At 52.5% G+C, this 68,777-nt stretch overlaps 4 protein-coding genes across 4 annotated transcripts; 2 read left to right on the top strand and 2 right to left on the bottom strand.

Moving 5' to 3' along the window:
* Window positions 1-2,344: 2,344 nt before the first annotated feature.
* Window positions 2,345-9,025, top strand: LOC123812551 (keratin, type II cuticular Hb6). The gene is made up of 9 exons (XM_045829340.1): window positions 2,345-2,713; window positions 3,512-3,720; window positions 4,506-4,566; window positions 5,341-5,436; window positions 5,650-5,814; window positions 6,074-6,199; window positions 6,456-6,676; window positions 8,553-8,584; window positions 8,724-9,025. The coding sequence occupies exons 1-9, from the start codon at window positions 2,345-2,347 to the stop codon at window positions 8,903-8,905; spliced, it is 1,461 nt and encodes a 486-aa protein (XP_045685296.1). The 3' UTR covers window positions 8,906-9,025.
* Window positions 9,026-13,900: 4,875 nt separating this feature from the next.
* LOC123812549 (keratin, type II microfibrillar, component 7C) lies at window positions 13,901-20,671 on the bottom strand. The gene is made up of 9 exons (XM_045829337.1): window positions 20,288-20,671; window positions 18,510-18,718; window positions 17,396-17,456; window positions 17,172-17,267; window positions 16,399-16,563; window positions 16,014-16,139; window positions 15,517-15,737; window positions 14,791-14,822; window positions 13,901-14,286 (listed from the first exon to the last, which is right to left on the bottom strand). Exons 1-9 carry the CDS (start codon window positions 20,669-20,671, stop codon window positions 14,114-14,116), a joined length of 1,467 nt encoding a protein of 488 aa, XP_045685293.1. The 3' UTR covers window positions 13,901-14,113.
* Window positions 20,672-33,755: 13,084 nt separating this feature from the next.
* LOC123812654 (keratin, type II cuticular Hb5-like) lies at window positions 33,756-46,881 on the top strand. Its single transcript, XM_045829434.1, is given in 11 exon segments — window positions 33,756-34,178; window positions 36,885-36,968; window positions 36,971-37,095; window positions 38,531-38,591; window positions 39,607-39,702; window positions 40,349-40,513; window positions 40,770-40,895; window positions 42,994-43,214; window positions 44,731-44,762; window positions 45,475-45,611; window positions 46,767-46,881. Coding segments are annotated over 11 exon segments (1,512 nt in total). The 3' UTR covers window positions 46,809-46,881.
* A 4,110-nt stretch (window positions 46,882-50,991) lies between these two features.
* Window positions 50,992-57,913, bottom strand: LOC123812497 (keratin, type II cuticular Hb5). The gene is made up of 9 exons (XM_045829291.1): window positions 57,494-57,913; window positions 55,540-55,748; window positions 54,894-54,954; window positions 54,649-54,744; window positions 53,834-53,998; window positions 53,504-53,629; window positions 52,886-53,106; window positions 51,987-52,018; window positions 50,992-51,544 (listed from the first exon to the last, which is right to left on the bottom strand). Exons 1-9 carry the CDS (start codon window positions 57,911-57,913, stop codon window positions 51,351-51,353), a joined length of 1,524 nt encoding a protein of 507 aa, XP_045685247.1. The 3' UTR covers window positions 50,992-51,350.
* Between the last annotated feature and the right edge of the window lie 10,864 nt (window positions 57,914-68,777).

Raw genomic sequence — 68,777 nt, 5'->3', positions numbered from 1 at the left:
GGATACAATGGTGACTAAAGGAGGGGCATTTGATTTGGGGTTCTTTTTTGGGATAAAGGAAGTAGCCATGGCCAAAGGTCTCAGGTCCTCCCTGCCCCTTGGGCTGATCCCCATGGTAGAACAACAGTAGATAACATTTATTGGGCACTTGCTGTGTGCCAGGTGCTGTGTTAAGCATTGTTCATGCATTATTTCACTTAATCCTTCTATTAGTCCTTTAAGGAAGCCAACATTCATGAGAATTTTACATATATGGTTTAGGAATGTGAGTGGATATATTCCATCAAACATGACGATATATCCACACCAGCAGCAGCAACAAGAACAAAAAGAACAACAACAATAACATCAATGACATATACCTCTACTTCCCCATCACACCTGTCACTATAACTACTGCAGCAGTAGCAACAACCACTACCCACATGTATGAATACGTTCTTAGAGGCTCTATTCTAAGTGCTTTACATGGATTAATTCTTTTAATCCTTACAGCAACTTTATCAGGTGGGTACTATTATCCCCGTTTTACAAATCATACAGTGAGATACAGAGAGGTTAAGTAATTGCCTAAGGTTATGCAGCTAGAGAGTGGCAGAGCTAGACTTTGAAAGTAGGCATTTTGGAATCTGTGTTCTTCACTGATATGCCAGGTATTTAAACTTTTTAATTTCAGTCATATTAAGAAATGATTTTGCATAGTGGCAAAGTACACACATATTTGCATGCCATATACACTTAGAACAAGAAAGATCATGAAATATTATTCTTGCTACATATGATACACTATGATATTTTCTATTTTATTCTAATCTATTAAATGGATTGAATTAAAATTCTAGTTGCTTCCATGAGTGGGTCCCAGTGTGAATCTGAAAAAATGCTGTCCCAGAGCCTCCTGCTTCTTAATGATTACAATAAAGTACACAGGCTTTTGTGCTCTGGAGTTTACTGAGCACGAGCCAACCCCTGTAATTCCTCAAAGTAATGCTGGGAAGGAAAGGCTTACTCTATTTCTCAAAGGAGGGCATTCCTTGCCCCATTCACACAGCAATCATCACAGCACAGTCTTGGTTCCTACCCAGCCCTTCTGGGTTGAAGGCCCACACTATCCACACTGGATGGATAGCACACACCAATGTGAATCTGTTGTGGCATCTTCCAAGGTTGCTGACAAACTGCTGTGAGGGGAATAGGGTGGCAGGGTTGGTATAGCATGGAGAGCAGCACAGAATCAAGGGGGTAATGGCAGAGAGCTGAACGCTCTCTTCATATGGATCATCTAGATTGGTTCTATTATATTCTGAGCCAAACGCCATGCAGACTCATAACTGTGGTGTCCATCCTAGGCCTTCTGGGCCCAGGAGGAAACACAGAGGGTTGAGTTGAAATCCAGACATACTATCCTTGCCTGGGAGCTTTTTGGAAATGGTTGGGCATTCCTGAGTCCAGTGACCCAGTGTGTACCCCCTTAGCATCATGAAGAACTCTGAGGGAGGGGATGTATCCACTCAGCATAGGCTGGCCAAGAAGGTCTAATAAGTTGGCTTAGGATCTAGTTGGTGTGTAAGGGGGGTAGGGGGTGGGTGAGAGTGCACGTGAGCACATGAGTGCCTGTGTGAGACTGTGGGAGGGAAGGTCAGCATGTAAGTGCACAGCGTGTGTGTGTGTGTGTGTGTGTGTGTGTAGGGAGTGGGATATGGTGATAGATGTGAGGGATTTGGGAACAGTGTGGGAGTGTTGGATACATGTGGAGGTAATTAAGAGATGATTTAAGCGTGTGGCTTTGGCGGTGCAGAAAGAGGCCATCAGTGTGAGGGAAATCACCAAGTGCACCCCAAGTTTCACATCATTTGTTTGTCTCACATTCCCCTCAGTGTTTGGAAGGGGCGGAGGAGGGACGGTCCTATCAGCACCACGGACAGCGGCGTTGACTTCATCAAGTGGGCGGTCCCGGAAGAGCCGCAGCCCCGCCTTTCCATTCCAACCTGAGTCACTGCTCCCCATCCTCCAGTTCCTGAGTTTCCCCAGCGTGTATAGGGAGGTTGGGGAGGGTGTGGGGGAAGTGAGCTGGCTCTTTGAAGATAAAAATTGTGCAGTTTAAGGTAAAAGGCCATAAACATTGGCCGCATCTGGCACCCAATTAAGAACATTAAGGGAGGAGCGACAGCAGCTAAACAACCCAAGCCCATAAAAGATATCTAATTGCTCCCAACCTATGGACGCACCAGGCTCCCACATATATAAAAGGTCCAAAGATGTCCGAGGCGTGAACACCTCGTCCACTATACCCTCCATTCTGATCTTTCCCTCCTCAGAGCCTCCCTTGTACCAAAGAAACACCATGACCTGTGGATCTTACTGTGCTGGGGGCACCTTCAGCTGTGCCTCGGCCTGCGGGCCCCGGCCCGGCCGCTGCTGCATCACAGCCGTCCCCTACCGCGGCGTCTCCTGCTACCGAGGCCTCACCCGGGGCTTTGGCAGCCAGAGCCTGTGCGGGGGCTTCCGCTCTGGCTCCTGTGGCCGCAGCTTCGGATACCGCTCTGGTGGCGTGTGCGGGCCCAGCCCGCCCTGCATCACCACCGTGTCTGTCAACGAGAGTCTCCTCGCGCCCCTCAACCTGGAGATTGACCCCAATGCGCAGTGCGTGAAGCATGAGGAGAAAGAGCAGATCAAGTGTCTCAACAGCAGGTTTGCTGCCTTCATCGACAAGGTGGGTGTCCTTAAACACGCCCTTCCTGAACCCCACCCATGCTTAGGACTCAGGTAGGTCCCTGAGTGGGGGAGTCGGAGGCAGAAAGAGCTTTGCTTGTGTGAGCTCCTGTTCTGATGAGAGAGGCTGACACACAGTCAGAAACCAGCACTCACAGGAGACCCAGCAGACTCAGCTGGGAGTTCAGATAGGCAGAGCTGATGGGAGAGAAGTGTGACGGGGTTGTTCTGAGGTGCAACTAGAGTTGAGGAAATCGAGGAGGAAAACGACTGCTGCTTCTGAAATTGCAGAGGTTTCTAGGCCCAGGCTGAAGCCTCTGTTCCCTCTGAGGATGTAGAGTGGATTGGCTCTCCAGCGAAGTGCGGCAGGGGCCAGGGCAGCAGCGCACCCCTTTGGATAGATGGCTTGTGACATCATCTCCCTGTAACGTGTCACCAGAAACCCCATGCTGTGATCTGAATCTGGGAACTCTGTCTAAGAAGGCACTTCAAGCTTCAGGGTGAGGGAATGAGCTTTCCAGCTGGAGCCTGACTACACGCCTCCAGGACTCATCAGGGTGGGGTACCTCAGTAGCCTGAGAGAAGGGATTGACCTTTCCCAGCCCCTGACTCCCACCCCTAAAATGGAAAATCCAGATATAGATTAAAATCAGGAAATCCAGAAGCTGATTTGTTTGCCGCAGTCCACTTCTAATTTCTGCTGAGCTGCAGGTTTGGGAGTTTACCTTACAGCAACTCTCCAAATTGGCTATGGGGCACCAAGAGCCATCTGACCCTTCTTCTCCACCCGGAATGGCAGGTGCGCTTCCTGGAGCAGCAAAACAAGGTTCTGGAGACCAAGTGGCAGTTCTACCAGAACCGCAAGTGCTGCGAGAGCAACCTGGAGCCGCTGTTTGAGGGCTACGTCGAGACGCTGAGAAGGGAGGCCGAGTGTGCAGAGGCTGACAGCGGGAGGCTGGCCTCAGAGCTCAACCACGTGCAGGAGGTGATGGAGGGCTACAAGAAGAAGTGAGTGGAGTGTGGCTGGGCTGGACGCTGGGCACGGGACATGACTGAGCTTAGAGCCCATTGGACTAGACGTGAGAAGAACCTCCAAGTAGGGCGAGCAGCACTGCAGGCCAGGGTGGCATGTGCAGCAGGATCCGGATCCTCTCGCCTGAGCAGTGGCTGTCCAGAGGCCTGTCTAAGAGTAGGGCTGTGACTCCCCTGGGAGATCTCTCCCCTCCTTCAGCCTTGTCTTCCTGGAGCCTGGCCACCCAGCAGCTGTCGCCTCTGCTCTGTGGGGAGGAGGCCTGTGCTGTCTTCCAGGCTTCCATGCCTCACCTCCCGCCTATAGCCATGGATCATGGATGTGATCTGAGTGCCAGTGTCATCAGGGCTGACATGTCCTGGGGCTCTGGGTGTCCTACTGCCTAGGGTGTTCGGTGCTGATGGCCTCTGGGACTTGTAGGCCCCTCACCTCAGCTAGGATGGACACCCAGGTGAGGGAGGCAGGGGGCCGCAGAGACCCAGAGTGGGTGTTGTCCACTCCTAGCATGGGGCTGCACACTGAGGCCTTATTTGCCTCCAGAGATCACTTCAGAGCATCTTGGGGACACAGGGCTATGAGGTCCTAGAAGATTAACCCCATGGCTCCTCAGTTCAAAGTGGAGACATCCCAAATCCAACCAAAAGGACCCCACAGGGCTGCCAGGGGGTCTGGCTGTGATTGTCCTCCTCACTGGTATGAAGTGACAGGGCTTGGTGGGAGACCTGCCCCTCCCTGACCTCCCTCTCTGCCTCCTCTGCCTCAGGTACGAGGAGGAAGTGTCTCTGAGAGCAACAGCCGAGAATGAGTTTGTGGCTCTGAAGAAGGTGAGTAACATGGTGTGGAGCAGCAGAGGCCCAAGGGGTCTCAGAATGACAGGCTGTTCTTGGAAAGACCCAGGGGCTCTCAACTGCTCTATGTGTGATGCAGTGACCTTGCCAGATCAGGTGGGGGATCCCCAGAGATCAGGTCATGGAAGACACATCCAGAGCTTTGACAAAGGGCACTAACCTTGGAATAGCACCACTAGCACCTGTGCTGGGCAGGGGGATGGCTGGATTGACCCCTGGATGTCCTGCTCTGCCTCAGAGCTTGTGGTCTGTGGGCCCCATGGAGGCCTGGCATCTTCAGTCTCTGCTGAAGGACAGTGTCTTGTCTAGAGCTGTGGGATATCTGAGCACAAGGAGGGGCAGAGACCCAGGGTGTGGGGGAGGAAGGAACAGAACCAGTAGTGGCCAGGGGGAGTCTGGGAGGAGAGCAGGAGAAAAGGGAGGGTGTGGAGATGGCTGAGTGGGGAGTGAGTCTGGGCAGGCATCCTGGAACAGGGTGAGTCAAAGGAGACATGGGAGGTAAGCTGTGTCAGCTGGGAGGCAGAAAGGCTGGTGGCCCATCTGCAAGGCACAGAGGGGTTTGTTCTCAGATGGGGAGGAGGTTGTGAGGCCCATCCCAGGAAGGTCAGAGGGTATGGAGATGGGAAGGGAATGGGAACACTGGGAACCCTTCCCCCCAACCCGGCCTCCATGAAGGGTGAGAAGAGCGAGGAGTTTGGGGTGACGATCACCAGGGGGTCTTCTGAGCTCAAAGACTGCCCACCTTTCCAGGACGTGGACTGCGCCTACCTCCGCAAGTCAGACCTGGAGGCCAATGCAGAGGCCCTGACCCAGGAGATTGACTTCCTGCGGCGACTGTATGAGGAGGTGAGGGGTTGTGGTCTGGGCAGAAAGCTGGCAGCTGTCCTGGAGGAGAGGACTTTGGCCTGAGACAGGAGGAGGAGAGGGACGTGGGCAAGGGGCTGCACTCCACGAGGATGAGGGGGCTGGAGACCAGGGAAGAGCTGAGAAGGCTGGGTACAGGCTAGGGTGTGTGAGGCTGAGGCATAAACAGGATGCTTCCTCTTCTCATCTCCCCAGGAGATCCGCGTCCTCCACGCTCACATCTCAGACACCTCAGTCGTCGTCAAGATGGACAACAGCAGGGACCTGAACATGGACTGTGTCATTGCTGAGATCAAGGCTCAGTATGACGACATCGCCAGCCGCAGCCGGGCCGAGGCCGAGTCCTGGTACCGCAGCAAGGTGAGTGCACTGGACCCCTGCCTCCTAGTCATGGCAGCAGGAGGAAGGGATGCGAGGTAAATATTAGAAAAGGCTTCTTTGGTCTGGGGATCCTGGTCCCTGGGGATGGTAACAGAAGGGCAGAGAGCTCTCGGGCTGAGGAGGCAGAGCAGGGCTGCCATGGAAGGCTGCACAGACTGAGTGCTGTACAACCCACACAGTCATGCGTGGTGTCCCGAGTGGGTGGGACACGCCATCCTGAGTGTCTGCTTCCCCCCAGTGTGAGGAGATGAAGGCCACGGTGATCCGTCACGGGGAGACCCTGCGCCGCACCAAGGAGGAGATCAACGAGCTGAACCGCATGATCCAGAGGCTGACAGCCGAGGTCGAGAACGCCAAGTGCCAGGTACGGGTCCTCTGTGCCCTGGATCACCAGAGAGGCTGGGGGCCTAGCCAGGGTCTGTCAGGCTGTGTACTTCTCCATTTGTTCCCTAGTCAGTTTGAAAACCTTAGGAGTGGTCACACAGGTAGACCCAGATAATGAAGGTTATGGGCCTGCTCCTGGCATGTTCCCCACTGGCTGAGAGGGACTGGACACACCCAGGGAATGGACAGAGAGACCTGGGGGCCATAACCCTCCTTGTGCTCTTCTGGGTCCTCAGAACACCAAGCTGGAGACTGCAGTGACCCAGGCAGAGCAGCAGGGCGAGACAGCTGTCAGCGATGCCCGCTGCAAGCTGGCTGAGCTGGAGGCTGCCCTGCAGAAGGCCAAGCAGGACATGGCCTGCCTGCTCAAGGAGTACCAGGAGGTGATGAACTCCAAGCTGGGCCTGGACATCGAGATCGCCACCTACAGGCGCCTGCTGGAGGGCGAGGAGCACAGGTGGGTATCATGACCAGTCTTCTCTCCCAGCCTTTCCTGGGTTCTCAGCGTGCCTTGCCTGTCCCTCACAGTCGTGGCATCTCTCCTCTCTTGTTTGCACACATCCTGATCATGCAACTGGACAGGTAATTTGCATAAGTTCTTTGAGTATGTTTCTAGCCCCATTTCTGTCTCTCAGCCCTCTGGTGCTAACCTGGAATTAGTTCCTTTTACAAATCTGCTTCTCAGGTCAGGTCAGACAGTAGTAATTGCTGCCCCTGAGAAGCCCAGCCTACGCTTCTGGTCTCCTTCCCTCCATAGCACTTCTGCCCCCCTGTGCGCTTGTTACACATGACATTCTGGATTCCAGCTCTCTTTTAAAGCCTGGCTCTGGCCTCAGCCCAGGGAATTCAGATTTATCCCATAGGACAGCCTCAGTGGGGGATTTTATTAATTCAAACTTAGATATTCTAACAATAGTGAGTATCCCTAAGTAGTCTTCCATCACAGCAGGTGGGACCTGGCAGCAGGGGTCTGTCCTTTGGGGCAGCTGTATCCTACATTGTGCATTTTTGTGTGTGGCTTGCTGTGGGGGCTGGTGCAGGGGCAGACTCATTAATCATTCAGCCTTCTAATGGCTGGAGGGCAGCTGAGCAGCTCCTATGGGCGGCACACTCCCCGAATGTCATCCTTGGGGTCTCGCCCCAGGTGGTCAGGTGCTCACAACCTGAGCTTTCTTCTTCTTGCGTACAGCCAGGCCCTCGCCCCGGTCAGAAGAGCATGGAGGGTGAGGATTCTGAGGGAGTATCCAGGGACATCCTGGGAATTGGGGCAATGGAAACCCAGGTTTGGGGGCTGGAATTGAAGCAGTCACATGGAGAGACTCACAATGTCCTCTCTGGAGGGCTCGGAGGCATAAGAGCTTGCTGGGGCTGGAGAGTTTCAGTAGTGAAGAATTCTGGGAGGAGGAGTTTTTCAAGACTGAGTTTGGAAGTTGGAGACACATGTGGAAATGGCTCTGGGAACTGAGTGGCCCACCTCTCTGTCACACAGGGCTCTTGGAGTGAACTCAGAAGCTTTGGTGTGGGTTTTCTTGGAACCTTGGGTATAGATGATTAGATGGTGGATTAGCTGTGGATTCCCCTTGCATCTGAAGCTAATTTGACAACCCTTTGCCACTGTGCTCCCACAGGGACTCCCGTGTGTTCCCCTGAAGGGCACAGCAGGCTGGGAGGAGTTACAAGGCCCAAGTTATAGCTCTGTCTTAATCCTGTCTTTTCCCTCCCTCTGGGTCTCAGTTTCTCCATATGTCAAATTAGGAAGTTGGCGAAGGTGGTCGCTGAACCTCTTCTCAGTGGGTTCTAAAATCGTGTCTATTCACGCAATGCAACAGTTCCTCACGGAGCCAGGCACTGTTTTAGGCATTGCTGATTCTGCAGTGTGGACGAGAGACAAAAACTGCTAACCTCCTGAAACCCACACTCTAGTGACACCAACCAGAGCAGATTCAGGCAGGTACACCGGCTGCTCCTTGCATTTACAAGTCAATGAGAACCAGCATAAACTGTAGTAGCTAACATTTCTGAAGTGCTCTGTGTGGTAGTCACGAAGCACTTGCATGTATCATTCAATTTCATCCTCACTACAGATTGTCTCCGTGAGGAGGTTAGGGTTATGGAGTGTAAATCTGGGGGTGCTCAGCTAACAGTGAGTGGAGAGCCAGGCACCCCAGACATTGTCTCCAGAAGACACACTTTGATGAGGGCTCTCCTGGCTTCTGGATTAGCACGTTTATTACCCAGAAGGAGGACCACAGGGGTCTCACCTTTCACAGATGGCTGCATCCACCAGGCGGCTTTCCCGCGGCATTGACCTCTTTCTTTTCTTTTCCCAACAGGTTGTGTGAGGGCGTTGGTTCAGTGAATGTCTGTAAGTAGCTCAGGCCCTTACCCTTCTCCCCCTGGGGTCGTCCCGGCGCCTTTGGGGAGGGGGCATTTTGGCTTGCCCCAAAGCTGCCTGGATGTGGCAGTGCCTGATGCGCGTCTGGGCCTGTTCTCCCCTCTTTCAGGCGTCAGCAGCTCCCGCGGTGGCGTCGTCTGTGGCAATCTCTGCGCCAGCGGTACTGCCCCTGCTGTCACCACCGGCGTCTGCAGCGCCCCCTGCTGCGGTAACGTGGTGGTGGGCACCGCCAATGCCTGCGGCCCCTGCTCCGGCGTCAGCTCCTGTGGCGGGGTCTGTAAGAGGTGCTAGGGGCCTTTAGCCTCTGCCAGCGCATCTCCCAGGCCACCTGGGCCCAACCAGAACCGAAACCGGAATGCCCCTCCCGCTGCTGCCCCACGCATCGCCAGCCGCAGGCCTACCAAGAAGCGGTCCCCAGATGTGTACCCTGCACATCTTCTCTACCTGATGCCTCTGAGTGCCACCTCCCAGGCACCCCAAGCCCCAGGGAGGCTAGGGCAGCACCTTGGTCTCTTTCTGTAGTCTTTCCCAGTAGTCTATTTGTTTTCCTGAGCATTCGTCCTTTCTTCCACCTTTTGTTTTTTGCTGGATTCATTGGTTCCACTTGACCCCTTCACCCAAGCTTTGGGGAGCAGGGCAGGCCCTAGAATCTCCCTGTCTGCCCTTCCCGGGAACCTGCCAGTGTGCTTGGACCTGCGGAGCGGAGATGGGGAATGCTGGTGGTGGTTCTCCTGTAACTTTGTGAGGGCTGCCTGCAGGAGCTTCTGAAAAGCCAATGAGTCAACTGCCAGCAAGTTGGTTCGTCTTTGTTTCACTCTGTGTTTCCAATAAACTGATTGTAGCTAATCAAACCTGGTTCCTTCAGAGTCTCGAAAATGCCAGGCCCCCTCTGTGAGAGGTGCTTTCTGCGGGAGATTTCCTCAGGACCGCTCCATCCACTCAGTTATTTTTCAGCAGGAGAAAATGACTGCAGTGCATGCTGCCCACCGGCTTGGGCAACTCAAGCCCTGGGAAAGTGGGAGAAGGCCAAGGGAAGCCGGGCATCTTGTGTGGTCATGGCTCCTCTAGACCAGTTTTCTTGCCTTCAACCCTGTTGATACCTTGGGCTGGAGGATTCTTTGTGGTGGGGCTGTCCTGTGCACCACGGGAGGTTCAGTAGTGTCCCTGGTCTAGATACCAATAGTCCTCCTCCGCCCCAACTGCGACAACTGAAGATGTCTCTAGACACTGTCACATGTGCCCTAGGGGTTGTCAACCATGGAGATTTTGCCACACAGGGGCATTTCTGGAGGGGGAAGCGCATGAGAAAACATGTGGAAGTAAGAATGGAAGGAAGGCATGTGAGACTAGCAGGTATGGGAGAGTCAGGAGACCTGGGCTTCTAACTCGCAGTCCTGACTCTGCCATTTCCCAAATGTGTGGCTCTGGGCGAATGGCTTCCACCTTCCGAGCCTCCGTTTCCTTGGCCGTAGAATGAGGGAGGCTGGGCCGTATTCCTAAGGTCCCTTCCAGCTCCCTAAGTAAGATTATGTATTTAAGAGGGTTTTGTTAATTAAAAAACAACAACAACAACTATATTTGAAAGCTGGTTCAGCCATTCCCCTGTTCTATATTTGTGGGAGTAAATTCTGTAAATCTGAGAGGAAATTCTGTGAAGACAGGAGCCGCAGATATAAGGAGCAGCCCCTGCCCCTGGGGCTGAGAGAGTGCACCCAAGGAGGAGCCCCAAAATGTCACTTGCACCACATTCTCTTGGTCAAAGCTGTCCCAGGGCCAGTCCCGATTCCAAGGGAGGGAAAGTAGGCTCCCTCTTTGAGATGAGGAGTGCCTTACACACAGAGAGGGGAGATGTGAGGCCCATTTCTGAAGAGGGCTATCACAGGAGGGTTAAATGAGACAATGCAAATAGAAGTTTAGAGTACAGTGTGCACATAATTACTACTCAAAAATTGTGCTTATTATTCTTGTTGTTTTTGTTCCTATAATATAACAGCACAGACTTCCTAGGCTCTGATTAGTGGGGGTAGAATGAGATGGTGGAGAAACGTCAAAGCCTGGAAGTCTGGGATCTGAGACTCTGGTCCTGGTTGGGTCACCAGGAGTGTGTGGCCAGGCATCTTTAGGTTTCGGAACCTCAGTTAATTTGTCCACATTTTGGAGTGACAACTGGCCTACTAGAGGAGCAAGCATTTCAGCTGCTGTGCAGGGCAGATGCCAAAGGCTGTCACTCTGGTACTGTCACTACCATGGCTGGCCATATCTTAGCTGTCAGTGCAGAGGGATCATATTCCTCAGCAGTCAGCAGGAACATTCCAGAGAGGAGGCAGTTGGCTGTCTGTGAAGCATGGCGGGCCTCATTAATTGGCCCATACCACCCACCTCTTCAAGATGATAGAAAAGTGCCCAGAAGGAAGTAGGAATGAGAAATGACCTTGGATGTAGAAAGCCTTTACGGGGTGGAGTTGGGGTTGGGGCAGGAGGGGGCAGAGGAGCAGAGTGTAGAAATGAAGGGCCCATTTTAAGCTTCTAGAGAGCACTGGTGAGTCCCCATCCTCTTGCACCAGCCTTAGGAACTTAGTAGAGTTCCTGGGAGTTTCCACACTCCTTCACCAACCCCGCCTCTTCATTTGCATTCCCCACATCCAGGACACGTCTCTTCTTCCTGGTTAACACCTACTTATGTTTACTTTTTTTTTTTTTGCTGTAAAATATGAGCTTCATGGAGGACAGGTGTCTATTTTGTTCACTTATATGAGCCCAAGTTTGTATAACAGTGTTGGTACATATTAAGCACTAAATAATCATTTGTTGATTGAATAAATGAACTCCTAGTCTTCCTTTAGGTCTCGGCTTCAATATTCTTTCCTTCAGGAGGTAACCAGCTTTACCTGGTTAATAACCCTCCAACTGCGCTTCTTATTTCCCCTTAGTACCAAGGCCCAGGCCTCTTTGCAACCCACCTCTCCTTGATGAAGGTGGCAGTGGTGGCAGAGGAGGTGGGGCTCAGGGACTCAGGACAGGAGTTTCTAACGGATGGGGAGTCTGCAACATCAGTCTTGCCTGGTCCCTTGAGCTGGTGGGTTGGAAGGAAGGCACATTACCCCAGAGGCAAGGAGCATCCCTGGGCTCCCCAGGTGGCATTTGAATGAGCTCCCAAGGCTGACAGTCTTTACAGTATCCTCCTGCAGGATCTGGGAAGGGAATATTACAATCCCAGAGCGGAACTCAGAGTCATTGCCTAAGAAAGTTGGAACTGAAAAGGCCCTTTCAAAGGCTGTGGTCCAGTCCTAATTTGACAGATATTCAGGGCACCCTGATCCAGAGCAGAGGAGGAAGGTGGGGGAGCAATGGGGAGTGGCGAGAGGCCCTGAGACATTAGTCAGAGCCAGGTATGTAGGGCTGGTGTGCTATCAAGAGCCTAGACTTTATCCTGAGGACAATGGAGGACCCCTGGAAGGTTAGTCTTGGGTTTTACAAGGATCTCTGGTTGCTGGGTAGTGTGGATTGGGAGGGGAGAAGAGCAGGACTCCAACCAAAATGGTGGTGGCTGGACCATGGGTAGTAGCAACAGGGAGAAAGGAAAGAGATGGATTACAGAGATACTTAGAAGGTAGAAAAGAAAGCACTTGAGGTTTAATTAGATTTGAGGTCAAGGGTGCAGGCACAGATCATAGGTTCAGATTTGGGCAGCTGTGTTGATGATCTTGACAGGGGAGATAGGAGGAGACTTGGATAGAGAAGGTGGAAAATAGTGAGTTCAGCTTGGAGGGGTCTTTAGGACTGTTGGAAGGGTCTCTAGAACTGCCAAATGGAGATGTCCTATAGCACGTGGTTGGAGCAAGTAGGTGTGAGGCTGAGGAGCGAGGTCAGGGTAGCAGGAGAGTCATCAGGTCTCTGAAGCACAGTTGGGTGATTTTAGCCAGGGAGGATGCTATGGTGGTAACTGAAGGCAAGAGACTGATTGTTCAGGCAGCATGTGCAGAGAGGCAAGAGAAGGGCCATGAGACACTTTAATGTTTGAGGGAAAGGTTTCCTGGGTGAGGGATGTGAGCCAGGTAGCGGAACGGCTTGGGAGGAGCCTGGCCTGTTGAACAAGGAAGTGAAAGACCTGAGTCTCTGGCTCAGGAAATGGGAGGGAGAGAGGGCGACAGGTGAGAAGCCAAGAGGGCCCTAGAGATTCCAGGAGGGAGTGTGGGAAGGTGGTGGACAGCATGGTGGCGTGGCTAGAAAGGTCAGGGCCTGGAGAGGAGGGTTGGTCAGCACTGGCGCTGAGGCTGGGTAAAGGGAGAAAAGAAGGAAAAGGACTGCACAGGACAGGCTGGGGCTGTGGAGGGCTAGTCCATGCCTGGTTCTTCCACAGTGGGGCTAGGGGCTTCTCAATGTCTGCCTCCTGGGAGCTCCCGGCCTCTTTCTGAGCAGAGGACAGGAGAGGTCAGGCCATACAGGGGAAGAGGAGCTGTCTTAGCCTTGGGATCGAAGCTCTGAGGAATCTAGGGGTGAGGGCAGTAAGTGGGGCAGTTGAGAAAGCAAGTAGATGGTGGGGGAAGTAGCTTCTCTTACCAGTTAAGAACATTTGAGGAGGATTTCCTGGGTGCTGAAGAGGTGTGTGTATGGGTGGGTGGGGGGAGGATGGGCAAGGGGTGGGTATTAAGAGTCTCATCTCCCTTGTGTGATGGGCAGTAGTAGGAATGGATGGTGTGAGGTCCAGACTAATACAGGGTGGTCATCTGAGGTGGCTGTTGGCACTTCTGGAGGTTGCTGTGCTGCATGTGTGGTGGTGTTGGTAAAGGTGTGTGGGGGGGAACAGGGTTAAAACCAAACTCTCTCTCTCTCTCTCTCTCTCTCTCACACACACACACACACACACACACACACGCATGCACTCTGTCTTTCGGAAGATCCCATGGCTTCCTCTGGTTTCCTTCAGAACCAGTCAGAGGGACAAGACTCAAACTCCCAGATGGGCAGGTGTGACTTAGGGAAAGGTGCTGTGAGTACCCTCAGCTCTGCCTGGCCAGGGGAGGATGGCACTTGTTGGGGAGAGGTTGTTCTCTGGACATTCAGGTTGGGACCAGGATGAGACCAGTCCTCAGGTCACCTTGCTGAGCTGGGGTGCTCACCGATTGGGGGGCATGGGCTTACTCTCAGAGAGCAAGACATCATAGCAAAGAAGGCAGGTCCCCCACTTTATTGGGAAAATGGAGGGCAAGGGGCCAGAGAGGCAAGAGAGGCATTCCAGCAGTGGTCCTTCCAGGAAAGGAGAGCCCTCCTTCCCAGGAGGCGCCAGAGAAGACGGCGGAAGAGAAGCGTTCATTCCAAGCAGCAGCTCCTTCTGGTAGGACAAGGTGAGCAGGGGAGTGGCTGGTGCGAACAAGCTGTGTGGTGTATCCTCAGAGCACGGGGAAAAGCTACCCAGGGACCGATGTTCTCAGCTGGGGGCGTGAGCAGTGGCACGTCTGGCAGGCAGAAGAGGCCTCTCCGGCTCGCTCATGGGGCAGCCTAACACCTCCCAGGGCTGCAGGTGGTGTTGAGCTGGCAGCAGGGTGCACACAATCCAGTGCTCACTGCCAGGTTCCCACTGCAGGGGGCACTGCAGGCGCTGCCGGTCACAGGCCGGGAGCCTGACACACAGAGGTCCCCACAAACGACCCCGCCCCGGGAGCTGCTGACACCTGTGGGAACAAAGGCTGGATCAGGAGGCCTGGCTGGTGGCCACTTCCTCCAGCCACCTTTCTTTGGCTTCTGTGATCTGACCAGCCCTCCAGAAAAGGACTCAAAGGGCCTTCAATTCCAGTTCTGAAGGTGTGGAAGGAACCTTAGCCTTGGAGCCGGGATCCAGGGACCTTGGGATTTTTGGCCCTGGTTCTGCTTTGTGACCTTGGGCAAGCCCTTTCCTCTCTCTGGGCTTCCTCACCTATACAAGGTGGGGGTCATACTGAGTGACATTTAAGGTCCCTTCCTGCAGTGGCATAGTGTTATTCTTTCCTTCTCCAACCCCATTCAGGCTGTGAGGTCCTTACTGCAAGTCTACCTCAGTCTCTCTTGCTGCATGACCAACATACCCCTATTTACTGGGAGAATTGTTAGGAACATTTTCCCCAGTGTCTCTGTACACTCATATCCAGGAACTTCTTGTCCAACCCACAGTTTTCCTTTTTAGGGCTCAAGGTACTTACAGACATTCACAGCTCCAACGCCTTCACATAGCCTGAGTGGGGAAAAAGTGAGAAAGGGAAAGAGAAGAGATCAGAATGAGACCCTCCAGTTTTCCCCAGGGGTGGCACTGGGTCCTCTCAGAGCCATCTCTGGTTTATATTTAAGCCATTCTGGAACTTTAAAAAGTGTCTTTCTAGCAGTTGCAGCAATGCCAGGGCACACAGTCTTTGGCAAGCAGTGTACAGGCTGGATTTCAGCTTTCACCTACCCTCAGCTGACTGCCTTTGCGCAGGACACAACCTGAACAACCACACCTGGCAAATGTGTATAGGTTTGGTTTTAGGAAGGCAAAGATTCTCTCGGGCAGTGACGTGAGGCCAGGGTCAAGTTTGGCTAGCAGCTCTACCTTAGGACAAGGTGACCTTCTAGAAACAAGGGAGGGGGTAGATGTTGGAATAGTTGAGGATAAAATGACTCAAGGATGTTCTGAACTGAGAGGTGGGGTGTCTAGTTCTGAGCCCAGCAAGGCCTGTACTGTTTGGAACTCGAAACTTCACAGTATCATGGGCTTTTGTTTTCCCTCCATATACTGGATCCGAGTTCCAGTCCTCTGAAACTTAGGATCCAAACATCCCAGAATCTAGCTTGGGGCCAGTTCTTCAGACTGAGACAGATGTGGAGGAAGCAAAAGTGGGTGGTCTATGCATGTGGGATTTTGGGGCAACTGGGCTGCAGAGGGGTCCCACCTCTGCTCCTCGCCCTCCAGCAGGCGCCTGTAGGTGGCGATCTCGATGTCCAGGCCCAGCTTGGAGTTCATCACCTCCTGGTACTCCTTGAGCAGGCAGGCCATGTCCTGCTTGGCCTTCTGCAGGGCGGCCTCCAGCTCAGCCAGCTTGCAGCGGGCATCGCTGATGGCTGTCTCGCCCTGCTGTTCTGCCTGGGTCACTGCAGTCTCCAGCTTGGTGTTCTGGGACGCAGAAGAGAACAAGGAGGGTTATGGTCTCTGGGTCCCTCTGTCCATTTCCTGAATGTGTCCAGTCTCTCTCAGGCAGCTGGGAACACCCCAGGAACAGGCCTCTTGCCTTCATTACCTGGGTCCCCCTGAGTGACCACAACCTGTGACTGTAACCATGCAAATGGACTGGAGAACAAATGGTGAGATCCAGATGGAGCACACATGGCCTATGGGACCCTGGCTAGGCCCCCAGCCTCTCTGGTGATCCAGGGCACAGAGGACCCGTACCTGGCACTTGGCGTTCTCGACCTCGGCTGTCAGCCTCTGGATCATGCGGTTCAGCTCGTTGATCTCCTCCTTGGTGCGGCGCAGGGTCTCCCCGTGACGGATCACCGTGGCCTTCATCTCCTCACACTGGGGGGAAGCAGACACTCAGGATGGCGTGTCCCACCCACTCGGGACACCACGCATGACTGTGTGGGTTGTACAGCACTCAGTCTGTGCAGCCTTCCATGGCAGCCCTGCTCTGCCTCCTCAGCCCGAGAGCTCTCTGCCCTTCTGTTACCATCCCCAGGGACCAGGATCCCCAGACCAAAGAAGCCTTTTCTAATATTTACCTCGCATCCCTTCCTCCTGCTGCCATGACTAGGAGGCAGGGGTCCAGTGCACTCACCTTGCTGCGGTACCAGGACTCGGCCTCGGCCCGGCTGCGGCTGGCGATGTCGTCATACTGAGCCTTGATCTCAGCAATGACACAGTCCATGTTCAGGTCCCTGCTGTTGTCCATCTTGACGACGACTGAGGTGTCTGAGATGTGAGCGTGGAGGACGCGGATCTCCTGTGGGCCAGAAGTGGGGGAGAGAGCAACCAATTTGCCTGAGCTTTTCCTCACACTTTGAGGCTGATGTCTATCACCTCTTTGGCCCATTTGGATCCAAAGTCTCTTGTTTGGAGAGAAAAAAATTCTTGATGAAGTTGAATAGTTTTTTGTCTAGATAAAAAAAAACCAACTCCATTAGAAGAAAATGCAACTACTTCTCAAATGCTTGCTTCTGGGGTTGTTCAGACCCAGTTGAGTGTAGGCAGCTTCCTCCAGTCAGCAGGCTGGACCTGTGTAGGGGGCCACGTCACATGCTCCTGGAGTGACCACAGAGAGGAAGGCTGCGGCTGCTAGAGAAATCTGGGCTGGAGATCATGGGGCTAAGGGTAAGTGATGCTTCACGTGGCCTCTGGTTTGGGTTCCCAAGACACGGCTGTGTGCCTGGAGACCACACTTTCTTACCTCTTACTACTCTGTCTGTTTTTTTGTTCCCTATCCCTCTGTCTCCTTTCTTGTCTCTTCTTGCTCCTGTCCAACCCTCCAGCCTCAAGCATGGGTTCCCTTGTCAGCGTCCTGTTGGGTCTAGACAGGGGTCGTGGGGCCTGTTGTGGCTGAGAGCCCCTCACCTCCTCATACAGTCGCCGCAGGAAGTCGATCTCCTGGGTCAGAGCCTCCGCGTTGGCCTCCAGGTCCGACTTGCGGAGGTAGGCACAGTCCACGTCCTGTGTGGGGTTCAAGGGGCCATGAGGTCAGCCCTCTGCACAACATTCTGTGGGCTTGGCTGCCATGTGGCAGGGTGGAGAATGGGGAGGCTAGGGACTCAGGGTGGGGCTTGGCTTCAGGCACTCACCTTCTTTAGAGCCACGAACTCATTCTCTGCTGTGGCCCGAAGGGCAACTTCTTCTTCGTACCTGAGGTGGGCAGGGAGAACAGGAACCCACCTGAGCAGCTCTCAACTAGGCTATGAAGCAAGCAGGCAAACATGCCTGATTCCTAGACCTCCCCTGGCTTATCCCTCTGCCTCCACAAGACATGGGACAGCACAAGGGAGAAATCAGGCTGCTGGTCCAGGCCTCCCTGGGTGCATCAGAGGACTGAAGCACCTCTGAGCTGTTCAGTGGGAGTGGGAGGGTGGGATCTGGAAGCTGTGTGCGTGTGTGTGTGTGTGGTAGGGGTTAGGGCATGGGGGGTGGCTTATTTTCTCACCAGGTCTCCACTTACTTTTCCCCTGACCCTTCCTTTTGCCCCTGGCTTTGGGGTCCCCTCTCTGTCATTCTCCTCCTGGGCTCAGCCAAGAAGAGTCAAGCCCATCACTTCCTCTTGCTCTATGGGTGGGCCAGCTCAGAGCCAGAGGCAGGGGTATGGTGGACTGGGACACTCATGGCTGAGAGCCTTACTGAAGGAAGCCAATGTCCCTCGAAAGCAGACTCTTTCAGAGTACGTGGCTTGTACCCTTCATATCATGTATCACACACAGTAACCGAAAGCCTGTCCGTGACTATGCCATGCCTGCCTCTCAGCAGACTGTAAGCACCACAAGGACAGGGACAATGTCCCCTGTGTGTCCCTGAATCTCCAGAACCCAGTCCAGTGTCTGGGTGGCACTTGGAAGGTGCCCAGAAAGTGTTGGTTGAGTAAAGGGGTAAACATAAGAAGAATGTCCCTGGCTTTGAGGGCTATGCTTAAAGGGACCAGGAATATTAATTTTTCTGGGGTCTTATGAGAAGAGTCTGCATGGTGGATGGAGGAAGGGAGAGAACATCATTTCCTTGAGCTGCTAGTAGGAAGCAAAGGACAGCTCCACCTGTAGGGGACCAGGACCCACCCAAGGGATCGTGCGCCTTGAGGAAAGAGTGCTGGCTCTCTCCCCATCCTCGGCAGAGGCCCAGGCACAGACCCGGACACTCCCCTGTGCCGGGAGCTTCCTTCAAACCCTTTCCTGAGCCAGGTCTTCCTGCACTTACTTCTTCTTGTAGCCCTCCATCACCTCCTGCACGTGGTTGAGCTCTGAGGCCAGCCTCCCGCTGTCGGCCTCCACACACTCAGCCTCCCGCCTCAGCGTCTCGACGTAGCCCTCGAACAGCGGCTCCAGGTTGCTCTCGCAGCACTTGCGGTTCTGGTAGAACTGCCATTTGGTCTCCAGCAGCTTGTTCTGCTGCTCCAGGAAGCGCACCTGCCACCCAGAGGCAGAGCCTGAGAATCTCTTCTTGCAGGATCAGGGCAAGAGGAGGTCCCAGCACCAGGCCCTGCAGTCCCTCAACTCTCTGACCCAGTGTCCTCCCTGGTGGGTGTGATGCCATCTCTCAAAGTCACGCCAGGGCTTAATCAGCTCACCACCTGGAAGTCCGTCTTGAGAGCTAGCTTTAGTTTCTTCAAGGCAATTTACCCGGTGTCCTGAAAAGCACTAAACCATGCTGAGTCCATACTCTGCTGCCACTTGTTAATAATGTGCCCTTGGCCACAGCACTAACCCTCTGCTGAGTGATCACCTCACCATGAGGGTTCAATGAGCCCAGATACTGAAAGGCACCTGCATGCTGAACAGCTACTACACCAAGTCAGGTGTAGTTGTCAGTGTGCAAATGAATAGTCTGACCCTTCTAGAAAGGCAGACTATAGAAGTTGAAAAATAAAGTACATGACAATCATTGAAAACCTACAACAACAATGCAATTAGAATAATAGTCACCTGGGATATTGGGGCAAACATGTTCTGTGCTGCAACCACCTCATTTTACAGGTGAGGATTTGAAGGGATCTCCTGCCTGGGCTCTCGCAATAGCGGAGGAAGAGCTCAAACTCTGCCCTGCTGCCCTGCAAGGGCAGGGGGTGCTTCTCTCACTGTAGTAATTATTGACTATTGGGCCCAAGGAAAATTTCTCTTCCACTTCCCTGCCGGGAGGTCTGCCCACTACCTGATTCCAATCCCTTTGTCTAACAGCTGCCACACCCTTGGTAAGTCCTTTTCTACATTATTCTTGATCTCTCATGCAGTTAGGAGTTTCAGGGTGGTTTTTTTGTTGTTGTTGTTGTTGTTTGTTTGTTTTTTTTCTGATGAAGGTTTCTCTCCAGGTTGGCTCTGGAGTGCTCTGCTTGGCCCCAGAACTGCTTCCTCACTGGAGCTTTCTCTCCCTGGTGCCTCGCACCACCGAACTGCACACTGACATCCACAGGTGGTTTCAGCTGCACCCAGACCTCATACTGCCAGCCTCCCATAGGGCCCAGAAGAGCAGGAACTGCATCTGTAGCTCACTCCTGGATCCCGGGCCCAGGAACAGTGGCTTGGACAAACCATTCTGGCCCCTGTTAAGCAACTAAGTAACCACAGATATCAAACAGCTCTGTGTGATCCATGAGACTCCCTCCAGGCCGTCTTCCAGTACTGTACTCACTAGCCCTGCCCTGGACATAGTGAGCACCTCATGTCTTTGCCACATAAGCAGCTATTTGCTTCAAATACATTGGACCCTCACATGGTGGCCCTTTGCTCACAAGATGTTCTCTCTCAGCCCTCCAGGTTCTCTGCCTGGTTCTGCTTGTGTCCTCAGTTTGTCCCAAGCATCAGACTGGCACCTCTTGATCCTATTCTTGTCTTTCTGTCTGTGTCCTAGAGGTATAACTGCCTCTCCCTTAGGACCAGGGGCTTTTCTGGGTAAGTTCCTGCCTCCAACTATCCCCTCAATGCCCAGCCTGAGTCCTGAGCTATGTGGGGTTCAGGAAGGGTGTGATTAAAGACACCCACCTTGTCGATGAAGGCAGCAAACCTGCTGTTGAGACACTTGATCTGCTCCTTCTCCTCATGCTTCACGCACTGCGCATTGGGGTCTATCTCCAGGTTGAGGGGCGTGAGGAGACTCTCGTTGACTGACACGGTGGTGATGCAGGGCGGGCTGGGCCCACACACGCCACCAGAGCGGTATCCGAAGCTGCGGCCACAGGAGCCAGAGCGGAAGCCCCCACAGAGGCTCTGGCTGCCAAAGCCCCCGGTGAGGCCGCGGTAGCAGGAGACGCCGCGGTAGGGGGCGGCTGTGATGCAGCAGCGGCCGGGCCGGGGCCCGCAGGCCGAGGCGCAGCTGAAGGTCCTGGGGCCAAATCCACAGCCCACGGAGCTGAAGCCACAGGTCATGCTGGAGACAGAGAGATGTCTGAAGAGTGGAGAAGCTGGCAGAGGATGGAGCCAAATGCCTGTGCTCTCTAGGCTGTGGCAGGCCTTTTATGCACTGGGGCAGTTGGCATTAAAAGGGACAGCAAAGAGACAATAGCTGCATTTTATTGGCTTGGCATCACCCTGGTCTCTTCAGAGCCAACCCTGCTTGCTTCTTCAGTGTCGTTGTGTCAACAATCCCCAGCCATGGGCCTGTTTCATCTTCAAAGCCCTTTATAAGCTTCCTGTGGCCTCTCCCTGACCACAAGGACGTGGAGAAGTGGAAAAGAGAGAAGGGCTCCTGCAAGCATCATTTGGATTCCATGCTCTGATGTAGGGAATGGGTGTAGTGAGCTGGGGTGGAGCTTGCTCCCAAACCCTTTTCTGCAAGGGGCACAGCTGGGCTAGGGTCCCTGGCCCTCTGACCTGGCCTCGGGTAGAATGACTGGCCTGTCCCAGGAAGAAAGAATATCCCTTTCTTCACTGTCAATATGAGCCTCTCCTAATTTGTTCTCACCTAGAGACCAGCCAGGGATGGGGATGGGGGTAGCAATTTGGGAGGGAGCATGGTCCCTGCGCTTTGGGTGTCCCTAAGAAGATAGCAGCCACAGGACACCAGACAGGAGACGCTGAGTCAGAGTTCAGAAGAAAAGCAGGGCCATTCTTCAGAGTTCTGGGTGCCATTGCTGCTGGGATAGGGTTAGGAGTGGGAGTGTGGAGTACCCCAGAGCTACAGGGCTTAACAGGGAGGGCTTCTTGGAAGTGGGTTTAAGGAGGACTGGGGTGAGGTGGGGATAGGGTTGGGAGGAGACAAGAAAGGAGTCCAACTCTGATTTGGAGACTAGACTGTGTAATCAGTCATCCTCTCATTCATTCAGTAAATTCTGCTTGAGCTCCAACTGTTCAGAGACACTTGCTGGGTTCTGGGAATCCAGCAGAGACCTGTGTGTTTGGAGGTAGAAGAGGGTGGCATGCATATGGGGTACCAACATTCAGCCAATGGGGAAGGGGAGCAAGTGACAGGTGGAGGCAACACTGCGATACCCAGGCTGCGTTGGAGTCTGATGTGGGGGTGTGGGAGCCCTTTGGGTTCCCAGAGGGGAAGTTGAGCAATGAATACTGGTGTGTACACACTCACCAGGAAGGGTGAAAGGTGCTGGACATGGGGTGGGGGAGGTCACCAGGGTCCTAAAGTGGCATCACTTCCTTCTTTCACAGGACCCAGAGGGCGAGAGAAGGTGGGAGGTGATAGGGCCGTCCCTCAGCCTAACTCCCTTGATTTGCCTTTTCATTCATTTGGCTTAGGACAGTGATGCCTTTGTTGGGTGGACAGTGAGGCCAAGCCAGGAGGTTCCCCTACCCAAGTATCTGAGTCCATAAACCCTTCCAAGCACGTGGCTCTGGACCGTCTTTGAACCCAGGGATGACTCTCCTGATGGGCCTGTTTTCTGACTGGCCATGACGAAATGCTGACGCAGCCTGGGCTAAAAATAGCACTTCATGAGTCCTTCCAGGGCCTCAGCAGGGCCTCCCTGCTTCCTCTCGGGGTGAGTGACCAGTTATGTCCCGGAGTGAGGGAGGACACCTCTCTTCTGGGAGGTGGGTGGTGGTGCTATGGAGATCTGCCAGGGAGCGAGGCAACCTCTGTGTGGATTCTAAAGAAATGGACGCTTCCAGCCATGCTTTTGGACCCTGTGGATAGATTTGCACAGACTCTGGTTTCTGGGGTGGGAGCTCTGTGGGCGTGGCCGTGGGCTGGGGGCTTCTGGTGTGAGAAACACACAAGGCAGCAAGTCTGGGGGCTGGGGTGTGGCTGATTCTGGCTGAATAGCTGGTGGAGTTTTTGGAGCACTTCTGTGGGAGGTGTGGCTGGTGGGTACCTTCGTGCTGAGCCTTTGCTGGGTCAAACATTTGCCAGACATTCCAGAAAGAACTAAATCTTTCTTCTTGTCTCAGTCCACTTCAGAACTGGTGAGCACCAGGAAGGTTCTCAGTCCATGCCCAATGATGTATTTCTTGGTAAAGTGCTGAGGGATGAGGCAAGGTGGTGAATTCTTCATAAAACATTTTTCTGTCACTGTGCTGGCCACTGTGCCCCTGTCTCCTGATCCCACTCACATCTCAGCCCAGTGAGCTGGATTATTGAGTTGTACCCTTCATTAAGGGTCTCTGTGTAGACACACCCATCTCCTTGGTTTGGGGGGACCATGAGCGTGCCCAGGCCCCTGTCCTGGTTGGAGATGATGGCAGGTTTGAAGCCCAGCTCTGCCACTTAGTAGCTGTGGGACCTGGGACAACTTATGTCTCTCTAGTTTCATAACCTGTGAAATATGAATGGCAGCCCGTGCTTTGCTGGGCTGTTGGGAGGGGTAATGGAGCACCTGGTGGTGGGAGGTGCCCCCTCCACCCTCTCCCCCACTAACAAGGTCACTGACGTTGTTACACACAGGCAGCAGGGCCTTGTGAAGGGACAGTGCACGGGCTGTGGGATGCCATCATGCACGAGCACAAAGCAGCCCAGCAGCTTTTACAAGGTAATCATCAGCACCTCCAAAAGCTTTAATTAAAGCACCTATTTGTAAATGGCCCAGAACAAAGAGAATTACAGACTGGGTGAATCCCTTGAAAACAGATTTAGACAGGAAGCTGACAAAGGGACAGCAGCAGCCCAGCCGGCCAGGCTGCTTCCTTCTACCTGAGCCACTGGCTGTGATGGGTTCCTGTCCTTCCCAAGGGCTTGTAGGGTTCTGGCCAAGCCCCAGGCTTATTCAGTTGCCAAGGCCTGTGCCTTGTGCCTGCCCTTCACCCAGCCCACCTGAATTAGCCTTCGGGGCTGACTTGTCCTTGTTGCCAGGATGACTGCTAGCCCTGTCGTTCTAGTCCTCCAAGCCCTGCCTACTTCCCCTGAATCTCGACCCCCCACCCACCTGGCCGTACTCATAACTGCATGTTCTTCTGATGGCTTTCTGCCTAATTGCCCGCCTGGCTTCTGACCTGCGGATGCTCTGAGTTTTGGCATTTCTTCTTGCCTTACTATCCACAGGCCTTTAATTTTCTTGTCCCTTCATGATGGATCTATGGTAAAGAACTCTGTGATGAACTTCCGTCAATATATTTTCATGTACAACCCCACTAATTTCTTTAAAACCAGTTCCTGTAGGCAGAACTGCTAGGTCCGAGGGGACAGTCGTGGCCTGGGATGTGCCCGTCTGCACATCCTCCTATAACCTATCTGGTTCTAGGAGGGGCATTTCTGTGGGGAGGCCATGCAGTGAGGTAGACGGATTCGGGAGTCAGGGAGTGTGAGTGTGAGTCCACTTTTGCCTCCTGCTGGCTGGTGACGAGTTAGTTGTCTCTGTGGGCCTTGTTTCCTCATCTGAGAGAGCAGGCTTGGAGTGCTGGCCCAGGGGCCTCTGCAAGATGACATGAGGAGGCGGTGCACGTGCAAACCCACGGAAAGCTGAGGAGGCCCCCACCTCCTTCCTGGGACAGGCACCTCTTGGACCTTTTTTGCCACGGTTCTTCAACTTCCATCTCCAGTGCTGCCTTCCGGCCTTGAACTCACAACACACTGAGGTCTATGTGCTGGAGACAATAAAATGTGGTCCCTTCACCTATTCCCCACCTGTTCATTCAGCAGGTACTATGTATTGCAGGGGAGAAGGAGGAGTTCAACACACCTCTGTCCTCATAGAGCGGACTGCTTAATTGGGTAGATTTGAAAATAAGCACAAATGAAATGACAGATCAGTATTTTTTTCAAGGCCTTTTACGACTGATTGTCCATTGACCGAGAGAGTGCATCTCATCTCAGGGGCTCCAGCCAGAGCTCACCCTGAGTTGGTACAGTCCAGGGGGGCTTGGTGGGAAAGGTCAGAGTTGAGCTAGGCTTTGAAGGATGGAAAAGGTTTGGCAGAGTCTGAAAGGTGGAGGCAATGCCAGGTGGAGAAGAGCAGAAAAGCACAGGGATGTTTAAAGGGCGGTGGACGAGCTCGTGGGGGGTGCTGGGCCTGAAGGGTGGGCTTTGGGAGCGGTGCAGTGGAGACGGGAACAAGACGAGGGTGCCTGCTCTTGGCGCACGCTCGCCGTGCTGCAGCTCCTGGAAACGCGTGTGAATGTTGGAAGAGATAGAACTGGTGTTATCTGCAGACAGTGGCATCAACTACATAGAAAATTCAACAAAATAAACCAATAAACAATAAAAGCAATGGGAGGAGCTGAGCAGTGCTGCTAGTTATAAGGTCGGCTTTCTGCATCAGCGACAACCACTTTGGAAATAAGTAGAAAAATACAAATGCCATTCTTGAGAGTGATAAAAACAATGAAGTATTTATAATGGAACAGCAAAGTATTCACAAGATCTTTACTGGGGAGCAATGTAAGACTCTTATAAAAACATACAAGAAAAAGTGATTAAGTGGAATTATATTCAGTAGTAATTTGACCTAATATTCTAAAGATATAAATTCCCACTAAATTAATTTATAAGGACAATGGAAACCCAATAAAATTCTGCTGGATTTCTGTTTTATTGTAAGATCTTTTATTAACTTTATTATTTTTAGTCAGTAAAAGGATTTGGGGTTAACCTGGTTTTAAAGAGCTCTAAATCAAAAGGATTTTTTCATGCCTGTAGGCAGGTCACAACTGCCAGTTTGCCAAGCCATTTGTAAAAATGTCTGTTTCTACTCTGCTGTATTTCTTTTGAGGAACTTGATAAGATCAACCTAAAATTTATATGAATGAATAAGATCTATTTGGAGGAAAGCCGTTTGTGAAAAAGGAAAGCAAAGAGAACGCCTGAGGGTCAGAGAGCCATAGTGAGAGAAAATGCGGTGCGTGTGCAGAAATGGGCAAATGGCCCGTTGGAACAGAACAGAGAACTCAAAACAGGCCATCTAATACAAGATACATTTGGTGCCTGATAAAGGTGGCAACAGGGAAGGGCCATTTTTTCGGCTGTGAGATCAGCAGAGAGAGTCACCGTGTGGGAAGTCAGGCCGGACTCCAGTTTGTGCCTGTACCATGGGAGGCCTCAGACGGGGGACAGGCCTGGATGGGGGAAATTAGACTGTAAAGCAGACAGAGGATATGTAAGAGAACATCCTTGTAACTTACGGGTGGGGAGAGATTTCTTAAGTAAGCCTTTTTAAAAAAAAGATTTTATTTATTTGTTTTTAGAGAGAGGGGAAGGGAGGGAGAAAGAGAGGGAGAGAAATATCAGTATATGGTTGCCTCTACACACCCCCAGTGGGGGCCTGGCCCCCAACCCAGGCCTGTGCTTTGACGGGGAATTGAACCAGTGACCCTTTGGTTTGCAGGCCAGCACTCAATCTAGTGAGCCACACCAGCCAGGGCTTACGTAAGTCTTAAAAATCAAAATGACAAGGTAAAACATTGATTGATATGACCATGTTGAATTTAAGATTTGTAGTTCATTGAAAGACTATAGAGAAAAAATCAAAAGAGTTGATACATCTACCATATGTACATGACTCCTACAGAACAGCAAGTCCAAGACAGGAAACCCAGCGGAAAGCTGGCCAGAGCCTGCACAGTTCCCAAAAGAGAAAGACTAAATGGCTAACACATGTGTGGAAAGAGAATGACTCTCACCATCCTGGATGCAGCCTGGAACCGTGAGGTGTCCTTTTACCATCAGAATGAGGGACAGTTGGGAGGATGGGAACCCTCATGCAAGGGGGGTGGGGTGGGAATGTGAGCTGGTGCAGGTGTTCTGAACAGCATGTTTTGGGTTTAAAAATGTCAAAACCATACCATTGATCTAAGTAAAACATACGCACTCCCAAAGTACTGCTACTTACCACACAGTAATGAGCACATATTTGGGATGGTGTCATGTGTTATAGTGGGTGTCTGTGGAGAGGAGGATGAGAGGAGGGAGGGAAATGAGGGGAACAGATGAATGAAGCAGAGAAGGGCTTCTGTGGGCTGATGAGGTTACTGTGCAAAGGACTGGAGACTGATGGGCACAGCTTTCTGCTTAGGAGGCCCCACAGAAAAACTGCACATAAAATAAAGAGAGTGGGAAGGACTTGGAGATGAGCGAGAGGACTGGCTGCAGAGCCTTCAGACATCTGTGGAGCCTTTGATGCCTGGGCAGCTGTGTCTTGGAAGCAGATTTTTAGAGAGTTGAAACTGTCAAGTCATAGGGTGGAGCAGAAGAGGAAAGCCCGGTATACAGATCTGTCAGGAGGTTATCATGTTGGGGTGGTGGCTGTGGGCCCTCCAGGGAGGATACACCATGGGGTGCTGAGCACTTGGAGGGAAGCTGCTGGGAGAGTGAAAAATCCAGACTGGAAAGAGCCAAGGGAGCCCCACTGTATGTCAATCAACCTGAGAAGGCTTCCTGGAGGAAGAGGGCTCCCCCCCCTCCAGGGGGTGCTTTCTGCAGTCAGCCTAGGGTGCTCTCTAGTGGGAGCAGTGTGGCATTCCAGGAGAGCCTTTTCTGAGGCACCTGTGCAGCAGAGCAGTGACTCACATGGTCCTGCACGCTTCTCTGAGCCACAGAGCTTAGGGCTTTGGTCTGTGAAATGGGCTGCCTGTCATGTGGGTGTGATGCAGCTGGAGTCAGGCAAGAAAGGGGTAATTAGAAGTGTTTCGGAGCCAAGTTCTCTTCCTGTTTGCATCCTGAAATTCCTCCTTCTCTGGAGAGCCTTCTGAGCGGTTGGAGGTGGGGAGCTCTGGAGGGCACCATGTCCCACAGCACCCTGCGGGCAGCTGGCTGCCTCCCTGTCTCACGGAACAGGTTGACAGTCCTGGAAGAGCTCTTTGTGTCGAGGCCCAAAGCTGAGTCCCCTGTAACTTCAGCCCATTGGCTGAAGGTCCTCCACCTCTTGAGGCCCCCCACGACCTCAAGCCTGTCCCCCAGCAGCCTCACTTAGCACCTGGGGCCACAGCTGCTTTACGTGTTCCCTCCACTGTTCTCCCCTCCACCCCCATGACAGACACCAAGCCCCCTCTTCTTCAGGACTCCCTACAGGGCTGGGCCTTGGGGCCCTGGGCACACCCAATGCCATCTGGGTGCTGTCTTGGCCAGCAGTGTCCCTCCAGCAGTAAGCCTCCAGAAGCAGTGAGGAGGCTTAGAGTGGTCAGTCTTCCCTGCATGGTGTGAGCAGCAGAAGGCTGAAGGGGCCACTGCTCTGTACCCCGTGCACCACTGGGTGCTGCCGGAGGGAGCAGGAGCTCCTTCAGATGGAAGCATGAGCTGTCCCTGCTGAGCACGGCCCAGACTGCAGATTCATGAGTGAAACAAACGCTGGTTTTTAAAGCTGCTTAGTTTTGGGGTGGATTACTACATAGCCAATTACCTCTCATCTGGGTTCTATAATTTGCAACCACTCTTGATTATCAGAATCACCTCACTCCAGAATTTAAGGAGTTCTAACCTCTTTAAATTGTAAAATTTCAGTTTTAAGCTCTTCTCAAACCTCTTCTCTCTCCACCCTTAAGCCACCTCCCCATGGCTGGCTAGCCTGTTTCTGATTCTAATGGTTCAGCTCACTGGGGCGGGGTCTTCCATCGTACACTTTCTCCTCCTTCTTTTTTTGAGGTTTTTCAACCCATGTTGCATCAGGGAGGTGCTGCCAAACAGGCCTCTGCCAGAGTGGCAGCTGGTGGGAGCAGCAGGCTCCATGGCTGCCTCTAGAGCTGGGTAGTGGACCCACGAGCCCTGGGTTTGAGGGTTGATTCCCATGAAGTCCCCCAACACTGGCACTGCCTTGCAACGTTTGGCCATATCTTGCTCTCCATGCTGCTGAGCACTAGCCAGATCGCAACTCCTCCAGCTCAGCCTTCCTCCCAGACCATCTATGGGGCCTGTGACCAGGAGGGGTGGTGGCCAGGTTCAATGTGTAGTCCTCTTAGAACTTGGGGGGACTAGCCACCAACTGAGAATCATCATCTTGACTCCTTTCCTCTCTCCCCACATTCACTAAATGGACAAGTCCTCCTAATACCATGTGGTTCTTTCCATGTCTTCTCCACTTCTCCAATACTGCCTTAGCTCAGGCCCATGCTATTTCGCATTTCATTTCGTGGACTAGCTTGCTAACTGGATTTTCTTATGTTTCCACAATCTACTCTTCATCCTACTACTTAGTTGATCTGACCACACATCCAGTCACTTTCCTCCCACTCATCTACCCATACATTTGTCATTGTCTATCCCAACCCACCCGTCTCTGTGTGTCACTACCAGAGGAAAATTCTCCACTGCCGATGGGACAAAGCCTACACTCTTAGAAGGCACACCCACATGTCCTCATGTCTTGGCCTTGTTATGTTTCCAACCTTGCTTCTTGTCATTTTCCAGAGAATGCCCTGTGCTCCAGCCATGCTCAAGTAGCTGCTCCGACCCCGAATGGGTCATTCTTGCTCATGCCTCCAAACCTTTACGCACTCTATCCCCTGCATTTGGGAACTCAGGACTGGGCTCTGGTATCTCTGCATATGTCAGTTATCTCACTGCAGGTGGTTGATTTTTTCCACTGGGGCCAGCAGGCTGTGAGCCACTTGAGGACAAGACTGGGTTTTGCACATCTCGATGTCTCTAGAATCTGGTGTGATGCATGACACCCAGACACTTGGTAACTGTTGATTGAATGGATGAGTGGATGAGGCCAGGCCAAGGACTCATGGATGACAGGGGAGAACAGGTGGTCAGTGGCCACCATGCTGCCCTAAGCCGCAGAGCTCCAGCTTGTGTGGACATAATACCCTTGCCAGACACACCCAGGTGCTCGGGAAAGGCTGGCTGCCAAATGGGAATGCTGGGCAGGGCTGCCTCAGCAGGGGGATGGTTAGGGTTCCCTGGCAGCTGTGTCCCCAGCTGATAGGGCCTCCCACGCTCCAGCCCTGGTGGTGTTCCCGCTGAGGAATCTGGCCAGACACTGGCAGCATTCCTTCAGAATCTGAGCGCAGCAGAACATTCAAACTGGGATCCTCCCTTCTAGATTTTTATTTTAGGGAGACACCCTCATTAATGTTGGTGACGTCAGTAAGAAATCCAAGAATTTCCTTGGAAAGCAGGACAGTCACAAGGTGAGAGAAGAGGTCAGAGTCATGATAGTGAGGCCGCACCTCCTTAGTGCTCTGAAGGTCTTGGGCTCAGATAACAGCACACTCTGGTGGGACTGAAAGACGGTAGAAATGATGGGCATGATTGTCGGAAATGTGGGTCCTTGGGGAGCAAAAGCAGGCCCTGAGGTTGGGGAGGTGGTGATCTCCTGATGTCACGCTGGGGAAGAGAGCACTCTTGGAAATGATAAAACGGTCATGTGACGTATGGAGGACAAGTCTGGAGCAGATTGTTTCAGGGTGGTCAGTGCACGTGAGAGGAAGTGCAGCCAGAGCCTGGCAGTGCTGCCTCAGACTGAGTCTGCGTAGGCAGAAACGTGCAGTGTAGGAGCTAACGAAGCAGATTTCACAATACTGGCAAGAAACTGACAACCCGATAATTTACCTGCACATCAAAGTTGACCCTAATATTTCTCATCACTCCCCAGCTCTCCCTATGGCCCTTCCAGACCCCACCCACACCCAATTAACTGGCTTTCAGCAGAGAGCCTTCCAAGAATGATGCCAACTCTGTAGGGTGTTCTTCCGCATGAAGGTTTGTACAGGGGGGTGGCACCGAAACAAAACAAGACTTTTCTTACACAGTACACCTCCCTGCCTGAGTTGGCAGAATGGATGCACTAAGACTTCCACAAAAAGAGATTTAAAGAGGTTTTATAGACCCATGTGTGGTGCTGGGAATTGATTAAGTGATATATGTGTATCTATCTATCTATCTATCTATCTATCTATCTATCATCCATCTATCCATCCATCCAGTGTATTTAGCATGGGCCCAGTGGAATAATGGACTCTAAAGGATTTCCAACAAAAAATAGACTCAGGTTTCCCTAGGCGATGTTGCAGGTCTTCTGGTTCGCCCCTCGACTGTTCCATTGTGAACAGCGGGGAGGCACCTTGCACCAGGTTGCAGAGTCAGCAGAGCCAGGACAAGCATTTGGGCACCCACCTTGGCATTTTCCTCACTGCACCACTATTTTACTCTACTGTGGAGACAAATTTAACCCACAAGAAAGTGTAGAGGCGTTCTGGGCTCCTCCCCTTCTCTCACATCTCAAATTCAATCTGTCACAAAATCTGTTTTCAAACTTTTCTTCGAATTTCATCCAAAGCCGTTCTCTTCTCACACTGCCCAGGGCTTCTGTTGTGGCACAAGCCTCTGCTATCTCCCCAGGATCCCTTCTCTTCCCTTTCACCGTTGCCTCTCTTACACTCTGTTTTTGGGCAGCCATCACATCACTGTGATGATCATTTAGCATGTCTGATCATGTCTGTCCTCTGCACAGAGCCCCCCGAAACTCCCCATACACTCAGCGGGAGCCAAAGTCCTCGCACAGCCTGCTGGCCCTCCACGGTCGGAGTGGAGTGCCTCCCTCCCTGCACCTCCCAGACTCCCTGCACACGGGGCTCTCTTGCTCCTGCTCTGCAAACCACAGGGGCTTCCTTGCTCCTGGTGGGAACACACTAGGCCTGTTCCCACCTTGGGCCTTTGCACTGGCTCTTTCCTCTGCCCACAGGGCTCATCCCCTTACTTCCTCTAAGATCTGTGCCACCTTCTCAGTGCAGCCCACTTGGACCACCTGTTCCAGTTGGACCCTGCCTTTATCCCAGCTTTCCTGAGTTCCCTTATCCTGTTCTATTACTTCTTTCAGTAACACTTATCACCATCTAACATATAGTGTATTCATTTAAGCTTATTGTTGATACCTCCCACAAAAATATACATCTTTTTTTTTAAAGATTTTATTTATTTATTTTTAGAGAGGGAAGGGAGGGAGATATATATAGAGAGAAACATCAATGTGCGGTTGCTGGGGGTCATGGCCTGCAACTCAGGCATGTACCCTGACTGGGAATCGAACCTGCGACACTTTGGTTCGCAGCCTGAGCTCAATCCACTGAGCTAAGCCAGCCAGGGCAAAATATACATCTTTAATTTACTCATTGATGCATCCCAAGCTCCTAGAATGATGCCCAGTGCATAGTGGGTACTCAATAAACACTTGTTGCATGAAAGAGAGAAACAAATAGAGACCAATGTGAGGCAGGTTCCTTCTAGAGCATCAGTTTTGAATTCAGTTTCTGTTTTGCTGGCCTTGCTCAGTGCATTTACCATGGAGGAGCTCTCTCACCTTCTGGCATACTCGACTCCTCCCTATCAGTGAGGCTAGTGTGGGAGTTGTGCTTCTGCGGCCTGCCAGCCCTGAGGCAGCTGTGTGGCCATAAGAACAAAGGACTGGAGTAAGTTGTTTCCTCAGGAATTCAGTTCACAGGATGTCTCCCCAGGCCACCCTCCTGACTTGGCTCATCCTTGGAGCTCATCCTCAGATGCCGAAACAAGGCCCTCATCTGAGACCTGTGCTCCTGGGGCAGCACCTGCTTTCTCTGGATCCATCCCTACATTCCCCACAAGAAGTGTATTTGGGGCGTGTGTGTGTGTGTGTGTGTGTGTGTGTGTGTGTGATAGAAAGAGGGAGAGGGGGAGAGAGACATACACACACACACACAGAGACAGAGAGATGGAGAGAAAGAGAAAGATCAGAAAGACTCCCCATTCCCTCTTGTTTCATTTGTCCCTTGCAGAGGGGGCATTCTGGGAAATTTTCCTGTTCTTGTCTTGGTGCTCAGAGATCCTCTGCAATGAGAGCTTTACTCAAGGGCCTGGGGGGCTGGGGGCATTGACATGATTATAGTTGGGGCTGCCAATGTGCTCTTTCAAGGAGGCAGGTGCTCTCTACATTGGGTTGCATTTCCATCCTGCTCTTCCTGGGTGCGACAAGGAGGCATCCTGTAGGATGAAGGTGGGAGGGCCTTGGCTTTGCAAGGGATCTCTAGAATTGGGTAATTGACCCTCTGAAGACCAGAGGGTCAGGCTGGCATCCTTGCCTTGCTTCTCTCTATCAAATTTCACCAACCTCTAGGACCCGCCTTAGGTCTCCCCTCTTTGTCACCCTCCCCTGCCGTGAGTGGGTGGCTCCTCAGAAACCAAGATCACTCCCTCTGCCTGATCAGTCATCTTTTTCCTCTCTTGCCGTGGGTCTTTCCTGCCCCTGTCTGCTCTCCCCACAAGATGCAGCTTCCTTAAGGGCAAACCCTGTGCATCCAGCTTGATTTCCCTCAGCATCTAAATTAATGCCTTGTTCTGGTGGGACCTCAGCACTTGCCTGTGAATAAAGGCACCTCCTCCAAACTAGCTCCTATGCTGGGCACATGGTGGAGGGCCAGCTAATATTTGTAGGCTAGATGAAGAACCTCTCCGGGTAGTGGCTGCTCCCTCCTGGGTGTAGTCTATTCCATTGAGGCAATACTTCCTGAGGACCTAAGATCTGCTGGCTGCCATGAGGGATATAAAAGTAGAGAAGACACGATTTCTGAATCCCAGGGGTAGTACCAACTGCAATGACTCTACTATAAGGTGGAGTGTAGTTCAGAGCAATAACAGGGAAGGCTTGAAGAGGCTCACTCCATGTGCGCTTGCCCTGGGAGGATGAGCCAGGCATCCCTGAAACCTTAGATGGGAAGCATGTGATTTGCCTGGAAATATGGCTGGGGACCTTGGTATGACATGGGACCCTTCCAGTCTCAGGAATGTGCTGGCCCAGGCCTCTGCTTGCCTATGTGGGATAGTGACCTGAGGTCTGCTCACAGGGCTGGAGAAGACTTAGGGCTGGATAGATATGTCTAGGCTTGTAGGGTTGAACACGCAGGGGACAGGTTTATTGGAATTTAGGATCTCCTTGATATACCATTAAAGGTGGCAAGTTTCAGCTTTCCTTCTCAATTTTCCCCTGGGGGTGATTCTCACGCTCATAAACGGCATTAATAACTTTCTCCTGCCTTTCATGTTGTAGGGAGGCCTGTCGTCGTCTGCCCTATAAAAGGCAGGAGCACTCACAGGTCTCTGGCATGAGACCTGGTGTCCTTCGGTCCCCTCCACTTTCCCTGGCATTGCCTGCAGAGCAGAGGCATGGCGAGCCGTTCCTACCGCATCAGCTCTGGCTACGGGGGTAGGAATTTTAGCTCCTGCTCTGCTGTCATGCCCAAGCCTGGGGCTCACAGCTGTGCCAGTGCCATGGCCTACAGAGGGGGCAGTCCTGGGGGACCGGGCTACAGGCGCCTCGGGGGCTTTGGCAGTCGGAGCCTGTGTGTCGTGGGGTCCCCACGGATAGCAGTGAGTTGTGTGCGCCCCCTCTGCAGTGGGGGAAGCTTTGGCTACAGAGCAGGCGGCCTTTGTGGGGCCAGCCCGCCCTGCATCACCACTGTAACAGTCAACGAGAGCCTGCTCACACCCCTCAACCTGGAGATTGACCCAAATGCACAGTGCGTGAAGCACGAGGAGAAGGAGCAGATCAAGTGTCTCAACAACAAGTTTGCTGCCTTCATCGACAAGGTGGGTTTGTGGGTTGTCCCTTGGGGCTTGTGGCTTAAGAAGCGACAAGGGACTTGGAACACAGTGACTGGCTGGGCTCAAATTCTAGGGGTCCCAGCCCTGCTGTGGATGAGCATGTGGCCTCAGGAATGTGGCTGAATCAGGGTCTTGGTTGTTAAATGCTGCCATGAAAGTCAAAATTGCAACAATGGATGTGAAACCACTGGCCAGAGCAGATGGTTTACTGCTGCTGCTGACCTTGCCCAGCAAGATCTGAATGTGTGTCTGGGGCCCCACTCTCTGGGTCTCAGCCATCACACAGTGGGGGGGTGGGCGGGGTGGGCATCTCTGCTAAGGCTGGTGTCTGACCCTGCTCCTGACGGAGATGCTGCCATCCCCAGCACGCAGAGGGAAGCCAGGACAAAGAAGGGCTGGAAGCTCCTTTCCTGCTCATTCCTCGTGGGGACACTGGTAGGAAGGCTGTGAATTCCCAGGACTTCTGCCCCAGGTGCCCTCCCCCCAAACACTGACACAGATGAAAGACAATGAGTTGAAACACTTAAGGGAAGTCCCTGGAGGGGCTGTTGAATCACACTTTTCCACTGTTGCGGTTTCAGAGCCCTCCTGTTGCTGGATATACAGCTCTGGTTTTCTTTGATTCAGTGATACCCCCAGAGCCTGCAATCTGAAGTTTGGGGGAGGATAGCCTCTGGAGTCCAAGTGAAGAAAGGCTCATCTCCTTTTTTCAGTACTCCATGGTGTGCACAGCTACACCCAGAAGGTGCACACTGGGCAATGTGGGTAGGAGCTTTGGTCCAGATAGAGGCCACCACCAGAAATAGGCAGATCTGCAAGCGAAGGTGCTGTGCATCAGTTCTTAGCATGCTGCTGGCTGTCCAAACCACTCTTCCTTTCCATTGGTACACAGAAGCTGACCCTAGGATCATAAGGGCTACTCATTGCATGAAGACTCTCACAAAGACAGATGAGGGGAAGGTTGAAATCCAGCGCTTGCTCTGCTCACCAGGCTGTGTGCCCTGGCAGAGGGCTACATCTCCTGGGAGGGAGTACCTTTTCCTAATTTGCTCAAAAACATGGTGAGGACCCTGAGCATGCAGACTTGAAAGGAATCTTTGCATGTGGCCTTTTGGGTATCACCCTCCCCAGGATTGCTGCCAGCCACTCACCTCCTCCCAACATTCTTCCTTTAGGATGAGCACCAGACACACAAGGTGCATCGATGTGGTGGGTTTAAGCCTGCAGAGCAGGCAGGCCAGAGAGCCGCCCTCACCACCTGGTGACCCCCAGGCAGGTGCCTTTTGGGTAATCAGGGTTTTGGTTGCTTTTTCCACAAGCATGGGCTGTTCATTGGGTTGCTTTCTTTATACTAGGCTTGTGCTCCTAGAAGTTTAGGGCTTGAAAGGAGATCATAGTTTAGGACCAGCACCTGCATGGTGCCTGGTGGGTGAAGCCAAGCCGAGAGGCGTGCCTGCCGACAGGGGCGGCTGCTGCCACTCACCTCCAGCCACGGGCCCAGCATTGCCTGAACGTCCGGTTTGTCAAGGTCGGGGAACTCTAGAGTCTTGCCTGAAGTCACTGAATTATTAAATGTTGGTAATTAATCAGATTTTTATAAAACAGTGCAGCCAAATAAAACATGCCTATGGGCCAGATGGGGCCTGGGAGCTGCCCGTGTAAATGGACCATGTGTTCCTGCTGCCTCGGTCTGCAGTGAGGCTCAGAGAGAATGAGGTGCAGTGTCTCGGTTGGGGGCGAGTTAGGTGGTGGGAGACCTCCTAACTGCTGGTCCCAGATTCTCCCTTGGGGGCCCCCAGAGGCAGAGTGAAGGAAGGTCATGGTGGCTGCATTTTTAAATCACTGGCATAAAAATTCCCACAAACTTAGCAGCTTAAAACAACATACGTTTATCTCATGAGGCTGAAACCGAGCTGCCAGCAGGGCTACAGTTCTTTCTGGAGGCCCTGGGGAGGCCTGTCTCCAGGGACGTTCAGGTTCTTGGCGGAACTGAGTTCCGTGTGATCACAGGTCTGAGGTCCCTGTTCCCTGAGGTCCCTGGCTGGTTGATGGGGTGGGGGGTGTCCTCAGTTCCAGAGGCTGCCTGACTGCCTGCCATCACTGATTCATGGCCCCCTCCCCGACTTCAGAGCTGGTGATAGTGGTCGAGTGTTTCTGGCTTCTCGTGTTCAAAACCTCTCCTCTGCTTCCTTCTTCTGGACATCTCTCTCATTCTTCTACCTTCCTCTTCTGTGTTGAAAGGTGACTACTGTAGGGCCCACCAGGGTAATTCAGGATGATCTCCTGATTTTCAGGTGCATGACCTTAATTCCATCCGTAAGGTCCCTCTCTCCTGTACTGCCACATAGGTTCCAGGGATTAGGACATGGCCACCTTTGAGGGCTGTTTTTGACCTACCACATGCAGTCTGCAGTATTTTTTCAGGATCAGATGTTATTTCATTCTGTGCAGAATAAACAAATCACACACACGAATTGGGTGCTGTTTCTGGGAGATGGGGATGGGGTGAGGGGAAGTTATTGGGGAACAATTGTGAGCTGTACTTTCAGACTTTGCAGATGATTGGTCTTCGGGGGAGGCCACAAGCTGCTGCAAGTCAGGGTCCACCCCCAAGGGCAGAGAGAGTTCTGGAGGGGCCAGGCTCCTCCCCTGACTCCCCACTGAGTTTCCTTCCTCATCCCTGGGCGGCAGGTGCGCTTCCTGGAGCAGCAGAACAAGCTGCTGGAGACCAAGTGGCAGTTCTACCAGAACCGCAAGTGCTGCGAGAGCAACTTGGGGCCCCTCTGTTCAGCGGCTACATCGAGACGCTGAGGCGGGAGGCCGAGTGCGTGGAGGCCGACAGCGGGAGGCTGGCTTCAGAGCTCAACCACGTGCAGGAGGTGCTGGAGGGCTACAAGAAGAGGTAAGCATGATAGAGCCAGGGTGGTTATAGAAGTGGGGTAGATCTTGGCTGGGTCCATACAACTTTCCTGGAGGCAGACATGTTTGAATGTCAGGGTCATTCAAGGCAACCAGTCAGATGGTTCTCTTCATCAGTCTGCTCCATATTGTCCGGGCTCCAGGCTCTTGCAGCTAGCTCATCCTCGGGACTGGGCAACGCAGTCAGGAGAGAAGGGGTCCTCCTAGCCTGGGAGGGGTGGGACGTGCATCCAGGGTGCAGACTGACGCAGAGATTGAGAGAACAAATGAAACAGGAGGACAGAGATCAGCAGGGCAGGAAAGCTGGATGTGAGAGGCAGTCAGCGCCAGGATGGGTGGAAGGGAAAGATCCTGGAAGAGAAATCCCGAAACGATCAGGCTGATGCCATTCAAGATATCTGATAAAGTTGGATACTTCTTTTGTTTACACTGCACATAAATCATCAGGCTTTGTTCAGCAAGGCTCTGCAACTCAAAAGTCCATGTAAATCTTTTATTTTAACCTGCCTTGTTTAGTTTATCCATTATCTAGTGTTACCCACGGGATCACTTAACTTGCCCCACTCTATCTGGTAGATGCAGACAGAGTGATTTTGACATAATCACTTCTGGTAATTCTAACTGGAAGTAATTGGATTCCTGGTCTTGGAAGGTCAGGTTTTGCCATCCAGATAGACACAACAATGGGTCTTCACTTCCCCTGGGGGCAGGGGATGCAAATACAGACACAATTCTGTTTGCAGGTGTCAAAGGTCGTCTCCCACTCTGGGGGTGTGAGGGCCGCTAATCACAGAGCTCAGAGTTTACAGCAGCCCCCAATTACCCTGTAATTACAAAGTTGTGGAAACTATGCTCTGGGAACTTTGGTCTCCCTTATCAACAGGGGTGAGATTGGTGGGAATAAGGCCTCATGGATAAGAGCAAAAGAATACTCAGGCTGGAGGAGGAGGGCGGGAAGTGTCCCCCAGCAGCCTGGACAGAGTGGGTGGCTTCCAGTGTTTCAAGTCCTCGGATATTGGTGGGGGGGGGATGGGGAAGAATGTCATGGACTTCATGGGCTTTGTGTCGTGCACAATTTTAGGGATGCAGGACTCCTTAGAGCACCTGTCTCATTCATCCCACAGACTTTCTGAGTGCCTTACTGCATACCAGACAATTTAACCCAAGATGCAGAGAGAGTAAATTACTTGCCTGAGCTTTTGCAGGGACTTCACTTCCAAACTTGGACCAGAAACCAGGGACTTGGACACCATGTTCAGAGTCCTTTGGTGGGTTCTTTGTGGCTGGGAAATAGAAGTTGAGAGAGACTAAGCCTCTTCTCCCAAGGTACACAGAGTCAAAGGCAGAACCAGGGAGTCTTGAAAACCTAGGTTCACTAGCCAGTGCACAGCCCGCAGCCCTGTACTCTCTCTCCTCAGGTATGAAGAGGAGGTGGTCCTAAGGGCCACGGCTGAGAATGAGTTTGTGGTGCTGAAGAAGGTGAGTGACTCTTCCTCTGTGTCTAGCAGCTATTGCTTGAATGGTGGATGCTTGAGACATGATCGAGGTCATGTTAGTCCTGTTGGGGTGGCAGGGCACTCATGTCCCCTGGCAAATGGAGGCTGGTTCAGCTTGGAAGCCATCATGGCCCCAGTGCAAGGACCGAGACCATGTTGATGAGGCTTCTTAGAAAGGAAACCTCATCATACTGCTGTCTGACTTTTCATAAACTCTCTGACTCACTGAAATGGCCACTTCAAATCCATTTCGCTCTCCTGTCGACATCGCCTCCCAGCTGGTTCCCAGCTTCCCAGTGATTTTGTGAGCTGAGCGGTGGCAGTTGCAGATGATGAAAAAACCAAAAGAAAAAAAACTGCTAATAATTTCCCTTTTGTTTCAAATTGTTGAGTTGATGTGTATACTTGTGTAGTTTGACAAATAATGTGCTTACCAGCTGTCTTATTTGTGAGTAATCACAGAAAGGAGAGAAGGCCGGTAAGAAAAACAACAACACAACATCTGCCCATAGAGGTGTGACCTTGGTCTCGGGCAGCAGAGTCAGCTACTTGGGTGGTGGGTGTTGCCTGGCCTGGGTGCCGAGGACGACCTACCGGGGAGGTGCACCTGGGGTTCTGTGGCCACCACAGGGTCATGTTCTGTGGGCCAGTTCGGCTTAGTGGCAGCAGCCTGAAGTTTTGGGTTTTGATCTTAGGCTAGCATCTTCCTCAAAATCCCCAGATCTGGAGGAACTGGGAAAAGTCTGTAGGGGCCAGACTTCTCTTCACTTTCTATCTGACGTGGTCTCACTGATGTTTGCAATGGAAGGTAATGGCAGTGGCAGATATCAAAGGCCTTGTCCCTACTGGCGGGGCCCTGAAGGTGGCTTATTATTGTAGGTTGGATAGCCAGGGGCACGAGGCCGGGCCAGGAGGTGGCGTCAGAGTGCCACTGCAGAGTGCAGTGTCCAGGGACACAGAGTGACCCACACCCCACGCTCTCCTGTCTCCTCCACCAGGACATAGACAGTGCCTACCTGCGTAAGGCTGACCTGGAGGCCAACGTGGAGGCGCTGAGGGCGGAGATGCACTTCCTGCGGGCCCTCTATGAGGAGGTGAGTCTCCCTGCCTCTGGAAGAGCCATGGAGAGCGGAGGCAGAGGAGGGTTTTCCTTGGTTCTAGGGAAAGTGGCCCATTCGTTACTCGTCTAGGATCTCAACATCCTTTCCTTTTGTGACCGAAGGAGATTCTTCTCTTGTTTAGGCCTCCTTTCAAAATGACAGTGGATGCTGTCTTTCCTTTGATGATTTGAAAGTCTGTAATTCACCGCCTGTCTACACAGCACAACATGAAGTAGAGATTTGATAATAGAGGCATATAGTAGATATGATAATAGTTATAGTATGAAAACCCAGGGCTCCAAATCTGGCCACTGCCTGGTTGGCTGGACTAATACAGACGCTACAGCTGATCTGGAGAGTTTAGGCTTCAGGCACAGGAGTCCAGGTTGTTCATGACCATGGAAACCTGCCTCTGTGTATCCCAGCATTAATGAAATTCTGTCTTACTCGTTGCCTGGAGGCATGGCCCACATTCCAGCCTTTTCTTCTTAAAGCTACACTTAAAATTTCCCTAACTGGCCAGTAGTTTTCTAATTTAATTCCTAAAGTTTCAGAGTTGGGACCATGCTTTGGATTACCTGGAGAGACAGGAATTGGAAGGGAATTTGGAGCTGAGGGCCCTGGCTGTTGTCTCCTGCAGGAAATCCAGGTCCTTCAGTCACAGATCTCTGACACCTCGGTGGTGGTCAAGATGGACAACAGTCGGGAGCTCAACATGGACTCGGTTGTGGCCGAGATCAAGGCTCAGTATGATGACGTGGCCAGCCGCAGCCGGGCTGAGGCCGAGTCCTGGTACCAAACCAAGGTAAACTGGAGGACTGGGCTGTCCTGCTGGGCAGGGAAGACAGCCAAGAACCCAGCCTTCCCTGGGAAAGGCACCCAGCACTCTGAGGGGCTGCCGCTGAGGTCTGGGTTCAGAGCAGAGGAAGGAGGTGGGGCTGTCTCAGAGCAGCAGGCTGGTTAATCTGGGCTAGGGAGCAGCGGTCAGTGGTCTCCTGGGACACCCTCCATCCACGTGGCGATCATTGGTAGTTTCCTCATGTTTGCCTCCCAACCCTCAGTGTGAGGAGATGAAGGCCACAGTGACCCAGCAGGGTGAGAACCTCCGGAGGACCAAGGACGAGCTCAACGACCTGAACCGCGTGATCCAGAGGCTGACAGCAGAGGTGGAGAATGCCAAGCAGCAGGTAGGGGGACACGGAGAGCCACTCGGCACACCTGCTGCTTCCCATCTGCTTTCTGCTCTTCTTCTACCTTGAAGGGCCCTGCTGCCCTTGGAGAGGCTGGTATTTTAACCACCTGCGCCTAAAGGACCAACAGTCCACAGGACATTCTGGGCAGAAGATTGGCCCGTCGACTTAACACATGTCCTCACGGTTCCTCTCCCACACATATATTCACGTGCAAACACTGTATACTTAAACGTTTTAGTGTTTTAATTGCACATGATGATATTATACCATAAACTTTATTTTGATTCTTTCCTTTGCCAGTTGACATTATGTCTTTGAAATCCATGCATGCTGCTATAAATAATCTGTTTTGTTATTTCTCCTTTGTAGAATTCTGTAATACCCATAAACCATAGTTTCTTCTCCATTCCCCTGTTGATGACATTTAGTTTTCCTCCAAGTTTTTGCTACTTCAACAAGTTGTATCATGAACACTTTTGTACACATCCCCATTTACACCTACATGAGAGATGCTTGAAAGGGCAAAGCAAGAAGGGGAATTGTTGGGGTGTAAGACATTCACTTGTTTACTTCCTATAAGTACTCGCGGGGTGCCGGGCCAGTGCATGCTCCCACCGTCACTCGCGGGCCCCAGTTTCAGCACGCGCTGCCATCAGACTTTCAAATTCTTGTGCATCTGAGAGGCATGAACCAGAATCTAACTGGTATTTAAGTTTTCACTTCTCTGGTTAACTGGCGATATCGAATGTCTCCTCACACACTTACTACTCATTTGCACTTCTTCTAAGAATTGCCTGTTCATGTCATCTGCTCGCTTTCCTGTTGTGATTCCTGTCTTCTTCTCACTGCTTTGCATTATTCTTCTGTCCGTCCTATCTAGATCGTAATCCTTAGTCAGTCACACATGCTGCAATTCTCTCAGCCTGTCATGTGTCTGTCTGCTTCGCTCTGGTGTCTTTTATTGAACAGAAATCCTTCACCTGGACATAACCACATGCATCACTTCTTACTGTGAATGTGTTATACTTACAACGGTTTGCGATCATAGATGTGTCCTCTTACATTTTGCCCTGTACTAGTTGTATAGTTCTAACTGTCATGTTTAGGTCTTTAACCCACCTGAAATTTATTTTTTGTATGTATAAGACGTAGAGTTTTCATTAAAATTTTCTGCATACACTGTAACAAGAACATGTATCATGGAGCGTATTCTCTATGCACGAGCTTGTGACTCCACCTCTGCCACAGGCTGCACTCCCGCACGCCCCGGCTCGTTCCCGTCCCCCCTCCGCTCGCCGTTCCAGGCCACTGTGTGGGGTGTGTCACGGGTAACTCATTGCTGTTAACAGCTGAGGTAATGAAATACGAGAATGGTTTAGTTTCCAGAGGTGAAATTAGAGTAGATTAGGAGTCATCTTTACCTGCATGCTGGTGTGCTCTTAAAAAATGTTAATTTTATTGTTGTAAGAACACGACATGAGATCCTGACAGGTGTGAGGTGATCCTCATTGTAGTTTTGATTTACATTTCTATGATGACCAGTGATATTGTGTGTGTTTTCATATACCTGATGAACATCGCTGTCTCCTTTGGAGAAATGTCTATTCAAGTCCTTAACCCATTTTAAAAACTGAACTATTAGTTTGCTGACTTCAAAGAATGAGACCCCCTACAGTGGCCTCTGAAAACCTGAGGCTGACAATAATTAATTAGGTAGCTTAGGGGAAGTCACAGCCTCTCGGAGTCTCAGTCTCTTCATCTGCATAATGGGAATAACACGGCCTGTTCTGAAAGTGCCTTGTAGACTAATGACAGCAAACAAATATAAGATAATATCACTAATTATTGCCAGGCCTATTCCAGTGCTAACATTTCCTCCCTCTAATGGCTTCCCATGGACTTGAATTTTACAACAAAGCGGTGTAAAAATAAAGGAAGAAAGCTCCAAATGGCTATTATTTCCCTGCTTAGTTAATTTAAAAGTTGACCTTTTTGAATGGAGGAGAAATAGGATGCCCAAGGTATGGGAGACCCACCAGGGGTCCCACAGCCTGCACCCTCTCAAACTCCTTCCCTCACCTCCTTTCCCCAGCGCTGCAAGCTGGAGGTCGCTGTGGCCCAGGCGGAGCAGCAGGGTGAGACGGCTGTCAGTGATGCCCGCTGCAAGCTGGTCGAGCTGGAGGCCGCCCTGCAGAAGGCCAAGCAGGACATGGCCTGCCTGCTCAAGGAGTACCAGGAGGTGATGAACTCCAAGCTGGGCCTGGACGTGGAGATCGCCACCTACCGCAAGCTGCTGGAGGGCGAGGAGAGCCGGTGAGGATGGGACTCAAGGTCACTTCCCAGCCCCACCCAGACTGATGGCATTCAAACTGGGAAATACTCTAGAGATCATGGGGTCCAGCCATTTCCCCATTTTTCAGATATAGAAACTGAGGCCCAGAGAGGGGAAGGGCCTGGTCCAAGACCACAGCTAGTTAGAGGCTGAGCTGAAATGATACCAGTCTCCTGGTTAGCACCCCAGTGATCTTTTCCCTCCTACACTGCCCTCCCCTCAGCTGTACCGAAAGCCCACTCCAAGGCAACGACTCTACCCTGCAGCCCGAAAGGACGTTTCTGCAGTCACATCTCAGTGGGTTGTAAAGGCTGCAAGCATTCGGAAGACTCGTTAAAGGCCATTTGATTTGGGAGGTGCAGACATGAATCCTATGAACCTAGATACTCTGGTGCTCAGGACCAGTGAATGGAAATGAGCAGCACAGGCGACGACAGAGGCAGGCACAGGTCCAGCCTCCAGGTGCGGGGGTGGGGAGTGGGGGGTGGATAGTGTCCCAGGGAGGCTGTTGGAGGCACCTCAGAAGACGAGGTAGAAAACGGACAGGACACTTCAGGCTGTGCTGACAGTTCCAGCTGTGAACTAGAGGCAGGTGAAGTCTGCCTGGGAGGGAACAATGTGGCTTTACACCTGGGATGGTGCCTGCGCTCCTAGCCTTGAGGCTGCCGAGTCATCCTCGCCTCCTGGCTGGGTCCCATCAGTGGACAGCAGGCTACCCTGGGGAGTAGAGTGTACAAGGTTCAGGTCACAAACTGTGAGCCACGTCTGGGTTCAAAGCCCGGCACTAGCTGTGAACCCCCTTGCCTCAGTGTCCTCATCTACAAAATGGGTAATCGTAAGACCCACCACTTAAGGCTTTTGCAAGGGTTAAATAAATCAATGGAACATAGTAAGCAAAAGTAATAGCTGGTTATTACCGGAATAAGAATATCTCTATCCAGGGTAGCCAGGCAAGGCTGCACCCATGCTCCCCGTGAACATGGTTAGTGTCTGAAATCTGACGTGAGGGGCACCCAAGGCAGCTGGCCATGCTGCTGGACTTGCATCATGCCTGACCAAGGCAGGCAAACTTTTACACTCATTTCCTCAGGACTTTGGGTGAAGCTAGCAGAGCCATCTCCTCCTTTGTGGCCTTAACTCATCCCATCCACCAGTATTCTGTGAAGCACTTGGCCTTTGCATAGTGAAACTTTCATTGTGATAATAATCATTAGTGTATTGATAACTCAGTCATATAATGAATAATGTACTGTCTCCAACACATGAGATTTTGAAAAGCTTAGTGGATTTTGCTTTGCATACTGTGGCCATTGACCTTTCAATATGCCTGTCCTTTGGGGATCCCAAGGAGCAGAGCCAACCCTGATGCTGTCTGCAGAGTGTGGACAGCCTGACCCCAGCCCCTCACCCCCTCTCCCCTGCTTCAGGAAGGAGAATAGGCCTGCTGCAAGGGCAGGAGAGCTCGGTTCTAATGCTCACTCTCTCCTCTACCTGCAGGCTGTGTGAAGGCGTGGGCTCAGTCAACATCTGTAAGTTGGGGGTGTGTGTGGACATGGTTCTTTTGGGTGTTGATAGTCTTAATACTAGGTTGCATCTAAATAGCAACTGAACCTCTGTCTGTGGGGCTCGGGGGAGGGTGGTGGTAGCTGAGGCCTCTGGGATCTGGACAAACTGTTGGTCCAAAATGTTTGACCCCACATGGATCCATCTGGAACATCCATGGAGTCTAGGCTGATGAATGCGGCAAATTCTGCCCATCCCCCCACAACTGGTTCGGCAAAAACAGCCTAAGTCTTTCAATTTCACACAGAACACTCCTTAAGTGGTGCAGTGTTTTCATAAGAAGAGACACAAGGTGTCTATTCTGATCATTTGGGGCCGCTGCAGGCAACTCTCAGATCTTTATGTCTAATGGTCCCATGTGCACACAGAGCCTAGGTTGGGCATCTGTCTCTTGCCCTCATCTTCCCAGCAACCATATTTCTAGATAATTCCTCTGCTGCGATCATTGGTTCTTGCTCAAAGATTGAATAAACACATCTCAACATTAGTCTGGTTCAAGCAGAGTCAGGTGCCCATTCTCTGACCACGCTCCTTCGAGAAGCAAATGGCAGTGGGTTTAAAAGGTTCATGTTGTCAGTCCCTTGGAGTGTGAAGAGAGCTAATTACTGGTTCCCCAAAATTCAGGGTCATACCATGTCTGGGATGGAGAGAATTCTGACCCGGTGTCCCCACTTACAGGTGTGAGCCGTTCCCAGGGCGGTGTGGTCTGCGGGGACCTCAGTTCCACGGTCCCTCGTGGCCTGGGCGGCGTGGCCATCGGCAGCAGTGCCCTGTGCGCCCCCTCGGTGGCTGGGCCCTGCTCCAGTGCAAGATCTGTGCGGTTTGCATAGCAGGGGTAGGGTGGGGGCTGGGGGTTGGGCGTGGGTGTGGGGGGCCGGGACTCTGGGTGGATGAGGTCTGATGGGGCAAGGGTGGGGGACATCAGGGCGAAGTCTTTTTTCTCTCAGGCCCAAATGTCAGTTTTGTCATTTCCTCATACTGGGAACCCACACTGACGCTCAGTTTCCTTCTTGTTGGAGTTTCCTCTGAGTGCAAACCCTGGGTTTGGCATTATTGCCACTTCCACTGATTCCCTCCTCCTCACGGTCCGGGAAAGGGACGTAAAGGCTTTTTGATACAAACGGAGTAGTCACTTTTCCTCCCAACTAACTGCAGGTTAGCAGACATTTCCCAGGGAACTGACCAAGTGCCAGGCCCTCTGGGATGGGAGCCAGGGCGGGGATGGCAGTGTGTGGGCAGCCTCCGGGCCCTCTGCCCTCGATGAGGCTGTGTGTGTCCTCACCTCAGTGCGGAGGGGCCCTGGGGGACTGCAGCTGAGGGAGACCCTCACTGGATCTGAGAGACTGTCTGTCCCTAGAGTGTCCCCAACCACTCATACATCAGGATGGGAAGACTGACGGAGGCTCCTCTGCATCTGCTGAGAGTTTTGTTTTCCGTGCTTTGGAATTTTACTGTATTTGGGTGATTCCTGTTATGGCTCCTTTTGTCTTTTGGTGTGTCTGTAATTAAAAGGCTAATGGCTTTCTCCTAGTTAACCAAGTTAAAGTCTGCCTTTCTCCTCCTCCTTCCCCACTGCCTACCACTTTCCCGATTGTTTTAGTGCTTCTGCAAGTGTGGTCCCCAGACCACAACTTATATCAGCATCTGGGGTGGGGGGATGGATGAATTTAACGAGTTCCCAGGTGACTCCTCTAAGAACCAAAGCTGAGCACTGCTGGTTGCTGTGGGCCGGGGAACAGGAGCATTGGGTAACTCTGACTGTGGAGCAGGCTTTCCCTCAGACTCTCACAGGGTCAGGTTCGTCTCTCCGCAGAAGGTCAGAGACAGTCTAGCACACCCAGGCTGGGTACGGTGGAGACAAAGGTAGGAAAGGGGAGAGAAGGGAGCCTGTGCACAAGCAGCTGCTAAATATATCACGTATGTATTTCATTCATCATTCCAGCAACAGTCTTATTATCTTCGTTTTGCAGGTAAGGAAGTTGAAGCCCAAAGAAGTTAAGCAGCTTTACTGAGGTCACACAGCTAGTCCAGGATCCAAACAGAGAGTGTAGAGAATGCCAAAGCTCATACACTTTCCACTGTCACCCCAATTTTCCCTTCAGGCCAAACACCCTGGCTCAGCAGAATGCCTCCGGATGAGGGGTTCTAACTGGTCCCACCTCACTAGTCTGACCCTGCGGAGAAGAGAGATGGAAGGCGACATAGAGGAGCCTCCCGGAAGTGTTTGTAGAAACACCTCCCATAGCCTCTGCTCTCCGGGGATCTTGGACAGACCTCGTTATGGGGTGGTTAAGTCAGGTGTCCTATGTGGGAACCCAGAACGAAAACTCAGACCCCTGTTGGAGGGCGTCTTCCCTGATGGCCTGGATGGGGGTCATTGACTGGGGGGCTCTGTGTCTGACCTGTTCTTGAGCTGACGGTCCCGAGAAGTGCCCCCTGGGGCAGTCTGTTTAGTGTCCCTGCCGATGCAAATGCATCCCCCAGGTGTGATGAGATGGAGAGAGGGCTTTCTATGGGCAACTTTCTTTCACTTGTTTTACAGGAAGAACTCTACTTCTCCCATCTTTTTTTAATTTGGGATTAAAAAAGATTTTAAAAAAGCCCTGAATGGGTAGAGGATGTTTTACCACAAGAATATATATTTGATCTCTAGACATAGAAAAGCCTTTCAGCTGTTTTCTCCCTGGCAACGCCATCCTTCTGACGCCTCCAGCACGTGTGCCCAGGGAGCACATCGACCCTCTGGGACCTTGGGAGGACCAAGGCTTCTCTCAGTGCAGTGTCCCCTAGTCTCTGCTTCCTGGACTTAGAGGGTCTGCATTCTGGGCGTGTCATGGCCTGGATCCCACCAAGGGGTGCAGTCAGGTCCGGTGACTACCAGGTCTTCTGTGAGGAGCGACAGGAGTCCCGCCAGGCGGCTGCTGCGGTGGGAGGGTTGTGGGGGGCGTCTAGGGGAGTGTTTGCTGTTTCTTTCTGTTGGTGGCCATGAGGATATGTACGCAGACACATATGTGTGCCTCTCGGGTTTTCTCCATTACTTCAGGCCCAGCCTCACCCTCCGAGTGCTGCCCCCACCACACTCCGTTCCCTGGCGGCTGGCCCCTCATGCCACTGCCCCAAGAGCACCAAGGGAAGAAGAGCGGGCATGTTGGGGGGCACTTGGCTTTTGAACAAAGTAGAAGTGGGCGGGGACTTCTGGGGGCACAGAGGGGTGTGGTGGGGGGGCCAGAAAGTGGTGTGAGGTGATTGTGCACTAAGCCTTTCCCACCGCAAGTCTCCCCTCCCAAAGAGAGCAGAACTTAGGGCAGGTGTCCCCGTTGCTCCAATTTGCAGCGAACAAAACACTCCATTCTGTCTCCTTTAATGTCCACATTCCTGAGAGCGGCAGGGCTGTGAGTAGGCACACAGGGGGAATTCCCAGGTGGTCATTTCCTATGTCCACGTGCATTGCAAAGGGGACTACGTGGTGTGATTTCCTTCATCTTGGGGTTAATTCACATTTCTCACTATGTTTGGTTCAGGTGAATAATGACACCAGTCTATGTTTCCTGAGGTCCCAGAGGCTGAAGCAAGGGACAGTTGGAGACACTGGGGCTGGAGCCAGTCTGGGAGTGGGTGTTGGTGACAAAGGTACAAAGTGGAGGGGACTGGAGACAGTGAGGAGTGCTTGTGACCTCAGAGAGAAAAGAAGATGCCGAGGCCCAAGCTTCCCTGAGTTTTTAAAAGGACCGTAATGCATACTTTCTCTTCCTTTGGAGACCCTGTGCACTTTGGGGGTACACTGAGTATTTGAATAAGAGTAGAAAAAAGGCAGAAAGTCTGATTTTCTCTGACAGGGTTTTAGCTTGGTCTGGAGTTTCAAAGGAGAAGGGAGCTGGGGAAAGAGCACTGGAATCACCCACACGGGCCAACTCTGTCATCTGGGCCACCTGCTCTTCTGACTTTTCCCTGAACTCTTCATTCTAGACAGCAACTTCTCCTTTAAATTTGTTTTTTCCTAATACAACTTCAGTTCTTAGTTATCCTTGTATCACACCCTTTCATTTCCATGGGAATAGCTCTTCTACCAGCAGAGGGCTGTGGGGGCCCTGGAATCCTTTGAACCACAAGAGTTTGCTCTGCATTTTGCTGTTGGCTGCAAGGAGGGCCAGGGGAGAAGTGTCATCCTCCAACCAATGGCACCTCTCTCTGATTGAGTCAGTTGGCTCATCTCTGCACACAAAGCATGGAAACTTATTAAAAAGCTTATTAATATCTCTAAGCTCCTGGCTGTTTGACTTTTCAATGTGTGGTGTCATATTTGGGGGTGGGTATCAGATTTGGCATTTTTGTTATGCTTGCTCAGACCCATGGTAACATCAGGGTGTTTTCCCCAAGCACAGACTCACTCCAACAACCCAGAACCAGAGGAGGTGGCCGGGCTGGACAGGGCTCATCTCACAGGTCTCCAGGCTGATCGCTGGAGCACAGAGGTCACTCTTGCTCAAGGTGTCCCTGAGACATGGCAGAGTTGATGCTCAAACTCTGATGTCCTGACTTCTCAGCCCCCGAGATTTAATCTTCCTGGGGCTGAATGAGGTACCCTAAATTGAGTGTTAGCCTGTTGTGACTGTGACCATGTCCTCAAGGCCCAGCCCTGTGAGAGGAGGGAGCAGAGCAGGCAAGGAACTTGGAGGAAGCCAGCTTGGTGTCAGCTGGCAAACTTCAAACAGCAGCAGCCTAAACACTCAGAAGAGGCCGCTGCCTCCAGTGGAGCTGCAACCCTTTGGGCTTGAAATGAGATTCATCAGAATGTGCAAGGTCTTAACTTATTCTCCCAGGGAAAGGCTGGGGGGACGGGGCAGCAGAGGGGGCTGGCAGGTGGACATCTGTGTGAAATAGTGGCAGCTAATTTGTAAATAGTGACAGCCAATCTTGGACTCACCTCCAATGGATAAATGGAGGTGAGTCCCAGAGGGCTGATTCTACAACTCCTGCTCTACCAGCTGCTTGAGTTTACCCAGCCATCCCAGACCTGACATGCCCTGGATCCCCATCCTGGGCCTTAGTTGGGGGCCAGAGCCAGGAGGAGACACTTCCTGCTCTTAAGGAACCTCCAGCTTGATTCAGGTTCCAGACACACCCAAGGACACCCCTGGCTCCGAGCCACAAGGACAGAACCAGAGATCCTCAGAGTTCCAGACACTGTGGTGCAGAGGGAGGAGAATGTGGGTGGGTGGGTGGGTGAGGAGGGGAGGCAGAAGAGTACAGAGAGCACTGAGCAAAGGCAAGTGGGAGCAGGGGTGTGGGGTGGCCTATGTGTCCATGGGGGATGGTCCTTGGTGGCTTCAGAGGGTAGACTTGTCTCCATTAGGTGGCACCCTCATCTAGGAATACCAGCACTGGGTGAAGGGGTGTGCAGGGTTGGGGAGCAGGTGAAAGGAGAAGAGATGGAGGGAGCCTGTGTTTGGCATGAGGAGCACACACACAGGCTGGGAACTGGTTTGAACCAGCGGGAGGGCGTGAGAGAGATGACTTTGGGATGGGATTCTGGCTGCTGAGGGTATGTGGGTCTGGTCAAGGAGAAAGAGGTCATGGGGAAAGCTGGAGCTGTGGTCCAGGCCTGAGGGGACTGAGAAGTACTGAACTGGAATCAGGCTATGGAAGTGGATAGGAAGCGGCAGAGTCACTGGGGAATTGGGGAAACACTACATGGGTTGGGGAAAGGACTGGCCAGCTGGAGATGGGGCAAGAGGAAGTGGAGGGTCGGATCATTGGAGGGGGCGCACATTGTGTTCATAAGATCACGTATCCTTGCATTGCGGCAGCATTTATTGAAACACTGATTGAAACAACCCAGAAGGCAAGCCACCCACAGACAGTCGTAACAAGCGGGAGACCCAGGAAGTGGCCTAACTTTCCCCATCCCACCCTCTCCGTGTTGGACAGACCCCTCCTGCACGGGTGGGGGCAGATCTGGAGCAACCATGGAGTTTTCTCTGAAATGTATAAGGTGCATTGAATACCTGTCCAAAGTCAAAAGGATTTCCCTTCCCATAATGGGCCTCTCAGCTGGGAGGTCATGGAGAAGGCTGGAACAGGCTAACCCAGAGGAAGGCAGTCAGTCAGAGAGACCAGAGAAACACACACAAAAATGACCACTGGGCAGGTGCTCCCTGCTGAGACATTCCCAACCAGGAAAGGGAGCCACTGGGTTTGGGGGAGCTAGCTTCCTCTCTGATTCTCAGGTTGTGGGAGACCTGAGGAAGCTTAGGCCCATTTCTTGTCCTGAGGGAAGATCAAGCTCCCATGATGCTCAGCCACGCTGGGTGACTGTTGAACAATACAAATTGGCCATGGGTGTTTTTGAATCAAATTGGACTTAAGTGAAGGACTGGGAATGACTAACTGAAACCAAGAGGAGAACCAGGAAACAACTCCCAGAAAAAAAGAAGGTGGCAGAGAGGTTCCAGGGTCTGTACCTCTGTAAGAACATATGGAAGATTCCAGAAGCAAACACACATTTTCCATTCACACACCATCTGTGCACAGATAGACACAGGCCACCCTGGACCCTATGCAAAGCGGACGGACCGGCTGCTCCCGCAGCTGAAGCTGGAGGAGCAGGGCTGACAGGGGGCGCAGGAGTCCGGCGCCATCACCGTGATGCTGCCCCCCGTGGCCATGGGGCCAGAGACAATCTGGCGCCCGGGGGTGGTGCTATACGTGAGGCCCCCACAGGTGACTCCACCGCGGGAACTGCTGACACCTATGGGAAGAGGGGACACAGAGGCATGAATGGTTTGCCGTGATCTCACCAACCCCGGGACAGGCCCTAACTGGCCTCCACATGACAGGACCTTCCTGTTCCTCAAAAGGTTTTAGTGGTTAATAACCCAGGCCCTGTTCCTCTCAGTATCTCAACCTGTCTAGGGGAATGGGGCAAGAAAGACAAGGGGACCCGTGGGAAACCAGTGGGACCCAGTTGCCTCGCCAGATTTCCATGGCCTGCAGTTCACATCGCCACCAGGGGAGGGCGCTTAGCCCCACTTTCCCTATAACTCCCTTGATGTCCCGGGTGAGACGCCAGGGCAGGATGAAAGGCAGCCTTCCGGTGTAGGACCATTCCAGGTTCACTGGGTTAGGCTGTAGGGTTCAGCTTTGCCCATCGAAAAAGCCATTTTCCCCGGGGGTTTCCAGCAGATACTTACAAACATTCACGGCGCTCACACCTTCACACAGCCTATAGAGAAAGAAAACTGTTAACTCTGGACACTGAGCTCGATTCTTTGAGATGATGGCTGCTTGGGGACAGAGAGGGCCCTCCTGTGTACAGATCCTACCCCCAGAAGCAGGAAGGGCTCTCCCCAGTCAGCACTAGAGGCTCCCTGTCTGTCTTTAACCGTTCTGTGACCACGGAGACAAGGCCTTCTGATTTTCAGCAGATGGGGGGTGAGATTATAGACTTGATCCATTGCTTCCAACCTGAGAGCCCAGGCCCATGCTGGGTGGTATGATTGGGCTCCCAGAAAGTGGCCAAATCACATGCACCGGTGTGTGTGGAAGGGCTTTGTGGGCAATGAAGAGTCACTACCTGCATACAGGGGTGGGCAAAAGTAGGTTTACAGTTGTGAGTTCTCGAAACTCAGAGTTTATCCTCGTATTATTTATTCTTGTATTACATATTTTTTTCATACAAGCAACTGTACTTTTGCCCACCTCTGTACAGAGTGCACTGTCCTTAGCAGGCCAGGCTACAGCCTCACGTAGGAAGCTACTCAAAGATGATGTGTTTCAGAGGCACATGACTTGGGTGCAGGCCCCAGCTCTTGGACTTATTAACTGTAGGGTCATGAGAAAGTCACTGAGCACTGAGCCTTATTCCTTATCTTTGGGTGAGAAAACTGATACCTATCCCATCAGATTGTGAGGATTACTGTGAGCACTTAGCACAGACCGAACACATTATAAGAATTTGACAATTATTACTGAAGCTTGACCTGTACGAGTGGTTGGTGGAGATGTGTCTCACACTTGGGCTTAAGGAAATCACTCCCAGGGGACCAGGGCCTCCACCTCCTACACCCCACAAGGTCCCCCTTAGCCCCACCTGTGCTCCTCGCCCTCCAGCAGGCGCCTGTAGGTGGCGATCTCGATGTCCAGGCCCAGCTTGGAGTTCATCACCTCCTGGTACTCCTTGAGCAGGCAGGCCATGTCCTGCTTGGCCTTCTGCAGGGCAGCCTCCAGCTCAGCCAGCTTGCAGCGAGCATCGCTGATGGCTGCCTCGCCCTGCTGCTCAGCCTCCGCCACGGCAGCCTCCAGCTTGGCCCGCTATGGGGAAGGAGGTGTAAAGACAAGGATCAGAGAGAGGAGGCACAGCTTGGCTCACTCAAGCTGATGGATTGGGACAGGGAGAGGAGGGTCGAGGAGAGAAGGCACGTTCACTGGCTATGACCAAGTAGTTAATATGATGTAAACACAGGGAGGAGAGCGGTAAGCTTTTTACCATCTCTCCTTGGTGGTGGTCACAGGGTGGCCAAGGAGGTGGGCATCAGTGATACAGCTCAACCCAGCTCAAGGGCTGTGTGAGGTGGTAGGACCCCTGCCCTCTCTCTGGGTCCCTGCTTCCTCATGTGCACACTGGGGGGCCTGAGTGAGGCCAGAAGGGCAAAGGGCTTGGTGCTGCAGTCCGCCTGTTCTGGGTGTTTGAGCTCTCCCCACACCCTACCTGGCACTTGGCGTTCTCAATCTCGGCTGTCAGCCTCTGGACCATGCGGTTCAGCTCGTTGATCTCCTCCTTGGTGCGGCGCAGGGTCTCCCCGTGACGGATCACCGTGGCCTTCATCTCCTCACACTACGGGAAGCAGACACTCAGGATGGCGTGTCCCACCCACTCGGGACACCACATATGACTGTGCGGGTTGTACAGCACTCAGTCTGTGCAGCCTTCCATGGCAGCTCTGCTCTGCCACCTCAGCCTGAGAGCTCTTCTAATATTTGCCCCTCATCCCTCCCTCCTGAGGCCATGACCAGGAGGCAGGGGTCCAGTGCCACTCACCTTGGTGCGGTACCAGGACTCGGCTTCAGCCCGGCTGCGGCTGGCGACATCATCGTACTGAGCCTTGATCTCAGCCACGATGCAGTCCATGTTCAGGTCCCGGCTGTTGTCCATCTTGACGATGACCGAGGTGTCTGAGATGTGGGCGTGGAGAATCTGGATCTCCTGGGGGACCAACAGCCAATGCATTTGTTTCTGCTGCCTGATCTGGGCCACATGCTCCGCCCCTGGGGGCAGTACCCATTCTCTGGAAGGGACACTAGTCATAAATGTTACATGACTCCTATTCCCCACGCTCCCACCCACTTTCATTCACACACAGACACATCATAAAATGAAGCTGGAAGAAGCTTAGCATGTGTGAAAAGGCCTAACTCTTAAGTCACCTAGCAAGGGAGCTGGGATTTCAGTGCCAGGACTAGTGATTTGTCCATTAAGATCCCCCTCTAGCTAGAACCCCACCCTGATGCCCACCCCCACATAGGTACTTTCACACCCATGCGGGGACTGACAGGGCACAGACCAGCACACAGGCACACACAGTGCAACACGCACAGGCACTCAAAGACAGAGAGAGGCCTGACCACAGACAATCTTGTCTTCATACATGTATGCCAGGCTCCCAACTCGACACATACATATACGTGCCTGTGACAGCCACACAACATGCCCCTTTTGCTTGTGTGTACATGCTCTTTTCATGCTTATATCACACATGGAGCAAACACATGCACACAGTGCACCCTCCTCTCTCCCCCTCAGGGCTCCACACCTCCCCCTCCACTGCCCTGGCCAGTTGGCAGAGGCCCCCTCACCTCATCATAGAGGCGCTTCAGGAAGCTGGACTCCTCCACCAGGGCCTCCACGTTGGCCTCCAGGTCTGATTTCCGCAGGTAGGCGCAGTCCACGTCCTGGTGGTGTGGAGAGGGGGAGGGGCGCATGTGTGGGAGGAGGCCCACGGAGAGAAGGTGCCTCTGTGGTCCATGTGGTGGCTGTGCTCCCATCGGAGGTTGCATAGGTGGGTCCACCTCCTGCCCTGCCCCTAGACCTGTCCACTCACCTTCTTTAGAACCACGAACTCGTTCTCCGCTGTAGCTCTCAGAGCCACCTCCTCTTCATACCTGAGTGTGGGGTACAGAGGCGCCAGAGCTGAGGGATCAGTGCTTGGACACCATCCCAGTCCCCAGGCAAGCTCTTTCGGGGGCCAAAAGGGATTAACTTGCTGCAAATGTTATCTTGTTCTCTCCATGGTCTATTTTGTGTTTTCCATGGGCTGGTATCATTGTACCAGCCTGACCTATTCTACCCCAGTTCTTCTGCTTGTGGGGTGAGATCAAGGAAGCACACTTTATCCCCCAAGTCTAGAATCATCTGTGCACCCTAGATCCAAAGGGAGATAATGCCAAGCTTGGGCAGGGAGAGCACAGAGCCCATGTAATACAATTGAGCTGGGAGGGGCAGGAACAGAGATAGCTGCAGAACTCCAGTGGGATTCCTTTCTTAGGAACCAGCTCTAAGACCCACAGGACCTCCAAGGAGTGGGGCTGAAGCCAAAGAATCCAAAGAAATCTAGGTCTCTGCTGGACCTTCCCTGGGGTCCCAAATAGCTCCTGTTGACAGGCAGGAATCTTAGAGAAGCTGCTTCCATAAGGTTGTGGGTGGGTTTTCCCCCTTTCCCCTGTGTCCCCTGGTTGTGCTGAACTCACTTCTTCTTGTAGCCCTCCAGCACCTCCTGCACGTGGTTGAGCTCTGAGGCCAGCCTCCCGCTGTCGGCCTCCACGCACTCGGCCTCCCTTCTCAGCGTCTCGATGTAGCCATTGAACAGTGGCTCCAGGTTGCTCTCACAGCAGCGCTGGTTCTGGTAGAACTGCCACTTGGTCTCCAGCAGCTTGTTCTGCTGCTCCAGGAAGCGCACCTGCCGCCCAGGGATGGGGAAAGAGACTCAGTGGGGAGTCTGTGGGGGGCACGGTGCATGGTCCGCAGAGCTGCTTCTGCCCTGATGCTCCCTGAACGGCCAGGGCCAGCCAAGAGCTGAGCCATGGGGTTGAGTGTCTGCAACCAAAGGCGCCTAGCTCCCAGCTCCCAGCTCCCAGCTCCCAGGGCAGTGCGGGAGTGAGCGAAAGCACTCAGGCTTGTAACCAGAAGTCTGGATCCAGCCCCAGTTCTGTCACTCTAAGTGGGCAAGTTGTTGAACCTCTTGGTGCTGGCTTTTCTCACTTCTAAAACAGAGATGATCGTACTACCTTCCCTAGGGTTGTGAGGATTGAGTAAGTTCATGCATGTCAAATGCTTAGAATAGTCCCAGACACACAGTAAGTGCTTCACTAGTTTGATCATTACTGTAATTACTCTAGTTAACTATTATTACAATTCATTTATTCACTTATACAACACATTGAATACATACTGTGTGATGCAGGGCCTGTGCCAGGATACATGAGCACACACTTCCATCTGCATCTGTCTACACCTGCACCTGTGTCTCTGTCTCTATCTACCTGTCTACCCGTCTGCCTCTGCCTCTCTGTTTCACTCAGTTCTTACAGTCCTTTGGGTGGGGGGTGTTATTTCCCCAACAGACAGACAGGGAAACTGTACTTGGGTGTGGCGTGACTAGCTGTTTGTCACATGCTGATGGAGTCCCTTTCGGTCCCCCTCACCTGCCCACCACTATATGTGGAAGCAGCTCATCTAAACTCTCTCAGCTTCAATTTATTATTCAAAAAGTGAAAATAATAACATACCCCACTGGGGCATTTTGAGAATTAACTAAGATCACTTCAGAGAAAGTGATAATAGGAAGGTCACGCTGTCACCCCCCGAGCCCCTGATCCCAGACCCCAGCGCTGGCCCTGTCCACCCACCAGAGTGAGGCGCCGAGGGGCCAACACGAAGGGCGGTGCAGAGGTGGCCTTCTTGGGCGGCAGCCTCACAGCGGTGTGGCATTTATCACACCACGTCAGCGGCCTGCTCTCGCCGGCCTGCATGCCTTCCCTGCCGGGGTCCCAGCCCTCCCTCCATGAGAGAGGCTGCCAGGCCTGGCTTCTCACCTCCCACACCTCCTCACTCACTACTGTCCTTGGAAAACAATACTAATAGCTAATATTTTTGAGCACTTACTACGTGCCTGCACTTTTCATGCATGAACCCATTACTCCTCACAACCACCTCTTGAGGCTGGTTCTGTTATCCAGATGCGTACACACCTGAGGACCCACACAGCTGAGGGGCAGAGCAAAAGTGGGGGAGGCGGCGCGGCTCCCAGCCATGCCCCGGCCCCTTCCTGGGCCGCCTGGGCCAAGAGCCACTGCCTTCTGTTCTCCCCATTTGCTCCCACTCTTCCAGCACACGGTCTAGTTTTCGGGGGGCAGGGGGGCAGCTCTGCTATTCCTGCATTGTCTCTGGAAGCACACAAACACTTTAGATCACAGACTTCGTTTCTGGACTACTCTGGGCCCTCAACACTTTGCTGGAATTAAACAATGAAAACTAATCGTGCCGCGTGTAATGGTTGCATTTCTCTCTCTCTCTCTCTCTCTCTCTCTCTCTCTCTCTCCTGCCTCAAACCTGGCTGCCATGCTGTCCCCCCCAATAGACTGGGACCTCCCCGGGGCAGGGCAGGGCTGGAACCTTCTCTGGACCATCCTGGGCCTCACTGACCTTGTCGATGAAGGCGGCGAACCTGTTGTTGAGACACTTGATCTGCTCCTTCTCCTCATGCTTCACGCATTGCGCGTTGGGGTCAATCTCCAGGTTGAGGGGCGTGAGGAGGCTCTCGTTGACAGACACGGTGGTGATGCAGGGCGGGCTGGGCCCGCACACGCCGCCAGAGCGGTATCCGAAGCTGCGGCCGCAGGAGCCAGAGCGGAAGCCGCCCACTGCCATGCGGGGCCCGCAGGCGCCCAGGTGAGAGAGGCTGCGGCTGCCGAAGCCCGCCAGCCCCCGGTAGCAGGACACCCCTCGGTAAGGGGCGGCGGTAATGCAGCAGCGGCTGCCGGTCTTGGGGGCCACAGCCGAGCAGGAGCTGAAGGTCCTGGTGACCCCACATCCAGGGTTGATCCGGTAGGAGCGGCAGGACATGGTGTGGGTCGGAGCACAGCCTGAGGGCTGCGGGAGTCTTCGCGGGCTGCGGGAGTCTTCGCGGGCTGCAGGTGCGCTGCTTAGGTTCCCTCTGGCCTTTCGGATCCTTCCTGGTCCTTTTATTGGTGGGGAGAGCTAGGGTTGGCTGCATAAAAGGAGTGAAAAGGCATTTTATGTTGTTTATTGGCTTGGGGAGTTCGCCAGCAACTCCCCAAGGACTCGTCTTAAAGGTGAGCTCAGTGGCGACTCTGGGGCTCCGTGGAAGTATTGAAGATGTTATTAGGAACACTGTGCGTTTGCACTTTTCATCTTCAAAGCTTGTTTACATACATTAAGTAATTAATTTTCTCATATTCTCCCTGTGAGATGGCCTCAACCCACACCCGGAGACGGATTTGAACTCCACAACAGTCTGAGGTGGGCGGGCCTGGGATAGAGGCGGGGGCCACTGTCCCAGGGAGAAGCTCCAGGGTCCCAGACTGGGCGAGACCACGAGAGGTCGTTACCTCTTTCCTCACGGCTCCACGCAGCATCCCGGTCAAGTAAATCCTTGTTTCAGGGGCCGATCGGTGAGACGGCTCCAAGCCCACCCAGGGGCAGCGTGCGGGAGGGCGGTGCATCGGGGCCAGAGGGGCCAGGATGCTCCCTGCAGGACCGAGGGGTGGGGCACCATCTCTTAGAACCTTCTGGATTCCAGACCAGAAGACACTGCTTCAGAGCCTTTGTGTCTCACCCAGCAAAGCTGCAAACCACATAACATTCAGTGGCCTCCATAACAGCCACTTGTGGGTAACTCGGAGCCTCCCCTTCGGCCACTTTCTCCCGCGTGGCTGAGGAGGGAGAACCCTGGCCTGGGGTGAGAACCTGGTGGCTGTGCACTTGCTCAGGGCCGCTCCCCTTGGTTATTTGAGAAGAAACAGGCCCTCTGAGTCTCTCTTCGATGACCACCAGCCAGAGGAGGCCCTCCTGCTCCCCGTCAGCCCTGGACTGTCGCTCTTAGAGAAACATTTAGAGACTGCTGGGTGGGACGGTGGCTTTTCTCACCTAAAGGCACAGTGATTTCCGGCTCCTTCTAGTTTCCCTGCTACCCTGTGTGTCCTGGGGGCATTTATTAGGAAAATGATCGCTATTCTTTTCAGGTTCAGTGAGCCTATGCTCACCTGGGGCATGTGGTCCCTGCCTAGGGAGGCTGGCTAGAACCCTGAGGTGTTAGGAGCCTCAAGAAGAAGAGCTGATGATGTTCCTTCAAGGGTGACAATCCCTCCAGGGAGCCTTCCAGAACCAGACACTGTCACTGTGTCCCCATTTCCTGAATCTCCCCTCAGACGCATGAGGTTCTGACCTGGGTCTGCCTTCATCTCTACGGCCAGGACCAGGCTGACTGGTCGCTAGCTGCACATTCCACACCCGTTCTTTAGAGTAGGGCAGGAAGACCTTGGGCAACTGGTGGGGTAGGAGCAGTCATGTTGCTATTGCCCCAGATGATCTTGAGAGCACAGTCAGTCATGGGGAGGCTGCTGGGGTTTAGCAACCTGGGCAAGGGAATCAAAGTTGGAAGGCCTGGTTCAAACCTGGACCCTTTCTAGCTGTGTGGCTTTGAGGGGATTCTTAACCTCTCTGAGCTTCTATTTCTTTCACCATAATGCAGAATTCATCCTCATCTCCCAGGGTTGTTGAGAGGATTAAGTGGATAATACACAAAAATGTGCTTTGGGGATCAGAGAACTGTATCAAGGAAAGGAAAGGACTCTTGCTTCCGGTCAGAAGCACCTCCCCTGACCCACTGCACCTCTCCCCCAGCAGAGACTGGGCCTGTTCCATGCCCCACCCATGGTTTTCACCTCCTCTGCATATTTATGACTCCTTACCCTTCCAAGGATGCCTTTCATGTTTTCTCTAACCTGATTTCACTAGTATAAAACTTGGGGTGGAGTCTGGGAGTAGAGAGAGGAAGCTATGTTGTGGAGCACAGGGGTTTTGCTGGCCTGGGCCCGGGGGTGTATTCTGGTGCCTTGGACAGTGAGCTCACCGACTGACAGCTGCATTGACCTGCAGCTGATGGGGTGTGGGCCAAGAGGGGTCTGGCCCTCCAGAAGTGGGGAGGAGGATAGGGGCTGAGTGTGGGAGGTAGAGGAGGGGTGAGCCCTCTGCTCAGCCAGCCTCAAGAGCCCATAAAACCTCACCCTCTTCTCTCAACTCCTATGAGCCTCCGCTCACCTCCAGTGTATTGAAGAGGAAAGAAGCAGATCCATTTCTGCCTCTTCTTGGGAGCAGGAGGAGTGAAGTCTTTTTCCCATAGGGTGGCCCCCGTGCCTGCTGCTTCCCTACGTCCCCAACACACACACCCTTCCCAAACCTCTACCCTGAATTGGGCCTGGACACCGAGGATGGGAAAGGGGAGCTGGAGGACCCAGGAAACCTGGAGAGGCCCCACTGGTTTCAGAAATAAGATTACCCACCCAGGACCAGCAGGACCACCCAGAACAATGGTGTGGGTACTTGGGTGTGCAGGTCTGGAGTGAGGGCAGGCCTAACCGAGCACAGGGGTGCACTCATGGACACTGGGTAAAGTCTGTGTTGCTGCAGATGGTCGCTGAAACCAGGGCCGGTGGGGGCTGCTCAGGATGGCTGTCTGCACTTTGGTTGGATGGACTGGGCTGGAGAAGGAGGCTAGGTCCTTGTGCAGCTGTTGCCAGTTCATTCAGGGCAAGTGAGAAGCTCACAAACCAGACCAGTCTGACACAGCTGCCCTGGACCCAGGGCACACAGGCCTTTGTCCTATGGATCTGTGCCCGAGGGAAGGACAGAAAACCCATTGCTCTATGCCTATCTGTGCACATCGCCCTCCCCCTCTGCACAGTAGGTCCGGATCCCTGTCCTGCGCTGGGGTGGGAGCTGGGCCTCCCTTCCCTGGCTTCCTCCTCATTTACTGCCCACCTGTGCCCTGTTTGCTCCCCAGGCATCCTCCCTGGTTACACTTGGCCTGAGACGTTCCAGAATGGCTAGCCGCCTCTGCCAGGAAGCCTTTGTGAACTAGTCAGAGGGAGGCTGTGATTTCTCCTCCTCCCTGTCTCAGTAGGCATCTCATAAAACGCCCTTTCTGGGGCTCCCCAGGTAACTCCAATTATCCCCCTCCACACCCTCCCGTCCTGGGTGTTGTTGCTCATCACCGTCTTGGTCTTGTACTCTCCTGCTCCCAAACTTTTTGAAGGTCACACCCAATGTCGGGAATGTCCACTCGAGAACCCATGCCCTTCCTGTAATTTAAAACCCTCCCAAGTCACCCTCCCTCACGTTACCTAAGCTGAGATGTCTGCTGGGGGAAGGGTTGCTCTTCTCCACTCAGGGGCTCTCTACCTCCTTTCTCTTCCGCCCTCTCCACTGGGCTCAAAATGCCCTTGCTGCTAGAAGTGCTTCCTGGATTTGTCCAAAGATGAGGCAGCACAGCACCTTTCTGTCCTGCCTTGTTGACCCTTGTGATTCTGTATTTGTATCCACGAGGGTTCTCACGGGTGATCTCACTGTCTTTCCTGGCTGGCTGGTTCTCGGGAATCGACCCTGACTGCCTCCTTACGGACAAGGCATGTCCTGAGCAGGGCTGCCCACATGACCCACCCAAGTTGGGCATCACCATCACCTCTGCAAGTCCCCTCCACACTTTTACTATGTATTTGAATCTACATCACCTCCTGGTGCTGGGACACAGCTTGTGAAGGGTCTTCTAGCTCTGTGACACTTTCTTTGGCTTTTGTTGAAACTTGGGCATGACTCAGAGACCCTATAAGAGAGGAGTGAGGATGGAGCAACTGGAAGGAGCTGGGTGAAACACTGGTCCACTCCCAATGCATCGGGAGCTGGGCCCCTCATCCAGGTGGCAGAGCTGCTCCCTGGGCCTCCTCACCTTTCCTCTGACAGGCTTCTCCACCAGGAACTCCAGCCTCCTCTGGAAAGCCATGCACACGCCCTCCTGCAAGCAGCTTTCCCTGTGTCCTAGGGCTACTTCGGGTCAGAGCAGATGCTAAATAAATATAGAGCCCCTAATTTCAGAAATGGTCATATTAATGGTTTTGACATTTCTTTTTAGCACTAGAACCATTTTCCTAAATCGAAGGAGAAAAACAGCTACCTAAAGTTGACAGTTGATGGTAGCAGCTACATGATGCAGAGTGGGGATGGTCGTTTGAGCCAGACCCCTCATAGCCATGTGCTGGGAAGGCGGGCAGGGCCCCTGTGGGGGTCTGGCCTCCCCGACGTCTCTCACGGCGTGGCTAAAGAGATCCCCTGAGGTCTTGGTGCTGGGGACTGACCTACAGCCATATGCTGCATCATGGTGTTTGGGTTAATGACAGACCACGAATGTGATGGTGGCCCCATAAAATTATAATGGAGCTGAAAAATTCCTGTTGCCAGGTAACATTGTAGCCATCATAAAGGTTGCAGGGCAGTGGTTGTGAAAGCCAACACTTGTTGAGATGGCAAACAACTTCAGCCTGGGTGTGGATGGACATTGGAGAGCTCCTGGAGGCGGTCCCCGAGGAGCTGACCGATGAGGGGTTGTTGGAACTGGAACAGGAACACATGGCTAAGGAGAGGCAAGACTCTGCAGAAGAAAAGGAACCCCAAGAGTATTCACAGTGAAGGCTTTAGTAGAAGCTTTGGCAGACTTCAGCAAGCTTTGTAAAAAGTGTGAAAACACGGACTCCAAATCTGAAAGGTTCTCACTGACAGAGAGGAATGTTCCTGGTGTATTATTTGCCTGCAAGAACATCTATCATGAAAAAAGACACAAACTGAGCAGACACTAAGGGCATACTTCTGCAAAGAATCACACCTCAAGGAGAGCCTCGGGCGGGGCCCTCAGGAGGTGCTCCAGAAGAAGGCCTTGTCATCACAGGAGATGGCAGTGCCCCGCGTATCCTCGCCCCGGAGACCTTCTGGTGGGACAAGATGCGGAGGTCGAAGACGATCCCGACCCTGTGCAGACTTAAGCTAATGTGTGTGTTTGTGTCTTAATTTTTAACCGAAAAAAGTTTAAAAAATAAAAAAGCTTATAGAATAAGGATACAGAGAAATAAAATATCTTTTTGTGCAGCTGTGCAATATGTTTATGTTTTAAGCCAAGTGTTATTACAAATGAATCAAAAAGTTAAAAAATGAAGTTTCCACAGCACAGTGAAGACATTACAGCGAGCCAAGGTCAGCGGTTATGAAGTCTATGGTGGTGGGCCGCCCCGTCCCGGCCTGGGCTGTCACTTACCCGCACTCACGCCTCATCTGGAGCAGTTCCAGTCCTGCAAGCTCTATTCACAGCAACTGTCCTGTATGGGGGCACCATTTTTATACCAAATCTTCACTGTGCCATGTTAGTTGTAGATATATGTAGAGACACAAATGCCATTGTGTTACAGCATCCACAGTGTTCAGTATAGCACCACGCTGACCAGGCCCACGGCCCAGGGGAGACAGGCTGCACCTCACAGCCGAGGGGTGCGGTAGGCTGTGCTCTCTAGGTGTGTGAGCGCACACAACGGCAAAATCGCCTAACCATACCTGTCTCAGAATGTGTCCCTGTTGTTAAGTGACACATGACTGGATATGTAGTTAGAAAACCGGATAAGGTTACATGCTCGTCTCTCTGCTTGGCCTGGCCCCTGCCCTCCATTCTCACCCTAGTAGAGTGACCCCCTTACAGCGTTCTGTTGGGTTGTGTCACTCCTCTGCTCGGACACCCCGATAATCCCCCGCTCCACTGGGAGTAAAAGACACGTCCGAACGATGGCCACGCACCAGGGCCGTGCACCGCCTGCCCCTCTTCCTACCTCTCTCACCTCAGCTTCCACCCCAGCCTCCTGCTGCTCCTCAGACACCCTGGCACACCCCTGACTCAGGGCCTTTACAGCGGCCGTCCCTTCTGTCCAGAATGCTCTTCCCGCAGCCACATGGCTTTCTCTATTGCCGCCTGTGAGGCTTCACTCAAATACCGCCTCTTGCAGCGGCCCCTGGCCCTTTCAAGGATGGCAACCTGTCCTCCCATTCCTAGGCATTCTCCATCGGGCTTATCTTGGACCTTTCTCTTTGTTCCATAGCACTTAGCACCCTCTGACATACTCTATAGTTGACTTACTTATTGTATTTATTGATTGTAGTCAGTCTTGCCTCTGACTCCAAAATAAACTCCACAGGAGCAAGATTTTGTTTTGTTCATTGATGGCTTTCAAGAACTCACAGCACTGTTGGGAATATAGAAAGTGCTCAGTAAATGTTTGTTGATGGACTGAATGCGCATAAGTGAATGGATACCTTGGATACTTTAGATATTTGATGTTTGGCAGAAAATGTCACCTCGTGGGAAGCTCTGGTGCTTCGGCCCCGAGGAGCACGCCCAGTTTGAAAACCATGGGACTCGGAGCCCCCTGTGGCTTTTTCCTGCTTCGAGGTTGTGGTTTTCTGAGTGCCTGTGGGAAGAGAGACTGACAGAAACTCAGAACAGTGAAGACAGTGCTGTGTTGGGCTGCTGAGAGAGGGGGTGGATTTCTTTTTTTAAGGTGCCATTCATTGTTGAAATGTTTGTGTCCTAAATGCATTTGTGGAAGAAAAAATTGTTTTAAAAACCTCTAAGCTCCCCCCTCCCCCCATAATGTTAAATCACCAAATACTAGGTTACTTTGCTTTGAAAATACCCTGTGCAGTGACACCGGGGAATTTGGCGGCCAGCAGAGGGCAGCAAACCCCCAGAGTTGAAGGGCAGAGGCTCAGTCCTGGCAGCAAGAGCAGGAAAAGCCAGGCAGCAGCCTGCCGGCCTGCCTGTAACTCCGGGTTCATGCAGACGCTGGAAAGAGTTCACTGCCACTACAGCACCCACCTGTGCTTCGCCTGAGTGGCTGGCTGCCAATCAAAGCTACTCCCTACTAGTAATAAAACTAGAAACACCTCCACCACCATCATCAAAACACTAGCAACCATTTATTGCTGCCCACTGTGCGCTAGGCTATGTGCCACACATGCTAGTTGTGCCATTGTGTGTCATTTCCGCAATGACTCTTTGATGTAGGACATTATTTTTGCATATTCCAGATAAGGCGAGAGGCTTACTGTTTTCCTCCAGTGTTATTTTCTGCCACTCTGCAGGGGACAAATTCTTTAAGTTTTATTTCATCGGAGAAAGTCCTTTTTTAATTTTTTCTTTTTGCTTTCCCTTGTGAAGGATGTTTTCGCCAGACACAGAATTCCGAGTTGGCAGCACTTAATGCTGGTCCGCTCTCCGCTGCCTCTCGCGGCTTCTGACCCCAGAGCTGCCTGCGGTCCTCGGATGTGCTGCCCCGGTACCTAATGTGTCATTTTTATGCAGCTTAAAAATGTTTTTCCCAATATGTTTTCCCTGTATTCTTCAGACTGGATAACTTCTATTAATTTATGTTCGAGTTATTGACTCTTTCTTCTGTTCTCTCCTTTTTGCCCTGCAGCTCACCAGGGATTTAGAATTTTTAAAGGTAGTGGGTTTTTTTTTTTCAGTTCTAAAATTTCTACTTGGCTCTGTTTTTACAGTTTCTACTTTCTCCTAAGAAATTTTTATTCGCCTCAAATGCATCTGCCTTTGTCTCCTGGAACAGAGTTATAGCCGGACTTTCACGTCTCTGTGTGATCATTCCAACATCTGCATCGCCTGGGGATCGGCGTCTGCTGCTTTTCTTTCCCTTTGAGAACTGGTCACATTTCCCTGGCTCCTTGAGTGTCACAGTAATTTTTGCTCACATCCTGAATATTTAAAATAGTATAATGTATAGACTGTTGGCTGTGCTAAAATCCTCTGGAGAATTTCCACTGTGTTTCGCTTTAGTGCAGAATCAGCCTCGTTAGGTTCGAACTGCAAGTTCTGTCCCTCCTGTGTGGGCAATGATTCCAAACTCACTTCAGTTTTCTCAGTTTTTGTTTGCTGCTCTGTGTCTGTCCTGTGGTGGGCGCTCAGTGGTTTGCCTGAAGCTGGGGCAGCACTTTCCATCTCACCTCAGGCTTCAAAGCCTTCAGCCTGCTGCTCTGGGTCTCTCCGGAGTGTGCAGCTCACGGGAGAGGACTCGGGAGGACTTCCACGCAGAGGAATCCCTTTCTCCTCACCCTCCTTCCCCCAGTACAGGGGTCCCTCAGCCAGAGGATCACGTTTCTCTCTGAGTCTGGCTCCCAAGTCTCTGTGGCCACACAGCTCCATGGCTGGGATCTGCTCCTCAGGAAAAGCCACGGGAGGAAAGAGAAAAACAAGAGGATTCCTCTCCATACTTTCCAGCACCTGGGGCCCCCTTTCCTACTTTCTCTGGTTAGAAAGACAGAGTTTCTATTGGAGTTTTAGCTGGCCATGCTGGTGGTTCACAGCCTGCAACCGGGGTCCACCCTCAGCTCAGAGCCACGTGAACAGAGGGAAGGACACGCAGGTCACTTCTGCAAGCTTTGTCGTGCCACCATGATCTGCCTGCTTTTGTTTACTTTTTGGAGTCTTCTGATAGTTTAGTTTTTAAAAATTTTATCCAGGGGTTTTAGTTGTAATTGGTGGGAGAGACAGGCTATAATAGGCACACTCCATCATGCATGGACCTGGAAGTTAACTTAGTTTGAACAAGGTCACCTTGGTTGTTTTTTGGGAATAGACTGAAGACGGTGAGAGAAGCGGGGAGCCCAGCGAGGAGGTTGCTGCTGTCGTCCCGGCTGGAGCCACCAGCTGGGGCCTCAGGGGTGATCTCGGAGTGGGTGCGTGGGGGGGAGCAGTTGGGTGCTGGGTGTTATCTGAAGGTTATGCCGATAGGATAAATACGGGGATGTTAGAGAAACAGAGGGGTTAGAGACAACTCTAAGATGTTTGTTTGTTTATTCTTGAGCGACTGAACAAAGTTGCCATTATTCTAGAAGCAGCACTTGAGGGGAAGAGGGAAGATGAGGCATCCGTTTTTGGACGTGCTTGTTTTGGACATGTTTATTGGCCCCTTCGATGGACAAGTGGAGAAGCCAGTGAGCAGTCTGTATATACCAGCCTGCAGTTAATGGACGGTCTGGGCTGTAGATGTAGACTCAGGTGTCGTTGGCATATGGATGGCGTTTAAAACCACGTGGCTGGGTGAGGTCACCTATGAGGTGGGATAGAGAGAGAGGAGAAGAGACCTGATGGCTGGGTCCTGAGAAGTCCCGGTGTAGGCTGGTTGCCTGGCCCCAGAGGTTGGAAGCAATGCCACCCAAATGGCAGGTGTCAGTCAGGGTCCAGTCAAGGGACAGCACCACCCAGAAACTTGAACATGAGAAGTTCAGTATGGATAATATTGGGGGCTGGAGTCCTGAGGGAAAAAGAGCTGTACGGAGTAGAGGAATGACAGATGTAAGGACTAGCTTCTAGGCCTGTGATAGGAGCCCTAGAGAAAAGCCATGGCTGGTATCCAGACCCCGTTGGAGAGGGCACAGCCACTGCTCTCTGGGTGCTATACCAGCTTGCTGGAAACCTTCCATCCAGACTTACCAGAATGCAGTCTTCCAGGTGCTGAGGAAAACTTATCCCAAGGAGGGGTCTTCCTGGAGGCACTTTTCTATGCAATTGCCCCACGAGAGTGTTCGGGCAGCTCCTGGCTGCTGGCTGCGGCTGCTGCTGCTGCTGCTGCTGTGCAGCCTGGGCCCGAGGTGGAGACGCCATTTGCACTGCAGGAATCTCCACTGGGGAAACTGCCAAGAGAGTGCAATGGAAGCAAATGCTCCACTTTGCAGTGCCTCTCCAATGTTTATGGAAATGCCTACTGACAAGGCTTAATGCCATGCCACCTAGCAAAGGGAAATTTCTAAACGGGTCAGATTCAATTGCATAGAGTAAGCAATAAGGATGAATTTGGAGCAGAGGCAATAAATTGATAACTGGCGCAGGATGAATATGGGTCTGGCTGAGGAGAGGCAGCAAGGTCAGATGGGGGCAACCTTTGTATTGCTGTCACCTGAGGGGTGTGTGTGACTTTGCACATGGGGGATGAGGTGGGAAGTCAGGAGCCCCTGGAAGCAGTAGGGCAGGTGGCTGGTGAGTCCCGGGTCAGGCAGGCCTTAGGCTGTGAGCAGAACAACCTGTAAGTTGTCCAGTTGCTGGAGGAAGTCTGGGCAAGGCAGCATATATAAAGGTGTAAGATGAGCTCCCTGCTCTCTAAGGAGGACCCTGGAGAGATACGTGCCCAGTAGAGCTCTGTCTAGGGTGCTGGTCATGACTGCACCTTGGCTGACCCCTGCCCCTACCTGTGCTATAGTCATACTCAACCCCAGGCAGACCCCCAAACTGGGCATGCTCTCTCCAACCTCTTGGTTGTCACACATGCTGTTGCTTCTGCTTGGGACAATTTCCCCTTCTTAGCATGGCTAACTCACCATCTTTCACATCTCCTGGGACACCACATCCTCCTGGAAGCATTTAATGATGCCCCAACCTGGGTGGGCCTCTTCTCTATGCCCTGAAGCATTGACTTTAATTTAACACAGCGTGTAGCATATCAAGTCCCAATTGCTTATTTGCCTGTCCATCTATCAAGCAGGACTATAAGCTCTTTGAGGACAAGGGCCAAGTCTTGTTCACTGCTCCTTTCCCAGCATCAGGCCTGGCACGTAGCAAGCACTTACCAAATGTTGATTGAACAAGTAGAGGGTGACAGGCCAACCGTGGGGCACATGGGAAGTGGAGATGGCAGGGAGCATGTGAGCACGGCACTCAGGTTTATATGCTGTGGTAAGAGGTTTGGGCTACTTTGGAAGGCAGTGGGGAGCCACTGAGGGCTGTAAGTACGGTCAGTTTTCTCTGTGAGAAAGGCCTCTATGGCAGCATCACGGTGAGTGAGCTGGATGGGACAAGAGTGGGGACAGG

The sequence above is a fragment of the Phyllostomus hastatus genome, unplaced genomic scaffold (genome assembly GCF_019186645.2).
Source record: "Phyllostomus hastatus isolate PE091 unplaced genomic scaffold, TTU_PhHast_1.1 phas_scaffold_93, whole genome shotgun sequence".
NCBI classification, from domain to species: Eukaryota; Metazoa; Chordata; class Mammalia; order Chiroptera; family Phyllostomidae; genus Phyllostomus; species Phyllostomus hastatus.
Note: the sequence above shows the minus strand (reverse complement) of the source record. Positions and strands in the feature narration are given on the sequence as shown.

Excerpts from the sequence above, each read along its gene's own strand:
- LOC123812549 (XM_045829337.1), bottom strand. The coding sequence starts at position 20,671 with ATGACCTGTGGCTTCAGCTCCGTGGGCTGTGGATTTGGCCCCAGGACC. Across the intron at positions 17,268-17,395 it reads AGTTCGTGGCTCTAAAGAAG|GACGTGGACTGTGCCTACCT; the intron begins GTGAGTGCCTGA and ends AACCCCACACAG. Across the intron at positions 14,287-14,790 it reads CGTTGGAGCTGTGAATGTCT|GTGTCAGCAGCTCCCGGGGC; the intron begins GTAAGTACCTTG and ends TTGTTCCCACAG.
- LOC123812497 (XM_045829291.1), bottom strand. The coding sequence starts at position 57,913 with ATGTCCTGCCGCTCCTACCGGATCAACCCTGGATGTGGGGTCACCAGG. Across the intron at positions 53,630-53,833 it reads AGTCCTGGTACCGCACCAAG|TGTGAGGAGATGAAGGCCAC; the intron begins GTGAGTGGCACT and ends TGCTTCCCGTAG. Across the intron at positions 52,019-52,885 it reads CTGGAGGGCGAGGAGCACAG|GCTGTGTGAAGGTGTGAGCG; the intron begins GTGGGGCTAAGG and ends CTTTCTCTATAG.
- LOC123812551 (XM_045829340.1), top strand. The coding sequence starts at position 2,345 with ATGACCTGTGGATCTTACTGTGCTGGGGGCACCTTCAGCTGTGCCTCG. Across the intron at positions 2,714-3,511 it reads TTGCTGCCTTCATCGACAAG|GTGCGCTTCCTGGAGCAGCA; the intron begins GTGGGTGTCCTT and ends CCGGAATGGCAG. Across the intron at positions 4,567-5,340 it reads AGTTTGTGGCTCTGAAGAAG|GACGTGGACTGCGCCTACCT; the intron begins GTGAGTAACATG and ends CCACCTTTCCAG.